This window comes from Ylistrum balloti, unplaced genomic scaffold (genome assembly GCF_031769215.1).
Source record: "Ylistrum balloti isolate Yb309-2 unplaced genomic scaffold, AGI_CSIRO_Ybal_v1 Utg371120, whole genome shotgun sequence".
NCBI classification, from domain to species: domain Eukaryota; kingdom Metazoa; phylum Mollusca; class Bivalvia; order Pectinida; family Pectinidae; genus Ylistrum; species Ylistrum balloti.
The window spans coordinates 209,354-281,442 of NW_026782615.1; the positions used below are offsets into that span (position 1 = coordinate 209,354).

The 72,089-nt window shown below is 33.3% G+C and overlaps 1 protein-coding gene across 1 annotated transcript; it reads left to right on the plus strand.

The window, feature by feature from the left end:
- The first annotated feature begins 15,712 nt into the window (after nt 1-15,712).
- LOC132560823 (spermatogenesis-associated serine-rich protein 2-like) lies at nt 15,713-38,238 on the plus strand. Its single transcript, XM_060225513.1, has 16 exons — nt 15,713-15,740; nt 23,432-23,517; nt 26,317-26,425; nt 26,727-26,773; nt 28,539-28,671; nt 29,229-29,480; nt 29,984-30,085; nt 30,794-30,923; nt 31,637-31,695; nt 33,661-33,770; nt 33,961-34,041; nt 34,423-34,444; nt 34,945-35,073; nt 36,083-36,180; nt 36,504-36,606; nt 37,782-38,238. Exons 1-16 carry the CDS (start codon nt 15,713-15,715, stop codon nt 38,132-38,134), a joined length of 1,842 nt encoding a protein of 613 aa, XP_060081496.1. The 3' UTR covers nt 38,135-38,238.
- Nucleotides 38,239-72,089: the final 33,851 nt, after the last annotated feature.

Sequence of the window (72,089 nt, forward strand, 5' to 3'; positions counted from 1 at the left end):
TGTATGTGTGATTCATTCGAATGGTATGCTAACTAGACTTCCGGGTACACTCCAGATTTGACGTGTAGAGTTGGACTAGGATTCAATGAATGGTCCGGACCCATTAGTATCTTAGGGTGTTTAGTATATTCACTGTTGTCTCCGATAACAGATAGGTTTACATTGCATTTATCTTCCAATTTAACATTTCAGTATTATCGAAACAGACATATTAACAATTTATAACCAAAATAAATTACAGGTCAGCATTTTCTGATATAACCATAAACACGATCTTAAATGTTGCGTTCATGGCTCGTGAGCTAGGATTATATTGAGGCGGGGACGCCCTTGCGGTAGATTTTGGTTACCTCGCAGAACATCATGTGGGAGACCCGGTACTTGCTATTTTGATTAAATGGGGTTTAGTGTCTTGCCGAATGACACAACCACAACGACATGGACAGTCCGTGATCCTAGCATGAAATCAGGCACTCGAGTAAGGATCTAACGAAGAACCCCGAATGGTTTACCTTTTGATAAAAAGGTAGTATTCTGTTGTAAAACATGATATATATATCTAAAAATTCTATTCATTATGATGCTGGCTAAGCTGTTCGTGTTATTGTTATTTTTTTTTTCTGTTTTCAATTTTGAAAAAAAATCAGAATAATAACAAAAACATACACGCCAAAAACATGAAATAAAATAAATAATTAATAAATATATAACCAAAAAAACTAGTGTAAAAGCATTAAGATTATGATCCATTTCATGATTACCCCCTGATAGAAAGGTTGTTAAAATCATACATTGAAATGTAATGATTTATACTCTATAATTAAATACATCAATTACCATAATGATAACGTTTATTGCTAGATCTCTGTGTAGCTGTAACACTATTCAAGAATCGCCTTTTTTTATCGAATCATGATAAAAGAATAGCAAGCTAAGCAAAATTATACGACATCAATCACAACCAAGATTATTGAAAGGATAAGAAAATTGATTTCGAGGGCGGTTCTTTAATGAAGAGATGACTGCTGTAGACCCTGAATACATTCAAAGTACACACAGCTGTGGATTACATACAAATACATTTAACAGCCGTCTACAAACTATCGATAGACACATCTCTCGTCCACTGGATATTCTGTATAGTCGTGCAACATTTTCGTATCATTTATTCTGAGAAGAAAGCCGTAAAATCGGTTAAAGCGACCTTGCTCATTCAAATTTCAATTGATTTTAATTGGATCCGGAGCAAAAAAAGTCCGAGGAACAATGACATACTAAGGTATGTATGTTTACATGTATATAATACAGTTGAGCCTCTTTATCTCGAACTTATATAACTCGAAGACCGCCATTAATTCGAAGCATTTCGTCAGTTCCGGTCAGATGTCACACTAATCATTCGAATTCATTTAGATCAAATTTTCGGATAACTCGAAGTTTTTCTAAAGTCGCACCGACTTCGAGGTAATGAGGTTCTACTGTATATCTCCAACTGATTGATTAAGAGAAAATGGAAACGTTTTCTTTTTTTTTTTGTTTATAAATGTCATTCATTATCATTACAAATAAAATTTAGTTTGTTTTTTAACATCAAATTGTGGTGGTCTTGTGTTCTGTAGCTGATACACATGCACTGTCATTCATATCTATGTACACAATGTAGATACGGTTCTAAGGTTTAAAATTAGGCCGTGTTTACAATTCTTTATTGGTTTGTGACAAACTAAATGTAATACCTGTGCACGAGTCTACAGCCTGCGTTGCGCCCTTGATATGATCTTCAAATCTACACCACCTATATACGTTTTATGAAAATCACCTGTTTGGAATTTTCAAAGAAAATGATAACGAAAGTGAAAGTATGTTTTAATCATTAGTTAAGTATTTCTAGACTACCTATAAGATTTTACGGAAAGGTAAAATGGAGGCAGGTAAGTCAATATCTGGGATTGCCTTGTCAATTTTATCGGTGTTAAAATAAGCATAGTAAGCATATACACTTATGCAGATGTTTCGATAAGTCGTGCAGAGGAGCGGAGCCAGCTGTTCCATGTATACGACATGTAGCCTTAATCCTGTAACCATTTCCATATAAGGTAAGAATGTATCTATACGCAGTCTATAAAAGTGACAAGTGTCTCCTCCCCAAACAAACGCTCATTACAGATATATATATATATATACTTTTTTCTAAACTTAAACATAGGGTAGCTTAATTGACTATCATGCGATGGTAAAAAAAGATTCTCTGTTAGGCCTGTTTCCTTTACAACATTATCGCCATTTTGACAACCATCGCGTACAGTGTACAGTATACCTCATACACTTCAAACATCACACTTCACTCTAGTCATAGATGACAGTGTAGCGAAAAGTCAAATATGACATTCTTACTGACGGGAACTTTTATTCCTTACTGAAATTCTAGAGCTGTGTATTCCGGTTAGTTTTAGGGTATTAAGTACAAGCCTAATGGTGATATATTTGAATATCGTGCCGACTGTAACATAATGAAAGATGGACACGATGTGACATTCTAGTGGACTATACATTTATGAAGGGAGACAACTCTCACAAAATTGTAGAATAAATTTGTAAAACATGACCCATGAATTTCTAAGTGTTACGATCACTTTCGATCTCAAAATCGTAAGGGATCGCAACAATTAGGATTTTTAGGATGGAATTCGTGACGGATCATAACCCTCGGAATTTCGAGGATGGAAATTGGAAGTGATTGTAACCCCTAGAATTAAGAGGATGGAGAGCGTAACAGATCATAACCCTCGGAATTTCGAGGATGGAGATCGTAAGGAATCGTGACCTTTGAAATTTCGAGGATGACCCCGTGTAAACTAATCATATTGTACAACCCATGTCAATTAAGTTTCATTCTTTGTGATGGTTTATATGTCATAATTCGAAAAATCCAAAATAGTAAAACCCCTATCAATAACGCGATATTCCTGTAAGACGCCGGCAACTAACAACAGCTTGATAACCATGACGTGGAAGTTCTTTTACGGTTGTCGTAGTGATCGTTGGCAATATTTTAATTCCTTATGCGATATGAAGCTTGACGTATTTGATGCTCGTTTGTTTGTCTGTTGGTTCTGTTGTTTGTATAACGTGTTCTCATTTGGGAACATATTATAACTTACTTGGATTGATCAAGATTTACACAGCGGATGTCGTCAATGAAGCAGAAGGTTAATCTTCCGGAACACCTGGTCTTATTTTCCTTATACTTTTTCAGGAGCCCCCGTGTGAATATTTCTTTTTTTTTCATATTTCGCCCTAATTGTCTTGAATTAGAGTTTTTATTAGGATTCTATTAGGTTTTTTTCTTCATTATATTTATATGCATCATTGTGCTGCATCTGTCTGATTAATCAATAATTGCTAATGTTAATTGTAATCGTTTATATAGTACGGTCAAATACAGTACGTCAGAGCACAACAGAATTTATATAACAGTGTCAGACTGATTTCAAATAAAATATTCGAAAATTTAACAGGAAATATGACTTTCTGAAATCAAATCGGAAGGTGCGTAGCATATGTTCTAACAAAAAAAGTTACCCTGGCCATTCCTTATCGGCGACAGATAACTTATATAGGGCCTCTCTCTATCGTTCTGTACCAGGAAGTCGATTCAAGCAGAAGTTGCTACTGGTGACATCAGTAAATCACAGCGATAAAACAGAAAAGGATGTACCACCCAGGTTTTCTAAAAAAAGAGGGACATTAAGCGTCGTCGTCTCGACTGCATTTTTACTGAGATATTTGTGTGCGTGTGAAATTTGTTATGCTTTGCACAAACGAGATCGTAGAACGACTTTATGTTAAGATAATACTCCACACGAACAACTGTACAAAATTTTTCAGGTTCCTCTAATAATACCAAACATCAACAAATTATCAGGTCCCTGGGCAGTAGGGTGTTCGAAGTAAACTACTACAATACCAAAGTAATGGTGATCAGGCAAAGATTCGGACTTCACATATTTGTTAAAAGAACAATTCTGATTCAGAAATCGCCTTCAGATAAATAATCAATTTTCTTAAGTTCTGAAATCAATGAAGGGAAGTGTTTCATTTTCCGTCTGTGATAAACATGAATTTACCTCTATATTTGTTTTCAGTGAGATTTTCTAGTATAGCAGGCTTAGATTGCCCGTATGTTACATCGGTAACTTAGTAAAGCATATATACATAAAGATATCATTGATTGTCTTTCTCATTACTGCTGACCGTAAGTAACAGATGGGAATATTGAATTCGTTATTGACAACCATTGTGTCGTGCACAGGTCACGTGACTTAACATCAGACCCTTATTGTTAAACTACGGTAAGAAACTGGTTTTACCAGAAACATGTTTTCTTGAAAAAAAACTCTCATCTGTCAAAAACATTTAATTGATTTTTGTTTTGGACGCCATTTCGTACATTTTATACCTTATCCGATAACAGTCCGACATCTTATTAATAACGTATATATTTATAATGTAAATCCTGGTTTTCCAGGAAAATGTCAGATTGCGACAGATATCTATCAAATCAGGCATATTTCAAACATGCGTGGCTAGTCATATTTGTATTTATGAAAAAGAGTTCGATAACTTTACAATATGACACGAGACTGTAGTATTCTATTTACTACACAGCTCACACAGACAAATTTCGAGTTAAACATGATAGGATCTTTTCTCTGTTTGTGTTGACGATCATACCTGTTGATAGAACGTTAAGCTATATGTACAGGATCTTAAAATGATTCATTTCATTGATATACTCTTGTCACATATCTCAGAAAACTACCATCTTGATAGATTTGGAGGAAAATTGTGGATGATGAAATCTTACGGGTACAAACATTTTGTTGTGCAATTGTCGATTCATGGCGTACCGTCATTGTCCATATTATAACTCGGTAATTGATTTCTGAATGTCGCAACCAATTTTAACCATATCCTCTGTTATGATGTCACAATATACATGTGTCGTCAAAATATTGAGAAATATTATTAAACAAAACGATCAACGATGTGATGAAAAAGTGTTAGTCAAGTAACGAGAAGCAAACAACTCATTAGTTAGGGTTTTTTGTAGATCTTTCTCGATTTAAACCAGCTAAATATGATAACGAATTACAAGTGTATCTCTTCGTGTCTTTTTTCTTTTTGTTTTTAATTTCATATGAATTTGGATGAATTTTGATGATGACTGTACAAAATTCAAAATAATGACTGTCCCATTACGTCAAATACTAAAAACAATTATTATATTTGATTGTTTTTTCTCCAATATTCTCGATAATCTCACTTTGATGCTTTAGAAAATGGTTTATCTTGCATTTTGATTCAGCCCGCTGTTTTATCAATATATATGATAAACCATGTATCTTTAAACATTCCTACCGGGGCTGGAATTTCCTTAAGTCCGAGGTCCTGGACCTATTACAATTGTGAACGAACCAACCACTTTGTATACAAAGAGATCTGTCGGCGCCAGTGTTTTACAGCCCACGTTTCATCCTCTTTTTTTCTAATCAGCCCCTCCCCCCACTTCCCGATATTTTCCATGGTTGCATATATCTATTTTAAGAACTGTTGTAAACTTGTGTATTTATTGCTGACAGTTTATTATGTCATAAGATTTAGTTTGTTAAGTTGAATGTGGAACGCATATGTCCTATCTATAGATGAACTTTATACTGCTGATATATACATAACGAGGACAGGAGCTGATTCACACATACTTTCATTTCATTCTAAATATACGGTCCAGTGTATGTCTGTCAAAGCCGAGTGACGTGACAGGGTGGTATCGGGTTCTGTGGATCACACAAACAATTCTTGGACTTCAACTTCTTTCCACACCGGTAGAAATTTCATACAGTACAACACAGTAATAGCTTTGTGACCTGTAAGAATTCGGCCCAGTTATTGACGTGTAGGTTCGAACCAATCCAGGTAATAACGATCAAATGAATTCATTTAAGTAACGCACACCGGTGTCGGAAATTTTTATATTTTGTAATGTTTGTATGCACCAAAAGAAATGCTGCACTACAATACAGGTATCATGTATGTGTGAGGTTAACCTGTACACTGACTACAGGTATCATATATGTGTGAGGTTAACCTGTACACTGACTACAGGTATCATGTCCGTGTGAGGTTAACCTGTACACTGACTACTGGTGTCATGTCTGTGTGAAGTTAACCTGTACACTGACTACAGGTATCATGTATGTGTGAGGTTAACTTGTCCACTGACTACAGGTATCATGTCTGTGTGAGGTTAACCTGTACACTGACTACTGGTATCATGTCTGTGTGAGGTTAACCTGTAAACTGACTACAGATATCATGTATGTGTGAGGTTAACCTCTACACTGACTACTGGTATCATGTCTGTGTGAGGTTAACCTGTAAACTGACTACAGATATCATGTATGTGTGAGGTTAACCTGTACACTGACTACAGGTATCATGTATGTGTGAGGTAAACCTGTACACTGACTACAGGTATCATGTCTGTGTGAGGTTAACCTGTACACTGACTACAGGTATCATATCTCTGTGAGGTTAACCTGTACACTGACTACAGGTATCATGTATGTGTCAAGTTAACCTGTACACTGACTACAGGTATCATGTATGTGTGAAGTTAACCTGTACACTGACTACAGGTATCATGTCTGTGTGAGGTTAACCTGTAAACTGACTACAGGTATCATGTATGTGTGAAGTTAACCTGTACACTGACTACAGATATCATGTATGTGTGAGGTTAACCTGTACACTGACTACAGGTATCATGTATGTGTGAGGTTAACCTGTAAACTGACTACAGGTATCATGTCTGTGTCAGGTTAACCTGTACGCTGACTACAGGTATCATGTCTGTGTGAAGTTAACCTGTACACTGACTACTGGTATCGTGTATGTGTGAGGTTAACTTGTCCACTGACTACAGGTATCATGTCTGTGTGAGGTTAACCTGTACACTGACTACATATATCATGTATGTGTGAGGTAAACCTGTACACTGACTACAGGTATCATATCTGTGTCAGGTTAACCTGTACACTGACTACATGTATCATGTATGTGTCAAGTTAACCTGTACACTGACTACTGGTATCATGTCTGTGTGAGGTTAACCTATAAACTGACTACAGGTATCATGTATGTGTGAGGTTAACCTGTACACTGACTACAGGTGTCATGTCTGTGTGAAGTTAACCTGTACACTGACTACAGGTATCATGTATGTGTGAGGTTAACTTGTCCACTGACTACAGGTATCATGTCTGTGTGAGGTTAACCTGTACACTGACTACATATATCATGTATGTGTGAGGTAAACCTGTACACTGACTACAGGCATCATGTCCGTGTGAGGTTAATCTGTACACTGACTACAGGTATCATTTATGTGTGAGGTTAACCTAACACTGACTACAGGTATCATTTTGATGTCAATGTGTTCTGTACAGACAGTTGTGTATCATTTCGGCATTTACTCCACGTCATCGCACTTAACACTGATATTAAGTCCATATAGACATATTTTACGAAGAATGAGTTTAACTGCTTAATGACTGATTTTTAACCATTCGTGTACGTATTTGATTTAAAGTTCTATTTGAATAGTGTGTTAGATGAAAGAATTTTTATAAACATTTCGTTGCTTGATTTGTACTTTAAATTCATAGTTTTTCCTCGCGAACAGGTTTTAACAACTACAGGCTGAGTCAGTAGTAATTATACTCATTTAGGAGTAGAAAATTTCAAATTTCCGATAGTTTTACCGAATATTGATAAATTATATTTTCTTTAGCCAGAGTGTTTACTTCATTATAAATAGCCTCATTGATAAATGTACTGACAGAATTACGTATATCTTATATTTAATGTTTTTTCCTATTGTACAAATAATTTCAAAGTTTATCAAATTTAAAATTCGTTCCGACCTTGTCAACGCTGAAATATGAAAACAATAGGTAATCAATTAAAACTCCCTAGATTGTAAAAAAAGTTTGTGTCATGATATATCCAGACATAATTTGGGATCCTCGCAATATTTTTTTCTGATAATTATAAAAGTATTAATCACTTGAGGTAAATGAGAAATTTAAAATATTGAAATTATTTCAAACAAAGAAACTCAATACAAAAGTAAATATACTATCAATAATATTTGTAAACAGTTGGAATGGTAACATTGACAATACCCGTATAATGTTAGGGGTCAGGGATCAAGTTATATTTTAAATTATTTTATTAATTTTGACATATTTTCATAAAAAATAAGCTTTTCACAATACTCTCAGTAAGACATAGTAATGTTTCTTCGACGTTCAGATTTGGTTTCCTTTTGTGAAATAACCATTTTGTGGAGTCTCCCACCTTTTAGGCCCATACATTTGCATCCTATTTACCGCCAGCTGTTGTGTATTTGTTGACAAAGGGAAAAAACGAGTTTCTGCAGAGGTCGAATAGCACACTATCAATCAACCTAGATATTTTGTTTCTTTTTATCGATTTGAAAGAAAAAATATCTGTCAATGACAGTCGAGCCTTCTTTTCTTTTTATCAAGAATGTCAAAGTTACACACATAAATCAATGTTGACAAATATACATGTAGGGTCTTGAATGAGTTTTCATTTCATATCAGCACTTAGAAGTCTTAGAAATGTTTATCATTGCAAGCCTTGGCAAGTAAAACTTAAAACTTCAGGATGACTTTGATACGATATGAAATGAAAACAAATTCGCGATGTTTTCTATCATATTACTCGGATAACTTGCGTTTTGACGGTGAACGAATCAAACGGAGTCAGCAATTTTGTTACTCCATTTTTTCAACTCATGACGTAACGCCATTGTTCGCATTATGTAAAAAATCGATCTCTGACTGGCGCAGCTAATCAAACCGTCCGTATATTGTACTAGTGAGATATACGCAAAAATAGGACATGGGACAAATCACTGTATAACAGGCAGATGATGTGATAAACATCGACATGAAACTTCATATGAGATCGATGGAGTTCTTAATGATTATGTTTCGGGTTTTTGTATTTTTTCCCCAGATACAAGTTTGTGGTTTTTTTTTTACCGTTGGTAATTACAATCCGCGTGTTACTTTGGTTTATATCCTAGTAGTCTCAATTATCAAATCTTTGTGCTACAAACGTGTCCATCAAACCCAAATGTGTCTTACTAAAACATCACCTAGTAGTCTCAATTATCAAATCTTTGTGCTACAAACGTGTCCATCAAACCCAAATGTGTCTTACTAAAACATCACCTAGTAGTCTCAATTATCAAGTCTTTGTGCTACAAACGTGTCCATCAAACCCAAATGTGTCTTACTAAAACATCTCCCAGTAGTCTCAATTATCAAATCTTTGTGCTACAAACGTGTCCATCAGACCTAAATGTGTGTTACTAAAACTACCAATATATTATGTATATTAAAATGTTCTTCCTTAAACGTTTCAAGGCTGACTAAATAGTCCTGTTTGGATACTGTGTGTTACATTTATATTCTAGTTATATCATTATTATTATTGGCGTGACGCTAAAACCGACAAAAAGAACCAAGTTGATTTTCGTAATAAAACTGAAATTTGTATGTGCAATATTTAAAATTATTGATTATAAAAACTGTCTTGCATCCAATTCTTCCCTTTTTTACATGTGATTTATGAAACAAGTCTTATTTCAGTTAAAATGTCAAAGAAAGGAAATTATTTTACAGTTGACATTTTACTAAAAAAAGTTTTGCTTCATATTTCGATAACAGTGTGACTTGAGCTGTAGGGTAAAATCTGCTTGATATCTCGAAAGAATTATGTCTCACGCTGTAGGGGGAAAGTGTTATTGATATCTCGATAGCATTATATCTAGAGCTGTAGGGGAAAATGAACCTGATATCTCAATAACGGAGGATGTAGCGAGCTGTACGGGAAAATTGGCTAGATGTCCACATCTAAAAAGACGATATCTCGAGCTGTACGAAAACATCTGCTTAATATTCCGATAGGGGATATTGTCTGTAATAGTAGGGAAAGTCTGCAAGATATCTGCTCTATATAATAGGAAACCTCGAACTCTAGAGGAAAACCTGCTTGATATCTCGATTACTGAGGTTGTCCCGAACTGGATGGAAAAATCTGATAACAATATGCCTTAAGCTATAGGGGTAAACCTGCTTGATAACTCGAAAAAATATGTCTCGATACAATTATCTCGATAGCATTATTGCTCGAGTTGTAGAGGAAAATATACTTGATATCTCGATAACGAAAGAGGTCTCGAGCTGTAAAGGAATATCTGCTAGATGTCCACTCCTTTAAAGGGATATCTTGTGTTGTTGGGGAAAACTGCTAAATATTCCGATAACAATGTGTCTCGATCTATATTGGAAAATCTGCTTAATATATCGGTAACAGTGTATCTCAAGGTATAGCGGAAAACCTACTTGATATTTGGATAACAGGTGATATCTCGGGCTGTAGTGGGAAACCTGCTTGATATAGGGATAACAAAGGATATCTCGGACTGTAAGGGAAAATATGCTAGATATCTCGATAACAAACGATGGATCGGACTGTAGGCGAACCTGCTTGATATCTGGATAACAGAGGAAATATCGGTTTGTAGGGGGAAATATGCAAAATATTTCGATAACAAAGGATATCTCAGGCTGTAGAGGAAAATTTGTTTGATATCTCGATAACAGAGGATATCTCGAGGTGTAGGGGAGCATTTGCTAGATATCTCGACATTATCATACAACTTCGATACATGATACTTGTGAATCTTCCACCTTTAGTTATGTTTAGTTTTGTTATTGACACTGGTAATATAGCTACTTTTCTTGCCAAAATTGATATAATTTTCGTCCTATGAGATCCATCCCCGGTACCAGGTGAACATCATATCTGTAAAATGCAGGCTGTCCATTTTCATATTTCGCCATATTCGTGTAACAAGAGTTTAGTATACAAAGTATTAATTAAACATCGTTAACACAGATTCTATTTAGTTTAACAATACATGTATGCGATGAAATACGAGATAATCCAGAAACATAGAATAAATCAAATTTTACAATACCAATAAACACGATTGATACAACAATCATACGCTTATTAGAAACAGGAAACATTCCGTTAATTCTATTGATATTTATATTGCACGCATCCTTTCATTTTCATGACTAATTATAAACTGCATTATTAATTCAGTATTTCGTGTTGATACAGCCAATTGATATTGACGACTGGGACATTTATCATGAAAACGATATCTCACGTACTCGTGTATACATGTATATATATATATATATATATATATGTGCAGATCTACGAAACGGGTCTATTGAGTAATGTAGAACAATTTCAATGAATGTGTTTTTTTTTATTTCCTTTAATTAATCGGGAAACCGTTTTTCTCAGTATATATTTAAAAATGAATTGCTAACTCCAAAGTTTACATAGTATTATTACTACAAATTCACTACTGTTTCAGGCAATCATAATTGTAAGTCCACTTTGTATTTTTTGTAAATCAGAGTCCGAAACCATAACTCATATATTTTGGGATTGTCAAAAAGTTCAAAATTTACTACAAAACTCGGAAATCTTCTTAAAAGCACCTTTGATTCCTTATACTATAAAAAGAATCACTATTTACAGCTTGTGGTCAAAAAGAAACGAGTTCATTAAAACTGATATTGAAATTAACAACATCATTGAACATGGTATTTACACTTTGAACATAAACTCTCTAATCAGTTTAATAAAAGACCATCACAATGTCAAAAAAATGCATAGCAACGGCTAAGGGTGATGCCTCTCTAGAAAGTTTCAATGGATAGAGGGGAAAATAGGGGGGGGGGGGGTGTACTTATTTAGACTTAAATTGAATAGATTTCTAACATGTCTGTCCATAACCATTCATATCTGTTACTGGTCTGTTGAGCTCTGATAGTTGGTTTAGAGTAAATGTTTTCAATAAAGTAACTGTCAATTTAATTTTATACTTTTTGATTTTTGGGGGCCTCTCTGAATCTGTCGACACGTGTCACTGTGTTAGTTGTCATTGTTTTCGTCTGTCTGTTCGTCTTACTCTATTTGTTTGCCTTTTAATGACCTGTCTATCTCTATTTCCTTTCTTTAAAAAAACACAACACATTTCTGACTAGTTTTATTGTTCTAAACTGACATTTTGGATCGATTGAAATCTTATGCATTGATAAGTAACTATCACACTATGGTATTTCCGTGTATATAATAAACTAAATGATAGTATGAGCGCTATTTATATACATGTGTAAACACTTCTGTACATGCTTACATGTATAGAGGTGAATATTTTGAACAGAACTGATGTGTATAAAATGTTACATAATTTATCTTTCGATATCGACGTATAGTGTATATGAAACCCCTAATTATGAATGAACTGTTCGATATGTTTTACATGAACACGCGGTGTATTTAATATCATGAATTATGATTGTATGATATATTTCATACGAGTAGTTGTATACATACGTCTTGTATGTATTGTATGATATGAATGCCACTATACAGATGTATGGTGTGAATTGTTTGATATGAATGTCACTATACAGATGTATGGTGTGAATTGTTTGATATGAATGTCACTATACAGAGTGTATGATGTGAATTGTTTGATATGAATGTCACTATACAGAGTGTATGGTGTGAATTGTTTGATATGAATGTCACTATACAGAGTGTATGGTGTGAATTGTTTGATATGAATGTCACTATACAGATGTATGATGTGAATTTTTTTATATGAATGTCACTATACAGATGTATGGTGTGAATTGTTTGATATGAATGTCACTATACAGAATGTATGATGTGAATTGTTTGATATGAATGTCACTATACAGAGTGTATGGTGTGAATTGTTTGATATGAATGTCACTATACAGAGTGTATGATGTGAATTGTTTGATATGAATGTCACTATACAGAATGTATGATGTGAATTGTTTGATATGAATGTCACTATACAGAGTGTATGATGTGAATTGTTTGATATGAATGTCACTATACAGAGTGTATGGTGTGAATTGTTTGATATGAATGTCACTATACAGATGTATGGTGTGAATTGTTTGATATGAATGTCACTATACAGAGTGTATGATGTGAATTGTTTGATATGAATGTCACTATACAGAGTGTATGATGTGAATTGTTTGATATGAATGGCACTATACAGATGTATGATGTGAATTGTTTGATATGAATGTCACTATACAGATGTATGATGTGAATTGTTTGATATGAATGTCACTATACAGATGTATGGTGTGAATTGTTTGATATGAATGTCACTATACAGAGTGTATGATGTGAATTGTTTGATATGAATGTCACTATACAGATGTATGGTGTGAATTGTTTGATATGAATGTCACTATACAGAGTGTATGATGTGAATTGTTTGATATGAATGTCACTATACAGAGTGTATGATGTGAATTGTTTGATATGAATGTCACTATACAGATGTATGGTGTGAATTGTTTGATATGAATGTCACTATACAGATGTATGATGTGGATTGTTTGATATGAATGTCACTATACAGATGTATGATGTGAATTGTATGATATGAATGTCACTATACAGAGTGTATGGTGTGAATTGTTTGATATGAATGTCACTATACAGATGTATGATGTGAATTGTTTGATATGAATGTCACTATACAGATGTATGGTGTGAATTGTTTGATATGAATGTCACTATACAGAGTGTATGATGTGAATTGTTTGATATGAATGTCACTATACAGAGTGTATGATGTGAATTGTTTGATATGAATGTCACCATACAGATGTATGGTGTGAATTGTTTGATATGAATGTCACTATACGGATGTATGATGTGAATTGTTTGATATGAATGTCACTATATAGAGTGTATGATGTGAATTGTTTGATATGAATGTCACTATACAGAGTGTATGGTGTGAATTGTTTGATATGAATGTCACTATACAGAGTGTATGATGTGAATTGTTTGATATGAATGTCACTATATAGAGTGTATGATGTGAATTGTTTGATATGAATGTCACTATACAGAGTGTATGATGTGAATTGTTTGATATGAATGTCACTATACAGAGTGTATGATGTGAATTGTTTGATATGAATGTCACTATACAGAGTGTATGGTGTGAATTGTTTGATATGAATGTCACTATACAGATGTATGATGTGAATTGTTTGATATGAATGTCACTATACAGAGTGTATGGTGTGAATTGTTTGATATGAATGTCTCTATACAGATGTATGATGTGAATTGTTTGATATGAATGTCACTATATAGAGTGTATGATGTGAATTGTTTGATATGAATGTCTCTATACAGATGTATGATGTGAATTGTTTGATATGAATGTCTCTATACAGATGTATGGTACACAAATGACTTGTATGAAAAGTTTTAATTTCAGTATTTTTATGTAGATCTATGGATGAATGTGCTGTGAAATATGGTATGCTATTGCCATGTGTATGTGCTTTGAACAACGGAATGAAAAATTAAATAAAAGTTTTTAAAAAATATGTCGATTAAAGTATGATAAAGAAAGGACAGAGAAAAGATTTATTAGTGATGTTGTTCAGGTGAAAGTATTTTGTTTATATGGGGCGACACAGTAGTAACTTACCGTTGTCTTATACCTTGATGTCGATTTCCCCGGGTATTCCGCCGGTTTTTAATTTCCTTACCCAGTACTAATTAAGTCCTTCCGCGACCTTCCACGCAGGCCGCCATGCAAAAGCTTAAAGTATGCTTTACAGATAAACAGAAAAAATGAAATAGATAAAATGTCATGCACTTATACCGCTTTAGCTGTGCTCAATTTTTGTTTTGTCGTGTTTTTTTTTGTTTTGTTTGTTTGCCTGTTTAACGAATTATGGACAAAATATGTTTAAAATGGTGATAGTTTGAACTCTTCTGACAAATACTACTCCATACTCATGCTGGACTGTGTATACTGCATGAGCTACGTGTACATACAACTGTATATAGCGCACGAGACATCTACTGTATGTGTACCTTAAAGTGTTATCGTCCATTTCAGTTTTGATAAGGTATAAATAAACATATAACACAATATTATCTTAATATCATATACCTTGTATCAGAGTAATATTTTGACAACATGCTTAATGAATTTGATGAGAGGGAAGATATTGATATGATTAGGTCACGTTTATTACCCTTCGTGTAGTTATGCCAGACTACATTTTAATGTTATATTATAATGCCCTACATGTATATATGCGTACAGCTTGCTATTCAATGCTAATGTTCTGTTGTAGTAGCTAACTCTGATTCGCCGTATGATTTAAGCTGTAAATTCTTGAACCATAAAATGACAACCACATGAGCTACTATTATGGACAAAGAACATAAAGCAAAATAAGGCGTTGGCTCGAAAATCACGTTTAATATTGTGAAATAGCCTACCCGCTTTACACGTACAAACAACATTCGGAAACACTCGACTGTTTCCGTGAAGTTCCGATATAAACAGCACAGGCAGCATTTCCGGTTGAGAGTGGCAGCAGTTTCAAGCACGGCAGTGTCATACAGTAGATTATAACACATCGCAAGTTAAACAATGGCACGTAAAAACAACGTCAAAACAGGTAATATGGACAGAAGAATGTTTCTTATTCATACTTTTCTCATTTGCAAGTGTAGTCTAGATGAAATATGCGTACAACACAGGCATGAACATTATGACTATTTGGCACCGAAAATTTCAAGAAACTCGACATGCTTGACCCCGTTTAAGATGGAAACCGTCTCGAGTTTCACTTTTATCTTTTCCACACATGTTCGACTGGGATTTGTGTGCATTTCTACCAAGTGTATACGTGTAGAGTGTGATATTTTCATGTCGTGTAAGGAATTAGTAATACGCAGAAATTCTCGAGTGGCAGTTGTAGAGTAGGCGGTGTCGAACTGTAAATTACGTAAAGAATAAAATTCGTTTTGTTCTCGCCGCACTTTAATATGTAAATTGTTTTAACACGAGTGTAATTTACCTTTGACAGGGGTCTTTTATATTTTCATGAGAATTTCATTTGTGTTTTCCAATTGTGTATTCCATAGGGATGCTATAAGTGTTACCACGGGTTTCTTTACTGTTACTTTTTTCAGTGCAAACAGGTTATTTGGTGAATAAATTCGATATTATGCGTTTCACTTTATTGAATACAGTGTAAGCAGAGAGAGTATTTGTTGTTGTTTAGAGATATTCATATCAGTAGATATTAATGAACTCAATATCAATTAATATTATTTCAATTTTTGTGCAGAATTTAGATGATGCCAGTTATTGTTAGATTGATAATTAATAGCTTATACAATCTTTCAACATATTATATATATATTGGACAGTTGTAAGTACAGGGACATGATCATTTGAAGGAAAGTCCTTACTGACAGATTCGGATAAATGGTTTCCCTTTACTGATAAACTAAATATTGGACAAACAACTAACATAGAGATTAAAAGATACCTCGGATTATTTCAGGATTTTCATTCAAAATGTACACAGTAAAGAACTTATTTAAATTGAAAAAGGACCAGATTAATATATAAAATGACCAATGCAAACTGTAGACTGCTACATCAGTAAAGGGTTTAGATCTTTTGAGGTACATTTAATGAAAAAATAAAGAAACATTCATCTGAAGTAGCTGATACAGAGAAAAAAATTAAGGTATTGTAAAAAATGTGTTACACTTCAGATGAATCATGAACTGTAGGTAGCCGGCAGATATTCAAGCTTAATATTGGCATTGTATTTGGATATAAATTTTTAGAAATGTACATATAATATTTAGTTTTGACGTAAAATCAGCCAAGGCCTACAGTTTGGCCAGTACGTGTGTACCTGAATTCAAATCATGTGCTACTTAATGCAGTTTCATTTGTTTCAAGTTTTCCTGTTTTTTTTATCGGTGTAATATTAGATGTCACTATTTATGGGTTTTTTTGTTTGTTTTCGAGGGACAAGTAAATGTAGATGATATAATGGGGGAAAGGAAGTACTTTTCCAGGGTGATACAGTAACACTATTTTTAGTCAATGTCAGGTATGAAAACTGTGACTCCTAGCTGTTTAGATGTATATTGAAGTGACATTTTTGATCAGATGCAAAACTTATTCGAAGTGAACTTGCAACTTCACATTCGATTTAAATTTTAATCATTTTACTTCTGTCAAATGAAATAAAAGTAAAGTATATTTCTAGTTGGATGATGTACAAAGCCAGCTTTATACACCTGTCATAGTGACACTGGCACTCAAAGACAGTAGGTGGTCTTGCTGCTATATAGAAAAGGAAGTAAGGACAACTTTGTTCCTTGTTCATGGAAAACAAAAAACACTCACGTTTATACAACTAAGTATAAACTCCATGTTCATGACAATTCTCATGGATAGACCAAGTCTTAAGACTTCAAGTAACCATCAGGAGGTCACTTTGCCCAAGCCAGATTAGGAAGTATTATTTACTGGTTTCAGGTATAGAAATATGCATTGAAACCATAAACCTACCTTACAAATAAATTGATATCCGAAACACTTTTTATCCTTAAATATCAAGTTTCAAGTTGTGTGTGTAAGATTGTTTATCTGATCAACATATTTTGCCATAAAAAAAGTCGTTCTCAAATTTCACATGTACCGGTATTTAAGGTATTTAAGTTCCCTCGTATACTTCAAGATTGAAAACCTCAATGTTAGAAAAAAATGTACCTACACATTTGTGCTTCTTCCAGGTTTATAGTCACTTGTGGAAAAGTCAAATGCAAGACAAAGTAAATTGTGTTTGTTTTTATGTCTCAGATTTAGTATAAAATTATGTGTGAACAAACCAAATCGCAATATTTTCTTCAGAGTAAAACAGCCATTGATAGTGTCTGTCCTATAATATGTTGACTAAGTTGTAATTTCACGTTGTTGTTTATTCAGTCATAATTCTTCAATTTATATACAGTGTTTCAGCAAGTTGATCAACAAAACATTTTAATCATTTAATGTTAAAATTTAATGATTTTTAGTATGATTTGTGTAATGGTGAATAAATTGTAAAATACCAGGTATGTAAAGAGCTCTGTGATAAATTCTCTATATTGCCTATGCTGACTTAATTATATGGTATCAGGAATGTATTTTTATCTCAATAGTCATTCTTAAGAAATCATCACTATCACTATCCCATGGTGTCCAAAATACTTTTGTAATATGTTGAAAAGTAAGGATTATCAATGTGCAATTTATGTATTAAAAAGTTAAAACTATAACTTATTAGTACAAAGGTAAATGGTCACTTGATCTTGACAAACAACAAAATCTGTTTTGGTGGAAGAGGATAACTGTAGAAGATAACTATTGACTCATTACTTCAGTAGTTCCAATTCTGAATTATACATAATAGTCAAGCGAAGTGAAATAGTGTGAGCTATGATGAATAGTATATAGGATATGAGTGGAATAGTGTGGGCTGTGTTGAATAGTATATAGGACATGAGTGGAATAGTGTGAGCTGTGATGAATAGTATATAGGATATGAGTGGAATAGTGTGGGCTGTGTTGAATAGTATATAGGATATGAGTGAAATAGTGTGGGCTGTGATGAATAGTATATAGGATATGAGTGGAATAGTGTGGGCTGTGTTGAATAGTATATAGGACATGAGTGAAATAGTGTGAGCTGTGATGAATAGTATATAGGATATGAGTGGAATAGTGTGGGCTGTGTTGAATAGTATATAGGACATGAGTGGAATAGTGTGAGCTGTGATGAACAGTATATAGGACATGAGTGGAATAGTGTGGGCTGTGATGAATAGTATATAGGATATGAGTGGAATAGTGTGAGCTGTAATGAATAGTATATAGGATATGAGTGGAATAGTGTGGGCTGTGTTGAATAGTATATAGGACATGAGTCTAATAGTGTGGGCTGTGATGAATAGTATATAGGACATGAGTCTAATAGTGTGGGCTGTGTTGAATTGTATATAGGACATGAGTGGAATAGTGTGGGCTGTGTTGAATAGTATATAGGACATGAGTGGAATAGTGTGGGCTGTGATGAATAGTATATAGGACATGAGTGGAATAGTGTGGGCTGTGTTGAATAGTGTGAGCTGTGTGGATTAGCATTCGTGTTTTCTGATTGGAATAGTGTGAGCTGTGCTAAGTGGATTGGCATTAATGTTATCCGAGTGAAATATTTTGAGCTGTGTTGAGTGGATTAGTATTAGTGTTACCTGAGTGAAATAGCATGAGCTGTGCTTCACTGATATAGAATTCAAAGTTTTTCATAGATATACATAATACTTTGTCAGGGTTTTAAAATATCAGCTGCATTTTGGCTTAGGACAGGAAGACAAAAGTGGCATGCCTCATTTATCCTGCAACATTGATTGAAAATCAGACAAAACTTACGCAGAAATAAAGTTCCAAACATCAATGGATATGACAACGATTTTATGAATTTTGGTAAATAAACTTATTCATTACAACAAATAAAATTGCTTATTTCATCAGTTATTTATATAATCTAATGTAATTTTGCAGTGAATTCAGAAAGAGGTTTTGTTGAATTACTGCACATGCTAAAATACAGCTGTTTTCCGTCACTGCCGAATACAGCAAAAACATTTGTGGCAAGTGTATTCTGAAAATGGCTGTGGCAGTTGCAGGATAAAAGTATACATGCCTTTCCTACTTTGATTTTCAGGAAACAAGTTACAACTATTTTTTTGTATGTTTTTATTTATCAATCGGTTGATTGGAACTGTATTCTTCATTTTCAGCAGTAGGATGTTGACTAAATACCATTAATCAATGCGCAGTTTCAAATTTTTGGTTTCTTATTTAATTTTTTAGTACTTCCCATATTGTTTTAATATAATCTGAAACAGCCCATGCTGTCCCACTTCTGTGTATGTTTGACCTTGATTGAAATGTGTTCATATTGAACGTAATCAGTTAATTTCCAACCATACATATATAACACAAAATGCTGTTATCTGTAACTTGATGTACTTCTGTGGTAAATGTGTACAATTACACTGGTGATTCTGTCAATAATTCATAGGCAAAGAATGTTATTTACAAACTGTTCTATACATTTACAAACTCACATTCCACTTATTGTTCCTTGTTGACATATACTCGTAGCCATTGGATGTTGGGACTACCAAGCTGTATACATCTAAATACACATACAGGAAAGATAACTCAATCATCTTCATATTCATCTGAATAAAATGATACACATTTTTTTAAATTCTTAAAGTTTTCCGGGCAGATATGGTATGAAAAGAAATATTTTTCATTTTTTTTTTCTCAAAAATGCAAGATTATATATAAAACCATTTCAATGATATATACTGTGTAATTATCAAGATTTCAGCCTATTTCTAAGCCCACCAAATATTTCTATATTTATCACATAATCCACTTTTATTCAGTGAGTGAACATGCTCATGTAGTATTTTTGTGGATAGTCATTAGTGAACCCAGGAATACTTTTTCATTGACTTATCATTCAGAAATGTATTGGGAGGTCATAATGTGGACCAAGAGGTTATGTCATGAAAAAGTAACACAACAAAATGTCTTTCTTCTTTTGATGACTGTGTCGGATCTACATTTTTGACTAAAAAAACATAACAAAATGTAACTTTTGAGAGTCGTTATTTAAAAAAAGTATCAGTTTTGTTTTCATTTCATACAACTTTTTTTGAATTTTTTTCACTGCTTAAAAATGAAACTTTTCAGAGTCACTATTTAAAAAATATCTGTCTTTCATATAACAATTAATGAAACTTGTTTTGAAGTTTTTGATGTTGCTTAAAAATGTAAAATCTCATCATAAATGAAACGTTATTTAAGATCCTGTATATATTTACAGTAGAGTGTAGCAGTGAAGTAGAATTACAAAAATAAACATCGTGCATCTCTACTACTCATTGGTCCTGCAACAAACTGAAGCCATGATCAATTAAAGTCAGAATTTGTTGTTTTCAGGATAAAGGTAGCCCTTGGTAGTGTTTTAATGTAAAAGAATTTTGCCTTATTATTAATGTAAACCAACACTTGAGGTATTTGTAAGTGTTATTGTTAGCACCTGCTCTATGTATATACCATTAAATAAGTATAATTGAAAGATCTACCATGGCACTGCATATAGTACATGATTGTGGTACAATCCGTTAATGAAGTATGGACAAGTATAAGGGGTCACATTCTGATTCATGGTGTTCCCAATGACATGTACGTATGCCCAGCTGAAGGTTTCCTTCCACAATAGACATCCCACTCCTAGAGGAGAGGTTACAGAACTGCTTGCTTCCGTTGGAACAATCAAGTGTGTTTATTCTAAATTGACACTATCATAACTTCTGTAACAATTATTGTAAAATATATAAGGTTTAAAAAGTTATATATAAAATTAAGTTACAGAAAGATTATATAAAATTAGGTTAAAGCGATTATCACAGATTCAGGTTGAGTAGCTATATACTATGTACTGTATAATAGTACTTAATCCTTTATAAAGCCGTCCAATCCTTGACATTTCACTGATAAATCTACTATGTATAATCCTTGATATTGCTGCGTATTTGAATCATGTTTTTTTTATCAAACTCGATGATCCAAAGAGCAAATATGAATATTTTTGAAAAAAAAAATGTTTTTGATGATGAAGTTCTTGAATGTGGTAGTGTTTGTCATCAATATACACTAACACCTGTACTTGTGATAATTTATCCCATATTTGGTGTTTTAGTTACTTTACAAAAAAAATAGAATGCATATAATTGATTTCACATGTAGGCAACAGATATATGCCTAAAAGAAGTTTGGGTGGGGGGAGGGGGAACATGTTTAGCTCACCTGGTCCTACTGTGAAAAAAAATTTAAATGAAATTAATTTAGAATAATTTTGAATTTATATGTAAATGATTTGAAATTAAAATATTTGTGTACCTTAAAGCATTGAATAGCAGATGACTGTTGCTGAGGCCCAATGGGCCTCTTGTTGATTTTGTCATGTTGATGAATGTTTTTATTTTCGTCAGTTACAATAATACTGAAATAATTAGTATTTCGGTGGTTTTAGAGCAATGCACATCTGATACCCTACTCGCATGTCACGTTACAAAGCAAAGTGGATACCCCAATCATCCGTTACCTTACATAACACATTTGCTACCCCACTCACATGTTCAGTTACATAGCAAAGTGGATCCCCCCATTTGTCTGTTATAACTGACTTACATACATACTCACTATACTCTTGCGTGTGGTGTTCTGAAGCACAGACTTTACAGTTGAATCCTGTCTCCTTATTTCTCCATAAAATTTTGCCATTTAAACTTTTATGGCTGAAGCTACATATTTCGTCTTGGTAACTGCAAATATAAAACAAAATTAACAAAGCCAATGAACCATGAAATTAAAGTATTTATATTAATTATTAATCATCTCTCTCTGCTAGAAAAGAGGTTTTATTTTTAGATATAATCTTGTTTAAAAGAGATATACCAATGTATTTTTGTAGGGCAGAGGCTAAAATTCAGGGTAAATTTTTTATTATTTGCAATTGGCATATATCCCTTGTGGAATTTTCAGAAAGCTGCATGCAAAGTGCATGGCTTTATATAGGATACATGTATTATCCAGACTTAATGTTGGTGAGTGAAACAATCCTATTATTTATTGACATAAAATTTCATTCCATTGCATCGTTAAGTGCTCCTGTTTTAGACAATACAGTTTTAACCCTGATATGCGCTTTCTTTTAAATGTAAATATGACATTGCCAATTTTGTGCTTAATGTTTGCACAGCAACCTATATATATATACCTCTGGTAGGTAAATGGGATGAAATGACTGATGATTGTGGTGACTGTATATCAAAGCGGATATGACCGGCTTTCTGTACAGGTGAAACAGGTGCAATTTATGCTTACAAATTATCAACCATTTACAGTGATCATATACCTGATGTGAAGTATGTACCCATTGCCACATCACATATCATAAGTAATAGGTGTATGTATTCAAAGTTATGTATTTACCAAGCAGTAGGGCCAACACTTTGAAGTCTACGCAACGTTAATATGTGTATTTATCTAGCAGTACACTAAAGTCTAACTTTCGGGAATTGTATAAATCTATCTCATCTCTTGTAGATCAGTAGAACCATTTCCCCACACCAGAAATAGACAAAGATTAACAACTTGTAGTTTTCTGCTGAAAGAAAAACAAACAAAAACCTATATTTCTATTTTACTTTACAGATAACTCTGGTGTAATCCATTTTGACTCCTGTACCAAAGCAGTGATGGCAGAAGTCTCACAGTCCCAGGAAAATATTAAAGAAAAGGTAAACTTTGAAAAACAGCATAGAGCTTGGTCTTCCTTATTCTCTCTTTGAAGTTATCTCCCCTTATGATACCCTCCCTGAGCCACCCCTTTCTCTCTAGGCTAAAGCTACACCATTATTTTGGTGTTGATAAGTTTATACATTTTCCATTCACCATTGACTATCTGGAGTAAACTTCCCTTTTATCCCAAATATGGAATATAACTTACATCATTTAGGCATGTCATTTGAGTGTCAAGGGTACAAAATTAAGCTTTTAAATTCTGTATTTATAAGTCTCAGTGATCTTTTGGATCCCCTTTTGTTCTGCGTCGTTTGTCTTGGTCCATTGTGCATCATAACCAATTTCCATTTTTGACTGTTTAGGTCATTTGACCCAAAGGGTCATGTTGACCTATAGTCATTATGTTTTGTCCATTGCCATGCACCATGCTTAAACTTTTGACATTTCAAACTTCTTCCTCAGTTCTACAAATGGGTTTGAGGTCGAACTTGCATGAAATCAGGTGGTCCTGACTTTGTGTTGTTATTTTTCGGGTATGTCTAAATTAAAGATGATGCCATGGCTGCCATCCTGAAAAACATATTTTAAACTTCTTCTCCAGTTCCACTGGTGCTATTGAGCTAAAAATTGGTTGGAATGTTAAGGAAAGGTTACCAACAAAGTGTTGTTATTTTTCGACCTTGTCAAAACTTCGATACAGCAGCCAGGGAGACCATTTTGTAATGTAATTGCGCAATCATGGTTTTTCCTGTGCAACACCTATTTCAAACTACCAAGCTACCAAGTGTTTATATTATTGACCTTGACCAATGGTCAAAGTAAATCTTGTTATATATGTCAAAATCTTCTCAATAACCAAAGGACTTAGGGTTGTTATATTTGGTCTGTGGCATGCTGGGATGAAAGGTTACTGATTTTGTTTGTGATTGACCTTTTCACTTTTCAAAGGACACAGGGGGTCAAATGTGTTAAAACCTTCAAATGACTCCTTCTTAATATTAAAATTTTGATATTGGTTCTTTAACATAAGTGGACAAAAGGCCTTGATGTATACTCAAGATCTCTTGGGTCAAATGAGTTGAGATCTTAAAATATCTTTTTCAACAGCCAATAGGTCCGGAGTAATGACATTTGTGTATGTTAAGAATATAAGTTTACAGAAAATGTTTTTATGAACCAACAATGTCTTCTTTGTAAGCTGTAGAGTAGTTGAGCAATATTTTAGGCCAGTTTCGCCTCTTGTATAGATAGGCATTTATAGTCAGATGACCATTAATGCCTGTGGGCCTGTTTGATTAGATGAATTTATTTATTATCTTTCAGAAATAGTTTAAACTTGGTTGAATTATTAGTATAAGATGACAGTGTGATGAGATGCACATTTGACTTTGTGTCTTCCAGTGCTTACCAATCTTGTGAATTTTAAGTCCCCCCAGGGTCACATTTCTGCTTTTGGAGGGAGTAAAATTTATTAGTCCCGTGCCAGTGTTTTGCACAGTTTACATTTGCATTACAGTATGCATGTAATGTAGTGAAAAGATCTTACTTTAACAAAATCATTTATTAATTACAAGAGGGGTTGTAATTCTGGTGACATTTACAAGGCATTAAAAACAAACTTTCAATATAAGTCCTATCTATCATGATTCAATCATTTGTTAATCGTTTTTCTTGATTTCATCCTGCGTGTCCAATTATTATTTATGATGAACCATTTACCTTGACATCAATTTGCATAATTATGCATGCATTAGTTTAACACTATTTTTAATGTTGTATCTATTGATTGTGTATCATATACTTCCATATATATAGCTAGGTAACTATGTTAATGTCCTTGCATTATTCATAAATACAATACCGAATTCTAAACAAGAACTAAAATTGCGGATGTCACCAAACACCCACAACATATCCGTAAAACAAATTTGCCCTCTTTAAAAAGTAGACCTGAAAAAAGCATAAGGTGCATAACCAGATATCATGCTCATTATGTATGCAAAGTTTCACGAGAATCCCTTTGGTAGATTCTTAGAGTATCTGAGGCCAAAAACGGTGAAGGAATAATAAAAATGATATTTAGAAACAGAACAATAACAACAAATTCCTTAGACTTTGTTGGGATGACTTCATTGAATTTTTATGTTTAATTCAGTGATATTGTTTTTATAGTGAAATGTAATTTTTGATCAGTTGAACACTATCATGTATAGTATCATCAAACTTCTGGTTTCATCACTGTGTTAAGTAAAATATCATGACATCATGAAATTATAAAATATATAAACATGTATATTCAGTGTATATGCATATATTATAGCATTTTGAAACTGTTTAAAGTCATTGATGATGTTACTGCTGCAGTGTAATTTGTTAGGATGTTAGAAGATAGATTTTTATCACGATTGTTGATAAAAAGTTTGAAATTTTACCATTACAAATTTTTGATATATATATTGTTACATATTTTTGATATATATTCAAAAAATACTATTGGTTCAAGGACTGTCAATGGTGGCACTGATATATTCATATCAATATCATTGAAACAAAAATGGCTGCTATTGATTATGTCAATTCTTCTGCAGCAAGTGTCCGTATTGTCTTTATTATGTCTACTATCATAGACAGTGACATAAATTTTGAAAAAGCAGTCAGTATTGGTACGTATTTCATATATGGATATTTTTTTCATTTTAGAAATCACTGTTCTATACTTATTTTTTAAGTCTGTTTCTTTCTCGGTCTAAGACACATATGAAAATAATTTGAAAATGTTTTGATTTTTTTAACAGGTAAATGCTGTTCGTGAAGTGGTCCTGGGAAAAAGTAACAACGAAATCATACTTGTATTGCAGTATTATGATTACAATGTGGAAAAGGCCATACAAGCTTATCTTGAAGGTAAATATTTTATATCTACTTTAAGTGCACAGAAAGGCCATACAAGCTTATCTCTAAGTGCAGGAAAAATGTCATACAAGTTTATCTTGAACGTAAATATTTTACTAAGTGCAGGAAAAATGTCATACAAGTTTATCTTGAAGGTAAATATTTTATATCGTCTCAGAGAAATTAACATGTTACAAAATACAATAAATTTTGTTATGTTGTGTAGAGATGATTATGTCGGAGAATTTTTGTTACCAGCCTAAAATTATATTTTTTATTGAGGTTGGCATTAATCCTGTGCTGAATTTTGCAGATGGTGCTAAGTCAGCTTTGACGGAATGGCATTTCTCTGGCCCAAAGGTTAGTACATTTACACCAGAAGTATAATCCAAAGATAATTGGGTGTATAGAGAGATATTTATACATTTTAAAGAACAAATAATCAATTCTGTTATATATCTCATAGCAAAGTAGTGTCTATGTGTTCAACAACACTTCTTAGATAAAAGTAATATGAAGAAGTCAATATAGGATTGTGAGACACTGTCAAATATATGATCTAATTATATACATATTTTAATTGTAAAAGAAAAAAAAATTGTATGTTTGGAAAATCAGGTCCTTTTGTGTTACATGCTCTGAACGTGGAAATTTACAGGGGGGTGAAATTTACACTAGTTGTGTGAAGGTATTGAAATCATGAGAGTTTTACCCATGCATATTATTTCATGACATGCTTAAATTATATAGATGAAATGAAATGAAAATTGATTGCGTAAATAACCCCAATGCTTATAGTTCACCCATACAAGTCACGAAATTAGCCCTCTGCGAGAGTTTCCATGGTTACAATACAGCATTAAAGAATTAGGGATGAACATTCACACCTGTACAGTGTGTACATGTATATATAGACTTGAGGCCAATCAAGCAGAACAACATAAAATTCAATAATAGCCAACCACCATGTGTAATAATTGCAATTTGATTACCAGGTGTAGACTTAGAGACCCTTGAAACATTCATTGATTTTTTTTAGATGTAAAGATAAACACATCTTGTTACCTTGAGATTCAAGGCCAGAATCCTTCTCCATTTAAAGTGATATATACCGATACTTTTCGTTGGAATAATATTATCTGAGTAATTATATGATTAAAGCAATACAGAAATAATCAGAGAAAAATATATGATATAATACTAACTTCAGTTTACTTCATGTTATATCAAATAATGTTCTCTTTCGATTCATGTTAAGAAAAGGATTTCAGAAAGCCATGTTAAAAATTTGACAATAAAGCAGATAGATTGATTTTATAGACATTTGAATTTTTGTGCATGTGATAATATCGAAAATAAGGTCAACTTCTTAATATATCTGGACATGAAAATCATATGTTTACTTACTATGCATAAATTTTTTTTTACTGTTTCTTGATAATATTATACCCCTACCTCACCACAAACACCTAGTTAAAGGTGGTTATATATTATTCTTAAACCGTCCACTTTGGATCTGAAGGATACTTGTAAATTTCTTTTTATAATGACAAGTCTTTGTATACAAAATATTTGAGCTGCTTTACTGCATCACATGTACTGTTGGCGTCTTTGTTTTAACTTCACATCATGTACATCGCTGAAGTTTTTATTATGTACCACAATATTTTTAATTTGCTCATGTACAGTATTAAAGTTTTTTTTATTAATTTTAGATACGATATTGCAGTTTTATAGTGTCTAATAAGTCAATGTCGGCTGGATATCAGTATCTGTGTGTCTTTAAGTTATGAAAATTGTTTACTACTTGTAATATCAATATGTGACGCTTAAATGAATTGTATTGTACGATAATCTTTTTGTGACTGTGTTTATGATAACATAGTGTACAATGTATAGCATGAACTCATGGACAGATCTGGTTCCATATCCCCTATATGTTTTAACCAATGAGGTTGCACAAATTTATCACTTTTCACTTATTTGTTAAAAATGGGAAAGGTGCCAAGGTTTGATTGTGACTAAATAAGTAGGTTTGTAGTACATGTACATTATGTATTGTCTCCTATTCTGTTCATTGGATAAGTCTATTGTGACAGTAACCTGATTTTTTTTAATTTCGAAGGTTGCCAGTAAAAAGAAGAAAAACAAGAAAAAGTCCGGGAAAACAACAAATGGGGATGACATGTCACCAACTCAAAATGGTGATGTCTCTGATCACATAGGAGAGTCTTTGGCCAATGGGGTTCTGGAAAATGGTATAATATCTTAAGAAAATTCTGGCTATATTTTTTCTCTTCTTCCTGATAAAAGTTGATATGAAATGTCACTGTTATTTGAGGATAAGATTGACTTCTTGTCATTGGTTCAAAGATTTTTAATGTATAAAGGTGTTTTGAGATAGTCACTTTCCAGCGTTTGTATGAGTGACATGTCTTATTTTCATAATGATATTGTGGATAGAAGATGAATTTAACAGTGTTACTGCAATATATACAGCAAATTAGCATTTTTTTATATGTTGCATTGTTCTTATGCAGATTTCATGTAACTCTTAAATTTTGAAATTTGTTAGAAATTTGGAAATTCCCTTAGGAAATTGTGTGAAATTCTTTATTTTTTTTACAAAAACTTGCATTAACAAAATTTCTGTTTCATCAGTGTCGCATGAATAAACCATATTCTGTTTAACACATGTTTATATCTAAATAAAATGAAAAAATATTGAAAGAAAAAATTCAGAACTTATTTCAAATCTTCAATATTTTGTACTACATGAACTCTAAAAAGTTGTTGCCATCTGTAATATTTTTAGGAACATGTGCAATTAAATTAGGAATAGAAGAAGAGACAACTGGAGGAGGAGGGGACAATATCACTCCTGATCTTCCTGCCTCATCTAGTATTGTTAATGGAGTAATAACTTCCACAGTTACATCACATGACCTGGGGGCCAAGGCTTCAGAAGACCAATCACATGATCAGGAAGTAGAGTCACCACAAGTTGCTCCATCCCTACCTCAGCGACAACCTCATCAGAATCACCACAGGCAGCGCTTACATTCAGGTTTGTTGCCATAACCATGGATGTCAGATTGGTATATATTAATACAAGATGCATTGCAGAGCAAAAATATTTGTTTGATGCAACACTACCAAACATAAATCCTATGAAAATGCTATTAACTTACCATGAAAATACCATTAAAGCATGAGAAAGCATGAAAATGACCATGAAATTTTGTAGCATGAAAAACTCATGGGTTGATACAAAGGTAGAAAAAACTTTGAATTGATAAGCAAAACCATGAAATATTGATGAATAATTTAATTTACAAGATCAACGTTGTTCATGGCGATGACATTTTGCATTTAAATATAATTAATGGGTAATTCTTGGCAATGGAAAATTTCAAAAGAATACAGGATGGCAGTGATTTGTCACTTCAATGTATATATAGCTTCAGTAGAAAAAATAAATGCAAGCTGGTACTTATGTGGACATGAATTTTACACAATGTTTCTGTAACAATACTTCCTATCTTATGGTGGTATATTATATGTTTATAGGATCTCATTCAAGTTCCAACAGGCAGAGATCAGCAAGTGAACGAAGCACTTCATCTAATGTGTCATCAGATAGTAGACCAGTGAAGCGGAAAGTTCACGGAGGTAAGAGGTCACAGACCTGTCAAGTGTTAGGTTCATGGAGGTAAGAGGTCACAGACCTGTCAAGTGTAAAGTTCATGAGGGTAAGAGGTCACAGACCTGCCAAGCATAAAATTCCTGGACGCAAGAGGTCACAGACCTGTCAAGTGTTAGGTTCATGGAGGTAAGAGGTCACAGACCTGTCAAGCATAGAATTTCTGCAGGTAAGAGGTCACAGACCTGTCAAGCATAAAATTTCTGCAGGTAAGAGGTCACTGACCTGTCAAGTGTTAAGTTCATGGAGGTAAGAGGTCACAGACCTGTCAAGTGTAAAGTTCATGAGGGTATGAGGTCACAGACCTGCCAAGCATAAAATTCCTGCAGGTAAGAGGTCACAGACCTGTCAAGTGTTAGGTTCATGGAGGTAAGAGGTCACAGACCTGTTAAGCATAAAATTCCTGGAGGTAAGAGGTCACTGACATGTCAAGTGTAAAGTTCATGGAGGTAAGAGGTCACAGACCTGTCAAGCATAAAATTAATGAGTAAGAGCATACAAAATAGTAAAGTGCAAAGTGCACAGAGGTAGGACACACAAAGTGTATGCCTTTCTGTATGTGACATTGAGCCCATACATGTAAAAGCATTACTTGATTTGTAAACCATTTTTATTGCACATTTGTACCATTAGTTTGAAGGTGAAAAAAGATATATAACATCTTGTTAATGTTTCAGGTATGGAAAAATCCATGAAAGACCTTCACAGACAGACAGTGTCACTTGAGAGGCTGAGGATGGTGATGAATGAAGAGGTGGACAAAAACTTTAAGAGGATCAAGGCTGTGTTTGAGGAAGTTAGGACATGGTAGGTTATCAAGACAAACCTCAGCTGAAGTCTAATCATATGAGTGTTAAATGTTTCATTGATACATATACACACAACAAAACCAAATGTCCATAATGTTATAGAGTATATATAGTTCTATAATATAGACATGCACAATATACCGGTACATCAAATTAAATTTTTTCAGATCCATGCCTAGTTGACTTTCTTTACTATTACTTCAAGGAAAATTGGCTGCTAATGTTACTACGTGATACTGTTTAATAAAATTTGGAGTCCCCAAATGGAATATTATGTTTTCTGGAATATCCCTGAGATTTGTATCCAAAAGGAATGTTTCCTAGACTTATCAAATAACATTTCACTTATGATAGTTCTGTCACTTTTTTGTAAGGCTTTAGTGCCCTTAGACACAACCAGGGCTCTCGATCTTCCAGATGTGGGGCCGATATTTGGCCGAATTCCCAATGCAAAATAGTATTTTTTTTTTCCCAATTTAGATCCCAAGTTTTCTCGATTCTAAGGAAAACACCATTATTTTTTCCCAATTCTAAGGGCCCCTGGCCCCAGTCCCAAAATGGGGTTTTAGAGCCCTGACAACTGATATAGAAACTGTTGATAGAACATCAGAATAATTGGAACTAATCAATAATGATACAAAAGCATCTTGACTAATTTCATTAATTTATATAAGACATTCTTTATCTTAATTTTTACTTCTTTTACTTTAGTCTCAACAAGAGGGAAGCCGACCTACTGGTAGAGATGGAGAGAGTGAAGGCAGTAGCTAGTAAGTTGTGAAGTGTTGAGAATTAACCAGTCAGAAGAATTTTCAGCATCATCTTGACTGGATTAGATGGCATTTGATTGGCTGGTAGCACTAATTACGAATTTCTCAGAAAGGTCCATTAAGAAAAATTGAAAATGTTGTATTTTAACTAAAAATTAGATTATAGATGTGTTTAGGCCACGATGTGTCTGGATGGCATATTATAAAAGTGTTTTGTCCGTCATCACCAGTTTGGGAAAGGAGGGTGCTGGATAATTGGCTGACAATTGTGATCAGATTAAATTGACTCTTTTTGTGGATTATATAATTTTGTCTGAAATGATTTTGTAAGGTTGGTTGGTATCAGGATCTATACTTGAAATGTATATGGACGAAACGGAGGCTGGAATTGGTCTCAAAAGAGGTCAGAGTAAACAACATTTGAATTAGTTTTAAAATTAAATCTTGAATGTGACGGAACATCTTTGAAATGATCCTTACAAAATTGGTATAAAAATATGTGTTTCTTTTAGATACTGTATTTTAAAATAATGAAACTGAGGGGAAAAGTTGAATGTAAAATGCAATGATTGATATCATATACAGTGAAACATAGATTCAGTCCAGTAAATCTGTCATTTATAAGAACTTTCCACAGCTGTTTCATACTTTATTAAGAATTTGTTTACTTGTTTTTCTATGTATTATTTTGTGGTATGGGTCTTCAAACAATATTGCCAGAAATAATGGGGTTTTATCTGTTAAGAATTTTACGTGGATATTAAGTGAAATGTTATCCTTTTTATTGGTATCTTGTTCAATATAAAATTAGTTCCTGTTTTTGTGGAGGCTTTTGCTATAGTAATCCTACTACAACAGTAGTCTGACCTTCTGTTACGTAAACTTGGCTTCGTCCATGAGCAGTTGATGTGTTTAGATATTGCATTTGAATTGAAAAATGCTTAGATTAGATTGTTTATCAAATGACAACACTGTTATGGTTTTTAAAGTTAGAAACCTCAGGCTGCATAGTTTTCTGTGTAAAAATTTTAGTACTGGTATTGGTAAATACGTAAAACAACAGATACAAGTATTGCTGCAGCTATTATGATATGAAACGGTTGCTTGGTTACGGCATATTGTACAGTTAATTAAAGTAATGCTGAATCATAATATATTTCAAATAAAACACTTAGAAATTATCTAAGTCCCTGTCAGTTGTCTAGCTTATTGGTATGCTATGTGATAGGGTCAAAGGTTCTCGATACGCTATGTGGTAGAGACCAAACAAGGGGAAGTAACTACGGGAGATTAGAATTGGTGCCAGCTACATATCTTTTAGATGTTGTGATGAAAGAAAAGTTTAATTAATGGGGCACTAATTGAGTTTGTACAGCTGTGTGTTACAATAAGTTATGAATGATTATAATACCATAATATAATATAATAATAATTTAAACATTGTTTTCATCTGTACCTTTAACCAATCAAGCACTTCAGTAAGATGTGTGTTACTATGATAACATAGATTTCAAAATATCAAAGTTTATTTGAGGTAATATACAAAGTGTGAGTAAGTTAGGATTAAGCAAACAAATCTCTACTGTCAATGCATTTTCATACACCTCTGAATTCATTATAACATAATTGTTTTTTGGTTTTAAAAACAATTGTTTAGAAATTTTCCTGTTTGTTTTAGTTGCATAATTGATTTTGTGATCAACTCTGATTAAAAAAGAAAAAAAGAAAGGAAATTCAAGTTCTATTTACTTTTTATAAAGAAACTCTCAAAATTGATGTTTGTCAGAAAAAAATGATTTCCACAATACATTAAGAGTTATATCCCTTGAATTGTAAGATAGGCAGCTCCAGGTTTATCTAATGATTTAGGGTAGTTTCATCAGATAAGAGTTAAGAGATGTTTTATTTGTAAAATCATTGTTCAAGTATTTGTTTTCTGAGCATGTCTTTCTTTGCTTCCTACAGATAATACATTTGCTTCTCGTCAAAAAACGGCAGCTGACTTGAAAGTGATGGTAGATCGATCAGAAGCAATGACTGAAGAGGAACTAGCCAAACTTCGCACAGATATTAAAGTATGAAATTTCTTTGATAGTCACTCACCTGTTGAAATTTTGTTTTTAATATGTGTTTTATGGTTCTCATAATTGTCTCTTTCACAAAAATTTTATTAGTATATTTTTGTTTTGCGATATCATTGTTTAAATATTCGGCTAAGATATTGGTAAAAATTTCTATATACCATGTATTATTTTATTACTGCAGCACTTCATTGGAGATAGGAAAATTGATGAAGAACTCAGTCGGACGACTCGTTTTTTGTATGATTCTGACTTTCTGAAGCTGGTAAGCGTTTTGTAATTATTTTTTCTGCTTGGACTTAACAATGATTTAAATTTCACTGTTTTAGTTTTAACGCAAGAAACATATTATGATTGAATTTCGTTATCATTATTTGCAGCATATTGCATTTATTTAAAATAGATTTACCAATACTGTAAAAACCCACCTAGTGTGCACAATTTTTCTAAAGAAATTAAGGATCACAAGCTGGGGCTAACTTTATGTAATCACTTAAACTTGTTGAATATTTTTGCAAGGCCTATGATTCTTAAATAGTTTACAAGGGTTAAATTTCACAACAATTTGAAAAACATCTTTTTTAATGACATGTACAGAAAACTGAAATATATTTAGATTACATGTTTTCCATATTCTCTCTTGCAGGAAGTGGGACGTTTTGGTGAAGGTAAGTTTTGAAATGTAACAAAGATTTAATAGTGATCCTGCTCATAATATACACACTGTACTATCTGACTACGTATACAAAAGTGAACCACTTCAGGAATTACTACCGTTGTGTACAGAATACATGTATCTCATCTATTCTCAGTTTAGCTCATACTTGCACTATTACCACACTATATACCAGAAAATCTTTCTATGCAATATTTCAGCACAACTTACCATGTTATTAATGCAAATAGAACACCAACAAAAATTTAAGCACATATTTCAATACAAAATACACAACTTACAATACAAAATAAAAACACGACTTACAATACAAATTAGAAACAAAATTGACAATCCAAAATAGAAACACGACTTATACAAAATAGAAACACAGCTTGCAATACAAAACATAAGCACAACTTAAAAAAAATTAAGCAAAATATACGACATAAGATTTAAGCACAAGAGATAAATACTTACACAGTATGAAGTTTTGTTTGTTTTATATGACAGTTGTTCCAGTAAAGACGGCATATTCCTCACACCCCTCATATGTTGTGGATAAAACACCCTCACCAGACCCCCCACGTGTGGAGACCCCTAGGGTGGACCCTGTGGAATCGCAACCAACTGTGAATCATGGTAAGTCACATTTCATTTGTTGTAAGGGAAATAAATGTGTAGGCTTCAAGAGGGGTAAGGTAAGGTATGTATATATGAATTTGGTTTTCAACTTGTCTTCTGTACAGACTTAAAATCAATTCTTGATGCAGGATCTAGTTTTAGTATTGAGTATTGACATAGTTGGCAGTAATTAGCAATGTGCTTTGTATGAAACAATTTAGATAAGCATTATTATTTCATAATGATATCTTTATGGCACTATATGTGGATTTTATATTGATTTTGAAGACAACATTCTTGTCTTCTCAAAGGCTAGGAGTATGTTATAGCAGATGTAAAACTTTCTTGTATAAAGCATAAGACAATATTTACTTTATGCCACTTATAATTACTTTCGCCCCATTTTAAATTGATAAAGTTGACAGATATGTGGAGCAAGAAGTAAAGACAGAAATAGTCAGTTTTATCATTTAAGTGTTTTATCAAACTTTAAATCCATACATCGTTTCATTGGTTGTGTCAGAATTATAAAGAAAGCTTAAGTGTAGATATAATGGACTGGGATATTACGATGTTATCTCTAGAAAATAAATTACAGTATTATCATCAGAAATATATTATACTCATCAGTCTACTACTGGTTACAGATAAATATATGAGCATGTCTTCTCAAGTTACCTTAATTAGAGTGACCTATTGTCAGCAGTTGATTTCGATCTATAGGTATGGTGACTTTGTCAAATTTTGAATTTAACATTTTTGGCAAAAATTGAGTTGGACCTGCAGTTATTTTATTCATGCTTTGAAGGAATTTGTTAAGGCTTGTCAGAGAGCAAACTGATATTTATAGTTTTATTTTACTTTAATAAAACAAATAACTTTAGTCCAACAGGCCACATAGATGAATGAAAGCCCTCTTCCCCTAAATGACTACCATTGTGGAAGAAGGTAGATAACTCCACGATTTTCCTTATGCACATGTCATTGATTCAGGATGTAATATAGATATGTGCAATTTTTTTTGTAGCATCAAAGCACCCTAATCACGAAGAAATGTTAACTTCTGAAGAAGCACATGACATGGCAGAGTTACAAAAAAGACTGAAAGGATCATTAAAATTACAGGTAACTAGAACAAAAATTATAAGCACTGACTTCAGTGATAAGTGGATTCATAGTTTTCTCTGTGTTCTCACTATCATATCTCAATAACTAGTATTTTTTGCCTAGGTCCAACTTATGTCAACGTTCAAGTATTTCACTCCAAATGTTACTGAAAATGACATACATATAAAACAATTATTATTGGAATATTCAGAGCAAAAATGCAATATATGACAAAAATGTTTGTACTGAAAAGTAATTTGCACAGATTCTCCACTATCTGGTCATTGTTATGTTATGTTTCTTGTGTTGTTTCCCACATTTGAGTTGTCTCTCCTCTTCAGGGCCTAGACAATACCAAGAAAGATGACAGTTCAAGGCCAGCCACAGCTCCAGCTGCAGATAACTTGTCTCAGTCAGACCAATCCTCCTCAACTCGTGGAGCATGTAAGTATTGTCAACAGTTTAACATTGTTTGACAAGTCTCAGTTGTAGTGCCTTGACGTCACCTATTAACTTATAAAGGGAACAGCAGGACTAACAAAAATGTATTTTTATCTAAAGTGAAATTTGAAATACAATCAAACATAATTTTTTCAAAGTTTAAGGGACTAACAAAAAAAATTGATAAATTGAGACTTCAAATCATTCGTGGTTGGTTATATCAACTTTTTCACATGACCATTGTCAATGATACAACATTTCTACTTCAATAGTTAAAGAGAACACTTAAACAAAGTTTAAATAAAAGAGACATTTTCATTTATGAAACATTTTATCCCTTCTATTCTATGATTTTAACAGAAATTATTCAGAAATAGCCAATACAGATTTAAGTTTATATATTTCTCCATTAGGTACATCTAGTTTATATTTTATAGATTGATTTTAAATGCTGGACTTGCGAGGTCAATACATATAAAAGTTAAGGATCAGCTCTGTTTCCACAAATCTGTAATTAGACCTTTCTATATGTTATTATTGCAATGGTTCGGTGAATATTACAGATGATTTTATAGTTGTTGGTTAAATGTCATGGCCTGTAATTTAACTTTAATCTCTATCCAGCCTCTCGTAAACATTGAAACAAAATGTAAACAAGGGCATGTTATTGAAATCCTTTGTCAGATAGCGCTTTTGTGGAAATGTGTGAAATTATGCCACAGATTCAAATTACCTGTACAATAAATTTTTGTTTGTGAATTGTCTATGACTGTGTTATCATAGCTAATTATCTGTAATAAAACTTCAATACACCTTAAGGTTTTTGATATTAAACTTGGATTTATAAATGGTAAGTTACTAGTTTAATATAGTTATAAAATTTAGGACCAGGCAAAAAATTTGATACATTGAGAAATTTGAATCATGGAAGTTTGATTCATAGAAATTTGACTGTTATGCCCTTATTAGATTAATTTTAAACTTTTTGTCAATCAGTGATTGGTGATTGAATGGTTGGTTGATATGAAAAAAAAATGAAAATTGATTTAAGACATATTGACACGTATTATTGTATCATTTTTCCACGTTTATATCTCAGAAAATTGAAAGTAAAGGAAGAAAATACCCACAGTGTGAGTAGGTGTGAGTATAAAGTGGATGTTTTATATATATTGCAGATGATCCACGTAGAAACAGACGATCTCGCCCACGTCGTGACGGACCTAGGGGTGGGTATAGTGGAGATGGTGGTTCTCGAGGAGGTTATTATAATGAGGGAGGTTCTAGATATAATGGAGAAGGAGGTCGTCGCCCAACTGAATATCACAATAGTAATAGAGGTCAAAAAGCAGGAGACAACACTGTGCATATAGGTCGTCAGTCGCAGTCTTCAGGGAGGGGCGGTAGAGGCAGTCCCAGAGGGCGCGGGTCAGGGAGACCAAGGAGTCCAAGGAAAGAAGGCCCTGGGGGCCCCAGAAACTCCCCCGGGAGTCAAGGCAATACCACACAACAGATGCCGCAGCCAACCTGATCCTATTACCAAGTCACCTACGCAAAACTGAATGTGGAGTCTGCTGCAGTGTAATGGTACAGCAAATATGCAAAGTGTTAACAGTATTTAGAGACACAGGTTTAGGGGCCAGTGTATTCAATGAATGTTAAGTGAATTACATGATGGGATATTCCTTGTTACAATGAATTTTTTATAACTATGTTTCAACTCGCAAAAGCAAATGTCACCTTTTTGTTTGCATCTTTCATCTTTCAAAATAAGAGAAACATTTCCTTAAACTATTAGTGGATTATTGTTTTCTTTTGTACAAGAGTAAAACTACATGTAACCCATTACATGGATGTAAGTGGTTTGAGTTTTAAATCAACATTATTTTTGTAAACATTTTCCTCATGTAACCAATTGAATGTTTCGGAAACATTCCACAGATTTTTGGCAAAAATGTTCCCTATAGCATTACATTGATACACAGTTTAACTGGATAATTTATGCATCTGTATTTTCATTTACTTTTTCTTTTGGTTTTGTCATTTGGCCTCGCCCTCATCATTTTCCAATTAAGGGTATGTTTGTTTTGTGTAGGGAGTCAGTAGAAATACTTCAAAGTGTTGCCAGTCAAATATGTGATTGTTATATATTATATATTTTATTTGTCCATAAAATAATAAAAAAAATATATATATTTTTGCTGAAAGTCATTAAGTGTTTTTTGGGGGATTTAAGGAGTTGGTATTATCTGTTAATTATTTGAATGACAATTTTTTGTCTTTTTCATCATCCATATTTTCATAACATGTTCATGAATAGGTTTTGTTTGTTGTTCTTTGCAATTTGAATTGTTGATTACATAAGACTTTGTACACAATGGTTGGAATATGGAGGAGAGTCACAATATTTGTTGAATTTTGTGTATAGGTTCTTTTTTATTATTTCATTTTTTTTCCAGTATTCATTCTTAGGAATACATGTATGCTTTACACTAAGCTTTTCTTGTGAATTTTATAACATGAGGATAACTAGACATATGTAATTAATTTTAGGAGAATCTGACAAAGGCTGAAGTACTTAAAGTTATATCTTGAGAACTGCTCAACCAATTTCATTTATGTTTATCCCATCATTCATTAGTCAAGGTTAAAATGTCAAAAGGTGACATTTGACAACTTCTGCAAATGCATTAAGCAATGATTCTTATAAGCATGAGAGTTGAGGTATTCATGTCTGACTGACATTTTCTACTTTCATGAAGGTCTTTCATTGTTTAAAAAATCTAGAATTTTTTCATAAAAATCTTTTGTTGTAATCACAAAATCGTTTGTTTTGCATTACAAGCAAATGCTCATATTCCTTTCCATGTGGTCTCTCATTATTATCCTATGATTATATAACAAAATATTAATTTTTTGCAACCATGGTTACTGTATAAAATCTTCACCTATTCTGTGGTAGTTTAGATATGATATATACAATGTGATCTTACAGAATTATGATTTTACGGGTGTAACCTTCGACAAAACATGTTTATAAATGGTAATTAACTTAGCACCTTGAAAATCAACAAATCTGCTTGTTTCTTTTTGTCATAAGATTAATATTATTAAGAAATGTTTCATAGGAAATTTCAAGGAAATATCAGGCTATTTATATGTTGTAGTTATTTCGTGCAATATCTCGGAGAGTACTTTGAGGTAACCTACATATGAATGAAAACTCTGTGGTGGAGATTGATCATTATGATTTTGCAGACAGGTGATTTTAGAAAGAATTTATATTGACTTTGACTAGAATAAGGCGTCAAAATGGAGTACAATAGTTAGGAAATTAGGAAATGCATTTGAAGTCTAAAGTTATCTTCAGATACAAAAGTTGTCTCCCTTCAACTATTAGTATTTTGAAGTAACATGATCTATTAACATTCACATACAAGTAAAAATGCAACTGATTTGATCAGACATCGCAGTTTTGGGGTTTTAATGAAAGAATACATAACCTACCTCCTAGATTTTGTTTTTCAAAAAAAATTCAATAGTGTTGGTGCAATCTGCGGTTAAAAAATGTAAAGCTAAAGTCTGTGAAGTAAACTTTAGTTGCACATATTTACACAACAGTTGTCCAACATCTTGGAAGTGACTCACTATTTTACTTCATAAAAGATTCTCACACTGGAAAGCATGTAAAATAATGTACACGAATGAATGACTTTGTTAACAGACTGTATGGTATGGTTAGTAATCAAGTATCACCAAAAAGAAAATTAATACAAGAAAAAATGTCTCAATACAAGACCTGATAGAAGGCTAATGTTGCTTATATGATATCAAAGGTAAAAGGGTAAATTAATTTATATTAATCATTGAGAAACACTTGGTTGATACTAATCAGAATGTCCATGTTATCAGACAGGAATTGAACCCTGGCCATCTGGGTTAATGTGCTTACCACAGCATCATCCGACCTAACCACCCAAATAAAAAGGTACAGATGTCAACAGATGTACTTATATGTGAAGACTTTGTGTTTCCCATTTGTGTTTGATATTATTCTTAATAACAATCTAATTTGTCCATAATCTGAGAAAAGCTCTGTATCATTGCAAGAATTATATGTTTAATGTTGGCAATAAAATTTGATATTATGAGTTCATATTAAAATGAAATTGAATGAATAAAGACTATCAATTTGATATTGTTGGAAACATGCAAGCTTGAATAGGGGTTTATAAGAAGAGATATGATATTAAAGATTTCATAAAAGATAATGAAAAAAGTTGTTTCCATACTACGTCTAGAAAATTACAAAATAGCAAAAAACAAAAACCAAAAGTGTTGATTTTTTTTTTACCTTTGTGTTTTTTTATAACTCAAAAATGGTCTTATTCTCATTTCACATTTATTCAAATTAAGATTTGAAGGTGATTATACAAGGGTTTTTTAATAGATGATATTAATGGAAATGTTACATTATGGGATGTGATATTAAGTGGAGTTGATTTATATTTAATTCACATGTCTTTTTTATATATTGAAGATGGTATATTTAAATATATTTATATGAAAGTGACACATTTGCGACACAATAACATCAAAAATTAAAATATCTGTTCCAGGACCTGTTCATGAAAATTATGATAAACAGGGGAGGAAAATATTAATTCAAATTTTGAGCAGTGTTTGGGAAATATGTAGATGCTATATTAATTTATTTGTGATCAGAATTGATAAAGATTTTCTGTTTCACTGAAGCTTATAGAGTTTAATAGGAAATTATTCACCAACATTTTGGCATTGATTAAACAAATGTCAATTTGATGATTGGCAAGTATGAGAATTTCTCTGGAAAAGAGTTCAGTTTATGAAAATGCTTGAATTGAATAAGGTTTAAGTGTTACAGGTAGATGGAGTAGTGTTGCTGATATTGTGTACAGGGAGTAGACGAATGGATTAAAATGTGCAATCTCTTTGTGAATTTTATTAATTTGTTCATATTATAGTATTTTTGGGTTACATGTTCCTTAACTTCTGTAATTACCACTTATTTGAAGACACAAGTATAAATGGGGAGGCTAGCTTACTTTATAGTCTCTTTGTTTGATGTTTTCTCTTTTAGAAGTTCTATATGAAAACATGTATATTGAATATTTTTACTTAATAAATGTGTGATTGAATGTGAGCTTGCATTCACTAACAAGAACTTTATAATGATACTTAATTATTTACATTCACATTTTTAATGAATGCATGAATTGTATCCAGAACTGGTGTAGCTATTTATTATATCAGAGATTGCTATCAATCTGTACCTGCTCTGTTTATGTATCTCAGATGTGTTTGACAACCAGGATTGTTGGTTTCATAGAACTTAGATGTAGATATAAGTTTACTTGTTTAGTAATCAGATTTCATTTGTTTCATATTTTGTTATTTTACTTCTTGTAGAATCTAGTCAGAGATTATTTTGTTGGGACCTCGTTTGTTCCTAAACCTAAATTCAGGTAATGCTGTCCTAGAGAAGAAGAGAGAGCATGTTATTTATTTGATAGTGCTAACATCATCAAAACATATAATTATTTATATAATTATGGTGAGTAGTGCTGAGTGAAAACAAACAACAAATTGTTAAACTTTGCAAGATGAAAATCATTAAATTGATATCAGATAGTCTCCTGTAAAACTATGTTGGATGAAGGGCACAAAAAATTCAGTGTCGATAAACAAGCCAAAAAATTGAAAATCTTTACAGGATATTGATAAATAGGATTTATTACTAGGAGGTATGGCCCTCCTTTGTTTATGTTGTTTTTTGTTAATATATGTTTCTTAAGATTTTGGGATTTGATTTGTGTTAGAAGTTTAATTTGAATCACAAGGTACTTAATTATTACATGTCATTTCTTCCTTAATTGTTTATATTATGAATTTTTTGACAATCAGTGAAGCAAGGAGAAATTGTCATATTTTATAGATCTTAACAGTGATTTTATGTTAGAAAGGATAATCTTTCCAACAGCAATGTTAGAATTTTAAAGCATTGGCATATCACGTTAATGTACTACACCCTTTTGCAGTCTTGTTTATTTCTTCATTTTTGGTGATAAATTTATGTTGAGAAATACTCTTAAGTCTTTAAATATTATTTAATATTAAAGATAATGTAGTTTGTATCATTGATAGGTTTATAGTTGTTTTCCGTGATATATGAAAAAAAGTATCACATACAATGCATAAGATGACATCTTGGAAAGTAATGGGCAGGTAATGATACGTTGTCTCTTTAACATATGACTTGTGTCTCACTTTTAGTTCAAATCCTTATAAACAGAAAGTGTTTGTCCAGTTCTATGCAAAGGTTTAAACTAAGAAACAGCACAAATAAAACTTCTTCTGGAAGAATACTGTCTGTAGAAGTATATATTCTCTTTTGGAAGTGTGATAATTATTATGTGTTGCCAAATTGAGTGATGAGGACATATTTCAATTACAATGTTCTACATTTTGTTTTGGATATAGATGTACTTTGCTTCACATTAAATCAAATACAGGTCTATATATTGTTGTCATATAGCATGCAGTTTCTTTGATGGCAAAGATTATAGCTTTGCTTCACCGAAATTCTAGTCTACTACATTTTAAAGGAGTTATTTCACGAATAAATTGACTTGTTATTGATCATATGATGGCTATGTTATGGCATGTGAATATTTCTATATAAACATTGCAGATAGTTCCCCAACCCCCTGCCTACCTTATCCAATGATGGTACTCCTAGTCCTTAAATATTAGCCATGAAGTGTATTTATTATATTGCTTAAACTTTCGCAGTGTAGAAGTGCTTTGATAATTGTTTTACTAACACCTAGATTAGAATATGTGTTGAACCAAGTTTATGATTACAAGTTTTTGACAAATGTTTCAACTTAATAGGTAATTACTTTCCTACAGTACATGTTTTTACCTTTTATACTGGTATTTGGTAAAAATCAATTACGTCCTGGTAAATGTGTTCCAGAAACGTGTTTACATAGTGTCCAATCAACCTTGAAATTTTAATGTAAACTGTATACCTACTTAGATATCCAGATGTGTTTTTTTCTTCTTTTTTAACATAAGTTTTAGCAAATAATCCTTAGTTTCAGGAATCTGCAATGAACAAGCTGTTCATTACATTACTGAAAAGTGTACAAAATATCTCTTCTCTTCAGTGTCCATCTCTTCCATTTTAGGTATATCATATCAGAATTTCCCTAATTGATTCCAAAGCAGTACAGTAATGAATTGAATTAGATTATTTTGAATAAGGGAACATGTTATTCCCTTTTTCCTAACAATTCTCTATGCAGTACAATTTGTGGTTGTATCAGAGCTATGAAATTCGAGGTACTGTTGATAATTGATTAAAACTGTTAGATATTAGAACTGATATTTTGAATGAAATTGTATGTGCTTACATTATTATATTGTGTTGCAGATGTTGTTATTGCATGTATTTTATGTTTAAATTTACCTTTCTACTTTCATTGAACTTAATCTGTTTCATGAAGTCCAAAATTAATGAATTGTACTGACAACACTATATGACTTCATTAGACTTTCATATGTCATTATCATTGGTGTCACTATATTTTTTTGTTTGATTTGTTACATGTAATTCATTTGGTTCTTGGTTTTCTGTTACACATCTGTTGATATGTTTGAGCAAGAGAAGAAGCTTTAGAATTATTGTAACTAATGGAAATTATTAATGAGAAATCTACAAACGATTTGTTTCTCAAATAATGTACTGCTTTTTTGCTTGATAGAGACATACTCATCCTAAAGTCACAGACAATATTGAACACAATACAACTTGTATGTGATTTTATTACGATTTGAAGTCATTGTAGATTTCCCATCATTTCCTACATAGAAAGTGAAATTGATGAGCAGATAAAAAGCACAAATAAAAAAAGTTGGTTAAGGATCAGCTTGCCACTTTCTTTTGTTATAGGCATACATAGCTTACCGTTGATGTTTATATAATTTATATTCATAAACCTTTTTTCTTACATATAACATATTTAGATTGTAATATACGGACGAGAGCCCCTATGCATTAAAAGAGCTGTGATTTTCATTACTGTATCAACATTAAACTGAGTTTTGTATATATCGGTTCAAGGCGTTTATTTGCTTTGCATCAAAGCCAGGTCATTTTGGAAATAATAGAAATTAAAGGGCAAGCGCATCGATAGGCAAGAATTAAAAATTTAAGTACGTTTGATCATATCATGTAGGTTGTTTTTCATCAATTATTTGCTGTTAACATTTTGTTTATAGATGTCACTTGAAATGTACATAGATTTCAGAATGAATGTGGTTGGGGTAATAGGACAGTTTTCTCTTGATGTTTTGATATCACTAACACGTAGCTGAATGTGAAATTAAAAAAAAAAAAAACATTTTTTCACCCCACCACTCCTAACTGGAAATCACTCTCCTAAACCTAACACAGATTCACTCACCACAACGGACCACAGTGTAGTTTTAAGCTCACTGGTTACTCATCTGAACTAAACACAGTCACCAAACATAAGTAATCCGACTTCACTGACAAGCCACTCGCCTAAACTAAACACACATTAAGTTAACACAACTTACCCAAATACACTAAAAAGCGTCTCACCTTAACACAAACCCAGTTGACCACAGATTGCAGTCGACCAACACAAGGCTGTAGTTGATGTTCCATGCATTTGATGGTCGCTCTCGGTTCATGACCCAGACTTCCGAAAATCTGTGTTATGTACCTGGCTTCTATGCAAAGATTAAGGAATCGCACATTTGAAACCACGTCTAATTATAGCCCATGCTTTCACAATGATATGACTGTTACTGCTCGGCTTCATCTTGATAACAAGGATGAATTTCGTAATGGTTATATAGAATTTAAGTCTGGACTTTTACGAATCTAGTGCCAAGTATATATCAGATAAATATGAATATTTAGGTTAATGTTTAATGTGTATTTGGTGTTGCATAATTATTTGTAGTTTGTGTTATAATCATCAAAATTGCTATGCTCAATAGTTAATTTGTCATCAAAAACTTTTTGAAATGAAAATAACTTGAAACTTTATGAAATGTGTGAGATTGTCGATATTTCAAATTTAGTAAATGATATGTAATACCGAACGTATCTCCTGATCATAGAACATATATTATAAAGAATATTGCTTATGCCATCCTAAAAGTTGTTCACTTTTTCTTTCTATATATGTGGTCTGGCAGGACTTTCGGATATATCAAATAACGATGACCGCAGGAATGGTACTTCTCTCTGTGTCAGTGCTTAAAAGAATGGTATTGCTTTTTAATGAGTGTCTTTAAAAACAACTTTCAGGGAAAATACTTATCACTATTGTCTCATACTTATTTTTTAAATAGAAGTTAACACTGTTTCCTCTTTCTCGATCAGAGAAATGCAATTATCAATTTTATAAGTGCTAATGATTTTTTTTTTTGTTTGGATAAAATTCTCAAAACTATGATCTTTAATACCTATTATGTTACAACATTTGGCTCCCTTGCTCCCCCTCTTTGTGTGTAGATATAGTATACTGTACGCTGACCAGAGAGAGTGATTCGATAATCTTTTAGTTGCGTTGTATTATTGATATACGAACATTTTAGTACTAGAAGCAAATGTGGCGCTTATCCGTCTAGTTGAAAAATTAAGTATGTGATATTGAACTATATGTAAATTTTCATTCTCTGATCGTTTTGAAATGTTAAAAAAGACGCTGATTATGAAAATGGCGATAATCCACTTGTTAATAAATAGATGGTGATTATAACTGGGATCAGATGTGTATTTATGATGAGTAACTATAGTGTTCAGTTTTGACTTATTATTCTTCATGTGAAGGAAGGAAAAATGTTCTGCAGGTTATGTAATATAACTGCAACTACTATCAGCGGCTGAGAATATCAATTAAAATCCATCATTTCAATAGTTATTAAAACTAAACCTGCATATTGTTTTCATTTTTGTTTTGTTTTCATTGACTTTGGTAATACAGTGTTGGAAAAAATGATAATCAAATGTCAAAATTAGTATGAAACTACAGAGAAAAAGAAGACAAACCTCACGTGAAGGATAGATATCGATTGCTCAAATTGAAAATATACTATAGATTTCAATATGACAGATATTTATATTACCAGACTTATTGCAACAAAATGTGTTTGCTGTATTTCATTAAAGAAACTTCTAAATAAAAAGGACAATACGGACAGAATCATAATCCAAACTCTTTAAGAAAACTTAAATTTTAACTGTAGTTTAAATAAAAGTGTACAGAAGACATACAAGCGAATAGCACCTTTTATCACAAATTTAGAGATAGCTATGTTAGAGACAAACAATAAATTAAACTGCATCATACAGCTGTTTCGTCCTTCTAGTACTCGTCAGTGATGTTAAGGGTCATAATTTTGACTAAGGAAAATGCGAAGTGATCGAAAGAAAAGCCAAAATCTGGACGGGGAGATGCAGGAGCACAAAGCATCCCCATAGGAAGCTGCTTCAAGTTTGTGAAGAAAAAGGGAGTGGCCCCAAGAGGGGCCACAGGAGGGGGAAAAAGGGGGTAAAATTAGGTAAATCTTTAAAAATCTTCTTCTCATGAGCGAACAGTCAGATTAAATTCATATTTGATAATTAGGACCCTTATGGCAAGGTCTACAAAGTTTGCAAATGAAAAAAAATTGGGTCAAAAACGGCCCCAGTAGGGGACGCTCAAAAGGGTCAAAAATTCAACTTTGACCGATTTCAACCAAATTTGGTAGACAGCATCCCTTAGTGAAGACATATGAAGTTATGTTGAAAAAAGTGATAATGTCCCCTTTTGGGGCCCATAAGGGGTGTAAAAGTTGCCATATGTAAAAATCTTCTTTAAATGACTTCTTCTCAAGAACCAGTGGATGGATTTTGACCAAACTTGGCACAAAGCATCCCCATGGGAAGCCGCTTCAAGTTTGCGAAGAAAATGGGTGTGGCCACAATAGGGGCCCCAGGAGGGGGAAAAAGGGGGGTTTAAATTAGGTAAATCTTTAAAAATCTTCTTTTCATGAACGAACAGTCAGATTAAATTCATATTTGATATTTAGGGTCCTTATGGCAAGGTCTACAAAGGATGCGAATGGAAAAAAAATCTGGTCAAAAACGGTCCAACTTTGGGGCGCTCAAAAGGGTCAAAAATTCAACTTTGACCGATTTCAACCAAATTTGGTAGACAGCATCCCTTAGTGAAGAACATATGAAATTATGTTGAAAAAAGTGATAATGTCCCCTTTGGGGCCCATAATGGGTGTAAAAGGTGCCATATGTAAAAACCTTCATTAAATGACTACTTCTCAAGAACCAGTGGATGGATTTTGACCAAACTTGGCACAAAGCATCCCCATGGGAAGCCGCTTCAAGTTTGCGAAGAAAAAGGGCGTGGCCACAATAGGGGCCCCAGGAGGGGGCAAAAGGGGAAAATTGATAGGAATGTTCTACACAAGGTCCTGGCAAGTGTTTTAACTTTTTGGGGCGATTCAAAATCCAAGATGGCCACCCTGGCGTCTGTTTGGCTAAGACATTATTGACTTCCTCTCAAGAACCATTGGGTGGGTCATGTTCAAACTTGGTACAGATGTTTTACACATGGTCCTGCACAAGTGTTGTTACATTTTTGCAACATTTTAAAATCCCCAGATTATTGACATATATTCCTCAGGTGACCGTTAAGGCCTCTTGTTGATGTACATTGTATGTTCGTAGGTTGATAAATATTTAAAAGTATTGTTATACATGGTAAAAATGTAAAATAGACGTTTGCGAGGAGATTCCGAAAGTTTGTTTTCTGTCATTAATCAACGTTTTCTTTCTACTTTTGTAGGCTCCAGAGGCAACCTGTATACTTAAATATAGTTAAACATATGGTATCGTCGCGTGTTGGGAAAATGTAGTTAGTAAAACAGATTACATGTGCGTTATTGTGCGATAGTGTTGACTATGATCGTGAATGGTTTCCTTGTTATTTACCTGATTTTCATTTTAAAACGTGGCTTTACATAGATTGTAATAGATCTCGAGTGTTGTCGGTTAAGCTTTCCAAAACACATGTTCGTATTTTCTATATACTTCTCAGGGTCTCCCAGTAAAGTTTGTTTCTTATGACTCAGCATTTTACTTGTTTGGAAATATGATTGATTTCACATGTCAGTAATCAACTAAAGAGTCGTTTTAGTGGGAAAAATCAATATGATCAAATTCTACAAATGGTTATATTTATAAAGTGGATATTCGAGGTATAACTGGTTCTCTCTAACCATGGCAGCAACCCATGGAATCAAACAACGTATCGGGGTTGGAGATTAGTGTGGCTTAAAGAGGTCGCAAGAAAAGGGAGATTTTGATGGAACCAATTATTTTGTTCAAAGTGAAGGACGGATAAGGGAAAAGTAAATTTATAGTGATTTCGTAATATTTTTAGCTCACCTGGCCAGAAGGAAAGCCATAGGAAACAAAATGTTTATATTATTTTATGATCGTTGTTTTACAATAATTATCTATATCTAAAGCACAATTTTGTTTTCGCAAAAATGAAACTTGTACTGTAGCCATGAAAATGATCACTCTTTTACAAACGACCAATGGTGCCCTACCTTTTCTTACAGACGATGTCTTTCCACTTCAAGTTGTGACAGCGGTCGAGGATGCTTTTTATTCTCACCTTCAGTGTCGACATAGCGGTCATTTTACTGAGACATGTATGAAATGTTTGTGATTTTCAGACGATTTGAATATGCAGTAGTTTATAATATGAATTCAGATTCGTTTGATGTTAATTCCGCTCTGTATGTGGTAATATAATCATAATATCATAAACGGGATATGCCTAGCTGTACATTTATAGTTAAAAGACAAATACCTTTGAGACTTAATTTCAAAGTCGCATGTTAATAGTGGTATTTACATGATGTATTCATTTGGCATATATATTGATAGACGTGTAGCAGAGGTTAAACAGACTGAAGATATCGTCCAATGACTCTTTGCAAATGCAGTGATTTGCTGTATGTAAGTTACTAGTAAGACATAGTGAAACAAATACAATTTTAGACAAAGCGCCATCACCATTATTAATCAAACCATAATGTAAAATTGATGTTCATTTATGAAGTGAAATGAAAACTGAAAAAAAAACCTTGGTTTTGATTTTCCGTGCCTGCTGTTGATTTCTGAACCATCAAAGGTCCCTATCATTATTGACAAGTCCTTAAAAGACGAAAATAGTTCTTGAAGCAGTTAAATGCATTAACCGGTGTATAAATGATATCTTTAACTCAAATTATATTAAATGTTGCTTTTAAATTCTTAAATTTCTGTTGTACAATATGTGAATTGAAATATTTTTCATATAATACTTTATTTTACATCGACAAATATATGTTGAAACTTTCGGAAATTTTCGTTCAGTCTCTGAGCAATATCTAACAACTTATTCCACAAACGATGAAACAAAAATAATTTTGCAGGATCTGAATAGTGTATTTACAATGATAAATCCAGAAGACATGCATATATATAAGTCATATATTCTTGTTGTAATTGGAGTACAGCAACTTTAAGTTTATCTCAGAAATATGCAATAGAAATGTAAACAATGTTCAATAAGATACGGATATCAAAACGAAACCAAAAGGAATAAATAAAAAAGTACTTCCGGATACATTTTAAATAAATAAAAAGAAAAATCCCCGTTTGTTGAGAACAGGATTTGGAATGACTAATTGTTGATTATCTTAGCAACACTATTCCTCAAAGTAACAGGCCCGTATCCGGTATCTAGTTACCAAGAAAGAGATAAATATAGTCTTCTTCTTCGTTAATGTTTTTGATCTTCAATTATCAATCTAAGTCTACTGCGGTGTTTGTCGACCAAAATAATATTTCTAGTTCTTTTTATTCTATAATAAACTTATTATGATAAAGATGAAAAACACAGTATATTTAAGTTAAATAGATACATTTATTTGTATTCATAATTAATAATCAAATTTAACTGAACACAAATTGTATGAACAGCGAAGAATCTAGATCCTCATATAACAAATATACCGAATAATTTAATTTTGAATAGATAAGCAAATGGATGCTATGATATGATAACATTTTCTCATGTGAAAGAAAAGGGAAAAAACCAATCATAATCCAAAATCAAATTCAATAAAACTAAAGAAAATGAACTAAAGAAAGATTTACACGGAGACTCCTGAGAAATACAGGAATAAGACCAGCTTCTTCTGCTCCATCTACGGCACCCGAATAAGTAATGAAACGTAATCAAATGAGAACAAGGAAAACAATAACGGAACCATCAGGCAACTAACGAGCAAAAAGAAATAGACTATTTGTCAACAAGACCACGAATTGACAATCGTAAAGGTAAGCTTTCATATCATAAATGAACAAAAACCAACATGTTTTTTTGTCAACGGAAAGAATGTACCAATCTCTTTGAAGTCTTGCTTTTGTGGCATAAAAGTTAAATTTTATTAATGTGGTTTTCGGTAAGAGTACTAAAGACCTTGTCGATTAAGATAATCAAATAAATTAGAATCAGAATAAATTCTTCAATATCACCGAATGCCTAGATGAAATAAACAGATGTATGACGGAATGGTTCTTATTGTAAGACAAATATTGTAGATATTATAACTTAATTGCAGATAGTACTCAACGGTTTTTCTTTTGTACAATCCTTTTAAATGGAGGTACAGTGTCCGAGGCTAAACTAGAATGATATAATTGCATTAACAAGAACAATTAATTGCCAAACGTTCACCTGTTGTGAAAGCGTCCATTATTATCCAACAAGGGAACGTTTTCCTCTAAACATACTTTGTAAACATTGAGGATTAGCATATTGGTACCACATTTAACCTTGTATATATAAATCTAGTATAAAAATGCTGATTAGTATATAAATACTAGCAAATGATTTCGCGATATATTTTAGAAACCTATTTTAATATTTCCTCTTTATATTCTTAAAATGTATATTTATATCGTGATGATAATGTATTTCCCTTTAAAGAATTTAAGACTTTAAATAATCATTAATTTGAATTTTTTTAAACATTAAGTATAATTAAGATTGCTAATTACATTTATATCAATCTAATGTCATGTCTCGTTGGAACTGTTCAGTACGCAGGTGTTAGTTTCATAAACCTTTATAGTCATGTTTTTAAATGTCAAAACACCCATGTTATAATTGTATACGGCAGGAAATTTTAATACGGACCGTGGATAACCATTATTAAACATGATTTGTTGTATCAAGGAAGTAAAAACTCCTGAATATGTCATTTCGTCCTTCCTGATAAATGACATAATGTTAAATAAAGCACACTGTTTTTAGTTTTTAAACAAATTAATTCCAACCCGTTAAAGCCGATGCCGGAGTGTAGACTTTGCTGTTAAGTCACCTTACAACCTATTGTCAGCTTTCACGGCATGTATTGAATTTTTCAATCCAGTAGAGTGTGGAATGTAGGCCTCGGAATCGGTCATCTTACAGTCTGTTGAAAACTTTCACAGTGTCATTCATTCATTCATTAATTCAAATTTCATCTGCTTGAAGTTACCATCTGATTTATTCTCTTGTTATCATATTGGTCCAATTATCAAATTATCTCGTTACTTTGTAGAATAATTAACCTGTGAAACACTTCAACTGAATTACGTCAACCAAACACAAATATCTAGTTTATACAAAAGTTACAATTCTATCTGAAACAATATTTTCAAGTAATCTGGACATATTTGTTTTTATAAGAACTTCTATAAACATTGGAATCGCGTGAGGGATCTTACTGTAGGGAGGATTTGTGTATATGAGGGCTTCTAACATTGTCAAGGAAGGCGTTCTCAAACTCATTCATGTCTTATAGAAAAATCGAACACCGGACGTCTCATTAAAGGCGAGAGTGCTACCACTGCTCCGCCTGACCAACCAAAATGAGCAAATTCCATTGCTGAATTCTCCGAATCAGTTTCATATTCAACCGCATCATACAACTGTTCCGCTCTTCTAGGACTCATCAGTGGTGTTAAGGGTCCAAAGTTCGAAGCCTAGAAAGCGCCTGATAAAACCCAAAGTAATCGAAAGAAAAATAAAAAATAGCTCCGCAATCGCGGGCAATACCCCACAGCCTTATTATAAAGTTGGATGCAGGGCTGAGATTGTGAAGAACCTCAATAGGCTGTGTAGGTCCATAGGCCCAACATGCCCAGCGAAAATGGTGATCGCTGGTGATGGATTTTTTGAGATAATAAACGATATGCAATTGTGGACGCCTAGACGGACGCCTAGACAGACAGACAGACAGACGGCCGGCGGGACGGCTCGACGGACGGACGGACGCCGTGCGTGATCGCAATAACCCACACCCTTTCGGGCTGTGGGGTAAAAATGAGAATGAAAAACGAAATAATTCAACGAATTTCGTGTTTTTTTTATATATGATAATTTAATATTCAATTACATGTGTATATGTTTTTCGATTTTAACTTATTTCGTGGCCAACTGAGGAAATCTATTAGTAACATGGATACGATTGTTGCTATTGCTTTTTTTCATTTGTTTAAAAAGCAAACCGTGCTATTCTTTTTACATATTTGTTCCTCCATTTACAGCTCTATAGGTCAAAATCTATTTGATATCCAAGATTTTTTATTTCCGTTTTAGATGGCAACTGATGACAGACAGACCATTAATAAAGATTACAAGACAATTTTATTTGATGCTTGTGTTATTAGAAAATATCCTGTTTCCTTTAGCAATGTACAATTAAAATTCCAATTTCAAGAAATAGCAATTGTGTCATCGATGCCCACTTTTCAGTAAAATCTGACTTTCTCTTTCGTACTGAGGATCTCCATTGAGACAGTATTTTTTTTTTATTTTGTAGCATCATTCCTTACCACGATTAACTGTTTTGTTTTCTTAACATTTCCATTTTCGATTTTTGCTTTATGCAATCTTTACTTGGAGAAAAAAACCTGTCATATCAGAATTCCGCTAGAAATACAAAAATATGAAATTTCAATGTACTAATTCTGTCGCAGTCGAAGCACGAATTTCGTAATTGTCGTAATTTTTGTATGAGATACAGGTGTAAAGTTTCACTTTTATTTTAATTTCCAGTTTTCAAACGTGACAAGAATTTCGTTTTGCTATGCAGGATAATCGGACATTTATAAGCCATAAATCAAGGCTAACTATCATCTATGTAAATTGCTATATACACCCATTGAGTTGCAGTTTATTAATATATTACGAGTTACTACATAAAACCTCATTATATCATTGATCACGAATCAAAAACATTTCAAAACTTTCTTCTGGTCCTTCTATGTGATTGTGAAAATGGTTCGACCTTCATACGTCCCCGAAATGTCTACGTGTTGCTTCAAGGTCATGGCCTGCTTTTTCAAGTAGATTTCTCGTGCTTATAAATTATTCTCCCTATTCTGTAGTATATGCAGTTATTAACATAAAAAGAGTACATAGCTGGAGATCGTTTCGTTTTTGTCTGTCAGTTTGTAATATATACCCATTGCCTTGACATTGGCATTTTAAATACATCACATCTTGACATAACGTTACGTTTATCAAAATTCATACTCATTTGTGAAGGCACGGTAAGTGCAGTGTTATAGTGGGGGTTGACATCGTTCAAATAACTAGGCTTTTTTTTCAAATTATACACACTCCTCATTTCATGTATGGAACAAACATTAAGCTCATTGCAACATCAAACCAAAAATAGGAGTACGTGAACTGCATTTGTACCACAATGAATAGACAAGTTGTGATAAGTTTTATGAAAATGACTTACTGTTGTCAGATGAAAATGGTGCATTACTACAGCACAAACAGACCAAAAACTAATAACAAAAGACTATTTAAGAACTGAAATGTTTTATTACAGTTTTGCTCATCCCAATTTAATTAAATTTGATGAATGGTGAATATTCGCAGTGCAGCTTTCAGACTTGAAAAATGTATCACAGTTTGATAAAGATCGATCCTCCAGCTACTCATTTAAGGAAAACCATAAAATTTGGGTCCAACGAAAATGATTAAACAGGTTTGTTCCTAGACGTCAGTAAGTAAACGTCTAAATGTTGTTCAGGGAACTTGTAGCCACATAAAAGTTCAAAAGTTTCTAATGGTTTTACTTAATCCTTTTTAAACTGCTTAATGTTATTTCTTATTAGACGACCGGGATTCCTAGGAAATCAATTTGTAACTTTTGTCATTATTTAAATGATTTCAACCTTCAGTAGAAGATTGTATAAAAGTACAAATATAGAATCAGATTCAGTAGAGAAAATAATCAATCATAAAGCAACATCCAGCTGTTTCATCCTTCTAGGACTCGTCAGTGATGTTACACCATAAAGGTCTTTTGTTCTTCTAGGACTCATCAGTGTCAGTGATGCTACATCATACAGCTGTTTCGTCCTTCTAGGACTCGTCAGTGATGCTACACCATACAGCTGTTTCATCCTTCTAGGACTCGTCAGTGATGCTACACCATAAAGGTCTTTTGTTCTTCTAGGACTCATCAGTGTCAGTGATGCTACATCATACAGCTGTTTCGTCCTTCTAGGACTCGTCAGTGATGCTACACCATACAGCTGTTTCGTCCTTTTAGGACTCGTCAGTGATGCTACATCATACAGCTGTTTCGTCCTTCTAGGACTCGTCAGTGATGCTACACCATACAGTTGTTGATGCATCATACAGCTGTTTCGTCCTTCAGGACTCGTCATTGATGCTACATCATACAGCTGTTTCGTCCTTCTAGGACTCGTCAGTGATGCTACACCATACAGCTGTTTCGACCTTCTAGGACTCGTCAATGATGATACATTATACAGCTGTTTCGTCCTTCTAGGAGTCGTCAATGATGCTGCATCATACAGCTTTTTCGTTCTTCTATGACTCGTCCATGATGCATCATGTAGTTGTTTCGACCTTCTAGGACTTGTCACCGTTGTTGTTAAGGGCCCAACATTCTTAAGCCCAGGAGATGACTGAGGAAAATCAAAACTGAAGGAAAAATATTAGGATCTAAATGGGGAGTTCCACGAGTTCAATAATTCAATAAATTTCGTAAACTTGGTAATTTCGAAAGAATGTCAAGTACATATGTATTTCCTTAACCGTGCCACTATTTGGAACAAATGTGGCAAGCAACTTGGGCCAAACCGCGGGGACTTTGAGTTCACCAGCAGTATCTACCACCTGCAACATCCGAGATGGTACAAAAGACATAAAAGTGAATGACACATTTCAACACCAATTGAGAATTAAAATTTTGAAATGACTGTGTTTTACATATCAAAGGCTAACAACGAACATTTTCTTTAAAAAAGAACTTCAAATGAATACTAATTTATTTACTTTATTGTTTTTACTCCTAATTTGCACGACCTGTCAAAACGCAAACTCTGGTACGTATGTTAATCATGCTTAAAATATGAAAGCCAATATTGCTTCTGTTACCACAATAGTGACACATTCAGTTTGAATGGCTAAATTACTGCCACTAGTGTGGATGTCAAATAGGTGACAGTAATAGCTTGGTTTTTCATTACATGAAATAACACAAATGTCGCACTCTTTTGAGAGCATTCGTGGTTAGTCAGTTACACACCCACGCCCATCCATGACAGTTGTTATAACTTTATAGACATCATTACTGTAAACTGTGTCAATATGAACTGTTAACTGGAGCATTTGTCCTTCTGGTTATTCAATAAACAATATACTGTAATGTGTACAAATTATGTATAAGAAATAATGATGTAAATACTATTATGGCAACATAATCATAATTATATTTACACGGCGACTCCGGAAAAGTGCATTGATAATAAGACCAGGTGTTCTGGAAGAGTAAGTAAGCGTCTTTTGCTTCATCGACAATATCCACCATGTAAATCTTGCTCATTCCGAGTGAGCAATGTCACATAGGAACGAGGTATACAACAACGGAACCAACAAGCAAACTAGCGAGCATCAAAGAAGTATAGCTTCATGTCACACAAAGAAGTAAAATTCTTCTCAATGAGATAATTATATCGACCATAAAACTTCCGCAACTTTTTTTCAAACCCCTATGTTACTAGTTTGTCAGTCAGAGGACGACTTCTAGTACAAAATTCGAAATAATGGGAACAGACCCATGAATATCGAATCAGTTATGGCGTTTAAATACTATAGGTTTGGGAAGGAGGGCTGTTGCTATCCAGAAATAGAAAATTCACAATAGGGAAATTTAAATCATCACGGTTATCATACAGCTTGATAGAAAGTTGTTCATAATGGTTTTGTTGTAGGAAAAGATAGATATTATGCAGAAGAGTCTGTCGTATATACGACGGACGTAATCAGCGAATTTCTTGTTATTTAAATACAAGACGTCATCAATATATCTGAAGTTGAAATCAAACGAATCATTTAAATTAATAGGCTCTTCGACATCAGCCGCTTATCTCCATCTTTTTCTGCAACAAAATCGTGGATATCTTTCCATCAACCTGTATTATAAACGTGGTGATTAGAATATCCCTGTTGTGAACTTTCCATTTCTAGACACCGACATTCCCATCTTAGAGTTTTCATGTCTACGATGATTCGATATTCAAGGGCCTGACAGTCAAACTCTTAAATAAGGGTCGGGATATGCATGTTGATGAAAATTATAGGGAGGTTTTCCGGTTTTCATATTGACACATTGTGAAAAATATTTTTCTTTGAGCAATTTGAAAATGAACGTGCTTGACTGTCTGTTGTTTTATACCTTGTTTTCATTTGGGAAGGTAAGATTGCTTACATGGATAGGTTAACATTTATATGGCAGGTGTTGTCGATGAAGCAGCAGACCCTTACTCTTCAGGAACACCTGGTCTTTTTCTGAATGCAATTTTCCGGAGTCTCCGTGTATAAATAATTAATAATTTTTTTAAAAAATCTTTGCACTAGTTTTCTTGACTTTGAATTGGGATTTTGATTCTGGTCACATGTTGGTATTTCCCGTTGTTTTCTGAAGGAAATAACCAGATCAAATATTATTCGTACTACCAAAAATGAATACAAATACATTTATTTTTTTATAAATTCGACTACTGTTCTCAAAGATGTGGGCAAAAACACATGAGAGGCGTTTATATGTTTTGTATAAAAATACAAAATATTTGGCGATCGATAAATCCAAATGAAAAAAAAAGAAAGAAAATGAATCACATTAACTCGCATAGTATACTGGTTAAAAACCTTTCGAAACTTGTACATGATACATATGGGACAATCTAGTTTGAATTTAGACCAATTAAGATGATCAATAATACACATAATCGTCTTAAAATGTCACGAATTCATTTTGTATGGCAATTATGAAAAATACCTTATTAAAGCTGATAATACTAGAAAGTTACGATATGAACCCTGCTGTCCTTCTCTGACATGTCGTGTCTCGATGTCAATGGTGTAACCTAGAGACTGGTCCCCGTACTAGACTCACTAGTGTATGATGTGTAAGGACATTTCAGAATTAATGAAAGCATACTAAAAATATCACTTTTGCTGTGTAATTAGAATAATCTTCATTAACCTTAAGCACAAGTTGTCGTGGTTTTTGGTATAAGAGAGGCGTTACCGTTTCTAATATTAATTGTCCCTGTCCTTGTTTATAAATGTGAAGTATTTGTTTTAGTTATAAATTATTTATCTGGACAAGAAAGATATTAATCATATATTTCGTGATGAGGCATAGCAGGCGACACCTAGTGCGAATGTATTAAACTGTTTAAGCCTTCAAATCATACAGAAACACACAGGTAACTTACTGTCTTGACAAAATACAACCATATTGTTCCTTAACCTTGATAAATAACTCATATTGACGCACTAAAACCCTTAGACATTGAAAATGAGGCTGTTACAGAAATTAGGCCGCCTCATATATGAACTATCATATAATTCTAATAATGGGAAGGTGCATTGAAAATATCAAGTTTTACATAAAAAGAGCTAGTTTTTCTTTAATAATTTTGAGTATATTTAAACTGTTACAAAGTTATCTAGTGGTGTCGGTTAGGAAGACTTCTCTGTGACAAGGGGATCGATACTACCTATTAGTGTAATCAAGGTTTGGCCTAATATCTATGACTAGGTACAGCTAAATAGTAAGGGTTCATCAAATGACTCCGTTGATTCCTGGTACTCCGACATTATGACTACTACTATAATAAGTTATCTTGCTCAGGTTTTCATGGCCGTACTGCTTGTTTGGTTTTCGCTAGTTCGCTGGAAGGTTGAAAAAAGTGGGATATACTTATCACATCTTCCAATATTAGCAAGTTGGCTATACTTTGTGCTTGCAAAGAGATTTAGTGAAATATTCCATGTTGATGGAACCAAATTCAGTCAATGTACTGATCTGAATATCAACTATGACAGCACGATGATGAAGTATTTCAGCTACATTGTCAGTTTCTAATAAGTAGCAATTATTTTTGGTCTTCTGCATTAAGGTAATGGCACAGTTAAGAAAATACACATATTGTTGTCTTTCTTTAGCATTCATCCGATATGAAATTAATAAATAAAAAATAACCGCGGAACTATATTGATTTTCATTAAATGACTCCTCTTCAATAATTTACTCGGGGTTTTAAATCTACAATCAGAGAACTCAGAATTGACTTATTGACTGCTATTCATGAATGTAAGTCATACATCTTATCGAAAAATAAAATGTACGAGTTCAATGAATTCAATATTTGTTCCGTTCTATGTATTTGTATTGGATAGAACCATTGCCAAAGTAGAGAAAAATGTCTTTTTTCAAATGCTGTGGGTAACCAATTTCTAATCAATGTCCTTTACAATAGTGTAATGGGTTAATTTAAGTTATAGTTAACGCTAGATGTTTTAGATCCCTTCCGATCCGAATCCTTGATTAAGAGTTCTCCGTTGTTAATATTCAAACTTTAATTACTACAGTCATAAATAGTTGTTCTGTCTAAATGTATTTTTAAATTCTAGATCTTCTCGCAGTTTTATTTGTTTTAACCAAAGTCAGGGGTATCAGATGATTTCTTCGTATATTGACTGTAGTAATGTGTGAAAGCATATAGGACATAGAGTTGGACCATGAGAAATTAGCCCATGAAATAGATGGCTATAGTTCACACCTGTCCAGGTAAACAACAAAAGACTCTCAGGTTCGATTTTACTAGCACGTCCTTCGAAATAACTGACCATATGCACTGATATAATCAAATGTGATTTTTTTATGCAGCACTCTATATTTTATAATAATCATTGAAAGTGGTTTTTTTTTTGTTTGTTTGTGGTTTAGAAAATGGATCAATAGCACGGACTACTAGGTGTGTAACTTCTATGTAGGCTATAACAGATACCTATATATCCATGATTGCACGGGTCTCTTCTATTTTGTTTCGAAAGGAAACAGTTAAATATGAAACAATTAAATCGATGGTTGTTTGAGTGAAAAGAAGTTTCCATATAAATCTTATAATTATTACATCGTCCTCAATCAAATAAAACGTCTCGGGCGTATGTATAATACGAAATTGTGAATATAGGAAAGTTGTGAGTTAAGGGATTGTCTTTAGATTTACTCTGTGATATATGATTACAGTATATTAATATTTAAAAATTATTTATGTTTAAGTTTGCTCTCTGATCAATTGTAACTGTTTGTTTGTAATAATGCGGGAGAGGGCTTTACATCATTTCGATTACTTGTGCCCAATCCTTTTTTCAATTAAATATGCTGAAAGGGCACTGATTGGCTTCTTTTGCTTCATACTATTTAAAATCAATTAAATTTCAATAATTTTGCGTACTCTGGGTTTTAAATCTACAATCAGTGACAGTATTTCTTACAAGCGAAGTCTTATAGCACTTGTCTTCATGAAAATGTTTATCTTTTCCCCACATGTTTCAGTACCGGTGAGCGGCTTCACACCGGTGTAAAATCAATTTCTAATCAATGCCTTTTTCTTTAGTGTAATGGGTTACTTTAAGTTAAAGTTAACGGTAGATGTTTTAGATCCCTTCCGATCCGAATCCTTGATTTAGAGGTTTCAGTTGTTAATATTCAAATTTTAATTACTACAGTAAAACTTAGTTGTTCTGTCTAAATGTATTTTTAAATTCTAGATCTTCTCGCAGTTTTATTTGTTTTAACCAAAGTCATCGGTATCAGATGATTTCTTCGTATATTGACTGTAGTAATGTGTGAAAGCATATAGGACATAGAGTTGGACCATGAGAAATTAGCCCATGAAAGAGATGGATATCGTTCACACCTGTCCAGGTTAACAACAAATGGCTCTCAGGTTCGATTTTACCAACACGTCCTTCGAAATAACTGACCATATGCACTGATATAATCAAATGTGATTTTTTTTATGCAGCACTCTATATTTTATAATAATCATTGAAAGTGGTTTTTTTTGTTTGTTTGTGGTTTAGAAAATGGATCAATAGCACGGACTACTAGGTGTGTAACCTCTATGTAGGCTACAACAGATACCTATATATCCATGATTGCACGGGTCTCCGAGTCTGATAAAATCATTCATCCATGACTGATCCCATTCTACCTGTGCGCTCACATGACCACGACTCGACTAGCGATAAGGGGACATAACCCATGATGTTCCGCAGAAATTAATGTAGTTGTAAATGAACCAAATAGCTTCAATATCTCACCATATTTCAGTTTTTTTCGTGAAAATATTGCTACGTAATTTGTTATTATAAAAATGAATACCTCTCAACAAGTTGGTTTTATTAGTTGCATTGGATTTCAAGCGAAACTGTGTACTATATATGCAAATGAGTGTTTACTCACACAGCCGACTTTATGGGCCGGATATAAGAAATTCACAAAAGGGTGGATGGTGGGCGTTTCTACACTACCAAAAGACTTGCAACAGTTTCGCCCTTTAGGGGTTAAAACTGTGAAGTCCAAGAGGCGACTAAGGAACCTCTAAAGTGATCGGAAGACACTGGACGAGTGTTCCTTGTGTTAAAATTCCAATGTAAATTCTATTAGCAGAAATAAGAAGATCAATAGGCAAACAGGGTTCAATTTCCTGTTTTGAAAAAAAACATAACATTTCACACTCTACAATTAATAGGCCTACAATCAATAACGTAACGGTAGCACCGTGGTGAGATCCCTGCTCTCAGCTGCAAAGGTTTTGGATCGCATGACCCTGTCACATGAGATCACATGGTATTTTTCTATTTTGTTTCGAAAGGAAACAGTTAAATATGAAACAATTAAATCGATGGTTGTTTGAGATGTGAAAAGAAGTTTCCATATAAATCTTATAATTATTACATCGTCCTCAATCAAATAAAACGTCTCGGGCGTATGTATAATACGAAATTGTGAATATAGGAAAGTTGTGAGTTAAGGGATTGTCTTTAGATTTACTCTGTGATATATGATTACAGTATATTAATATTTAAAAATTATTTATGTTTAAGTTTGCTCTCTGATCAATTGTAACTGTTTGTTTGTAATAATGCGAGAGAGGGCTTTACATCATTTCGATTACTTGTGCCCAATCCTTTTTTCAATTAAATATGCTGAAAGGGCACTGATTGGCTTCTTTTGCTTCATATTATTTAAAATAATTCAAATTTCAATAATTTTGCGTACTCGGGGTTTTAAATCTACAACCAGTGACAGTATTTCTTACAAACGAAGTCTTATAGCACTTGTCTTCATGAAAATGTTTATTTTTTCCCCACATGTTTCAGTACCGGTGAGCGGCTTCACATCGGTGTAAAATCAATTTCTAATCAATGCCTTTTTCTTTAGTGTAATGGGTTACTTTAAGTTAAAGTTAACGGTAGATGTTTTAGATCCCTTCCGATCCGAATCCTTGATTTAGAGGTTTCAGTTGTTAATATTCAAATTTTAATTACTACAGTAAAACTTAGTTGTTCTGTCTAAATGTATTTTTAAATTCTAGATCTTCTCGCAGTTTTATTTGTTTTAACCAAAGTCATCGGTATCAGATGATTTCTTCGTATATTGACTGTAGTAATGTGTGAAAGCATATAGGACATAGAGTTGGACCATGAGAAATTAGCCATGAAAGAGATGGCTATAGTTCACACCTGTCCAGGTAAACAACAAAAGACTCTCAGGTTCGATTTTACCAACACGTCCTTCGAAATAACTGACCATATGCACTGATATAATCAAATGTGATTTTTTTATGCAGCACTCTATATTTTATAATAATCATTGAAAGTGGGTTTTTTTTGTTTGTTTGTGGTTTAGAAAATGGATCAATAGCACGGACTACTAGGTGTGTAACCTCTATGTAGGCTACAACAGATACCTATATATCCATGATTGCACGGGTCTGCGAGTCTGATAAAATCATTCATCCATGACTGATCCCATTCTACCTGTGCGCTCACATGACCACGACTCGACTAGCGATAAGGGGACATAACCCATGATGTTCCGCAGAAATTAATGTAGTTGTAAATGAACCAAATAGCTTCAATATCTCACCATATTTCAGTTTTTTTCGTGAAAATATTGCTACGTAATTTGTTATTATAAAAATGAATACCTCTCAACAAGTTGGTTTTATTAGTTGCATTGGATTTCAAGCGAAACTGTGTACTATATATGCAAATGAGTGTTTACTCACACAGCCGACTTTATGGGCCGGATATAAGAAATTCACAAAAGGGTGGATGGTGGGCGTTTCTACACTACCAAAAGACTTGCAACAGTTTCGCCCTTTAGGGGTTAAAACTGTGAAGTCCAAGAGGCGACTAAGGAACCTCTAAAGTGATCGGAAGACACTGGACGAGTGTTCCTTGTGTTAAAATTCCAATGTAAATTCTATTAGCAGAAATAAGAAGATCAATAGGCAAACAGGGTTCAATTTCCTGTTTTGAAAAAAAAACATAACATTTCACACTCTACAATTAATAGGCCTACAATAAATAACGTAACGGTAGCACCGTGGTGAGATCCCTGCTCTCAGCTGCAAAGGTTTTGGATCGCATGACCCTGTCACATGAGATCACATGGTATTTTTCTATTTTGTTTCGAAAGGAAACAGTTAAATATGAAACAATTAAATCGATGGTTGTTTGAGATGTGAAAAGAAGTTTCCATATAAATCTTATAATTATTACATCGTCCTCAATCAAATAAAACGTCTCGGGCGTATGTATAATACGAAATTGTGAATATAGGAAAGTTGTGAGTTAAGGGATTGTCTTTAGATTTACTCTGTGATATATGATTACAGTATATTAATATTTAAAAATTATTTATGTTTAAGTTTGCTCTCTGATCAATTGTAACTGTTTGTTTGTAATAATGCGAGAGAGGGCTTTACATCATTTCGATTACTTGTGCCCAATCCTTTTTTCAATTAAATATGCTGAAAGGGCACTGATTGGCTTCTTTTGCTTCATATTATTTAAAATAAATCAAATTTCAATAATTTTGCGTACTCGGGGTTTTAAATCTACAACCAGTGACAGTATTTCTTACAAACGAAGTCTTATAGCACTTGTCTTCATGAAAATGTTTATTTTTTCCCCACATGTTTCAGTACCGGTGAGCGGCTTCACATCGGTGTAAAATCAATTTCTAATCAATGCCTTTTTCTTTAGTGTAATGGGTTACTTTAAGTTAAAGTTAACGGTAGATGTTTTAGATCCCTTCCGATCCGAATCCTTGATTTAGAGGTTTCAGTTGTTAATATTCAAATTTTAATTACTACAGTAAAACTTAGTTGTTCTGTCTAAATGTATTTTTAAATTCTAGATCTTCTCGCAGTTTTATTTGTTTTAACCAAAGTCATCGGTATCAGATGATTTCTTCGTATATTGACTGTAGTAATGTGTGAAAGCATATAGGACATAGAGTTGGACCATGAGAAATTAGCCCATGAAAGAGATGGCTATAGTTCACACCTGTCCAGGTAAACAACAAAAGACTCTCAGGTTCGATTTTACCAACACGTCCTTCGAAATAACTGACCATATGCACTGATATAATCAAATGTGATTTTTTTATGCAGCACTCTATATTTTATAATAATCATTGAAAGTGGGTTTTTTTTGTTTGTTTGTGGTTTAGAAAATGGATCAATAGCACGGACTACTAGGTGTGTAACCTCTATGTAGGCTACAACAGATACCTATATATCCATGATTGCACGGGTCTCCGAGTCTGATAAAATCATTCATCCATGACTGATCCCATTCTACCTGTGCGCTCACATGACCACGACTCGACTAGCGATAAGGGGACATAACCCATGATGTTCCGCAGAAATTAATGTAGTTGTAAATGAACCAAATAGCTTCAATATCTCACCATATTTCAGTTTTTTTCGTGAAAATATTGCTACGTAATTTGTTATTATAAAAATGAATACCTCTCAACAAGTTGGTTTTATTAGTTGCATTGGATTTCAAGCGAAACTGTGTACTATATATGCAAATGAGTGTTTACTCACACAGCCGACTTTATGGGCCGGATATAAGAAATTCACAAAAGGGTGGATGGTGGGCGTTTCTACACTACCAAAAGACTTGCAACAGTTTCGCCCTTTAGGGGTTAAAACTGTGAAGTCCAAGAGGCGACTAAGGAACCTCTAAAGTGATCGGAAGACACTGGACGAGTGTTCCTTGTGTTAAAATTCCAATGTAAATTCTATTAGCAGAAATAAGATCAATAGGCAAACAGGGTTCAATTTCCTGTTTTGAAAAAAAACATAACATTTCACACTCTACAATTAATAGGCCTACAATCAATAACGTAACGGTAGCACCGTGGTGAGATCCCTGCTCTCAGCTGCAAAGGTTTTGGATCGCATGACCCTGTCACATGAGATCACATGGTATTTTTCTATTTTGTTTCGAAAGGAAACAGTTAAATATGAAACAATTAAATCGATGGTTGTTTGAGATGTGAAAAGAAGTTTCCATATAAATCTTATAATTATTACATCGTCCTCAATCAAATAAAACGTCTCGGGCGTATGTATAATACGAAATTGTGAATATAGGAAAGTTGTGAGTTAAGGGATTGTCTTTAGATTTACTCTGTGATATATGATTACAGTATATTAATATTTAAAAATTATTTATGTTTAAGTTTGCTCTCTGATCAATTGTAACTGTTTGTTTGTAATAATGCGAGAGAGGGCTTTACATCATTTCGATTACTTGTGCCCAATCCTTTTTTCAATTAAATATGCTGAAAGGGCACTGATTGGCTTCTTTTGCTTCATATTATTTAAAATAAATCAAATTTCAATAATTTTGCGTACTCGGGGTTTTAAATCTACAACCAGTGACAGTATTTCTTACAAACGAAGTCTTATAGCACTTGTCTTCATGAAAATGTTTATTTTTTCCCCACATGTTTCAGTACCGGTGAGCGGCTTCACATCGGTGTAAAATCAATTTCTAATCAATGCCTTTTTCTTTAGTGTAATGGGTTACTTTAAGTTAAAGTTAACGGTAGATGTTTTAGATCCCTTCCGATCCGAATCCTTGATTTAGAGGTTTCAGTTGTTAATATTCAAATTTTAATTACTACAGTAAAACTTAGTTGTTCTGTCTAAATGTATTTTTAAATTCTAGATCTTCTCGCAGTTTTATTTGTTTTAACCAAAGTCATCGGTATCAGATGATTTCTTCGTATATTGACTGTAGTAATGTGTGAAAGCATATAGGACATAGAGTTGGACCATGAGAAATTAGCCCATGAAAGAGATGGCTATAGTTCACACCTGTCCAGGTAAACAACAAAAGACTCTCAGGTTCGATTTTACCAACACGTCCTTCGAAATAACTGACCATATGCACTGATATAATCAAATGTGATTTTTTTATGCAGCACTCTATATTTTATAATAATCATTGAAAGTGGGTTTTTTTTTTGTTTGTTTGTGGTTTAGAAAATGGATCAATAGCACGGACTACTAGGTGTGTAACCTCTATGTAGGCTACAACAGATACCTATATATCCATGATTGCACGGGTCTGCGAGTCTGATAAAATCATTCATCCATGACTGATCCCATTCTACCTGTGCGCTCACATGACCACGACTCGACTAGCGATAAGGGGACATAACCCATGATGTTCCGCAGAAATTAATGTAGTTGTAAATGAACCAAATAGCTTCAATATCTCACCATATTTCAGTTTTTTTCGTGAAAATATTGCTACGTAATTTGTTATTATAAAAATGAATACCTCTCAACAAGTTGGTTTTATTAGTTGCATTGGATTTCAAGCGAAACTGTGTACTATATATGCAAATGAGTGTTTACTCACACAGCCGACTTTATGGGCCGGATATAAGAAATTCACAAAAGGGTGGATGGTGGGCGTTTCTACACTACCAAAAGACTTGCAACAGTTTCGCCCTTTAGGGGTTAAAACTGTGAAATCCAAGAGGCGACTAAGGAACCTCTAAAGTGATCGGAAGACACTGGACGAGTGTTCCTTGTGTTAAAATTAAAATGTAAATTCTATTAGCAGAAATAAGAAGATCAATAGGCAAACAGGGTTCAATTTCCTGTTTTGAAAAAAAACATAACATTTCACACTCTACAATTAATAGGCCTACAATCAATAACGTAACGGTAGCACCGTGGTGAGATCCCTGCTCTCAGCTGCAAAGGTTTTGGATCGCATGACCCTGTCACATGAGATCACATGGTATTTTTCTATTTTGTTTCGAAAGGAAACAGTTAAATATGAAACAATTAAATCGATGGTTGTTTGAGATGTGAAAAGAAGTTTCCATATAAATCTTATAATTATTACATCGTCCTCAATCAAATAAAACGTCTCGGGCGTATGTATAATACGAAATTGTGAATATAGGAAAGTTGTGAGTTAAGGGATTGTCTTTAGATTTACTCTGTGATATATGATTACAGTATATTAATATTTAAAAATTATTTATGTTTAAGTTTGCTCTCTGATCAATTGTAACTGTTTGTTTGTAATAATGCGAGAGAGGGCTTTACATCATTTCGATTACTTGTGCCCAATCCTTTTTTCAATTAAATATGCTGAAAGGGCACTGATTGGCTTCTTTTGCTTCATATTATTTAAAATAAATCAAATTTCAATAATTTTGCGTACTCGGGGTTTTAAATCTACAACCAGTGACAGTATTTCTTACAAACGAAGTCTTATAGCACTTGTCTTCATGAAAATGTTTATTTTTTCCCCACATGTTTCAGTACCGGTGAGCGGCTTCACATCGGTGTAAAATCAATTTCTAATCAATGCCTTTTTCTTTAGTGTAATGGGTTACTTTAAGTTAAAGTTAACGGTAGATGTTTTAGATCCCTTCCGATCCGAATCCTTGATTTAGAGGTTTCAGTTGTTAATATTCAAATTTTAATTACTACAGTAAAACTTAGTTGTTCTGTCTAAATGTATTTTTAAATTCTAGATCTTCTCGCAGTTTTATTTGTTTTAACCAAAGTCATCGGTATCAGATGATTTCTTCGTATATTGACTGTAGTAATGTGTGAAAGCATATAGGACATAGAGTTGGACCATGAGAAATTAGCCCATGAAAGAGATGGCTATAGTTCACACCTGTCCAGGTAAACAACAAAAGACTCTCAGGTTCGATTTTACCAACACGTCCTTCGAAATAACTGACCATATGCACTGATATAATCAAATGTGATTTTTTTATGCAGCACTCTATATTTTATAATAATCATTGAAAGTGGGTTTTTTTTGTTTGTTTGTGGTTTAGAAAATGGATCAATAGCACGGACTACTAGGTGTGTAACCTCTATGTAGGCTACAACAGATACCTATATATCCATGATTGCACGGGTCTCCGAGTCTGATAAAATCATTCATCCATGACTGATCCCATTCTACCTGTGCGCTCACATGACCACGACTCGACTAGCGATAAGGGGACATAACCCATGATGTTCCGCAGAAATTAATGTAGTTGTAAATGAACCAAATAGCTTCAATATCTCACCATATTTCAGTTTTTTTCGTGAAAATATTGCTACGTAATTTGTTATTATAAAAATGAATACCTCTCAACAAGTTGGTTTTATTAGTTGCATTGGATTTCAAGCGAAACTGTGTACTATATATGCAAATGAGTGTTTACTCACACAGCCGACTTTATGGGCCGGATATAAGAAATTCACAAAAGGGTGGATGGTGGGCGTTTCTACACTACCAAAAGACTTGCAACAGTTTCGCCCTTTAGGGGTTAAAACTGTGAAGTCCAAGAGGCGACTAAGGAACCTCTAAAGTGATCGGAAGACACTGGACGAGTGTTCCTTGTGTTAAAATTCCAATGTAAATTCTATTAGCAGAAATAAGAAGATCAATAGGCAAACAGGGTTCAATTTCCTGTTTTGAAAAAAAACATAACATTTCACACTCTACAATTAATAGGCCTACAATCAATAACGTAACGGTAGCACCGTGGTGAGATCCCTGCTCTCAGCTGCAAAGGTTTTGGATCGCATGACCCTGTCACATGAGATCACATGGTATTTTTCTATTTTGTTTCGAAAGGAAACAGTTAAATATGAAACAATTAAATCGATGGTTGTTTGAGATGTGAAAAGAAGTTTCCATATAAATCTTATAATTATTACATCGTCCTCAATCAAATAAAACGTCTCGGGCGTATGTATAATACGAAATTGTGAATATAGGAAAGTTGTGAGTTAAGGGATTGTCTTTAGATTTACTCTGTGATATATGATTACAGTATATTAATATTTAAAAATTATTTATGTTTAAGTTTGCTCTCTGATCAATTGTAACTGTTTGTTTGTAATAATGCGAGAGAGGGCTTTACATCATTTCGATTACTTGTGCCCAATCCTTTTTTCAATTAAATATGCTGAAAGGGCACTGATTGGCTTCTTTTGCTTCATATTATTTAAAATAAATCAAATCAATAATTTTGCGTACTCGGGGTTTTAAATCTACAACCAGTGACAGTATTTCTTACAAACGAAGTCTTATAGCACTTGTCTTCATGAAAATGTTTATTTTTTCCCCACATGTTTCAGTACCGGTGAGCGGCTTCACATCGGTGTAAAATCAATTTCTAATCAATGCCTTTTTCTTTAGTGTAATGGGTTACTTTAAGTTAAAGTTAACGGTAGATGTTTTAGATCCCTTCCGATCCGAATCCTTGATTTAGAGGTTTCAGTTGTTAATATTCAAATTTTAATTACTACAGTAAAACTTAGTTGTTCTGTCTAAATGTATTTTTAAATTCTAGATCTTCTCGCAGTTTTATTTGTTTTAACCAAAGTCATCGGTATCAGATGATTTCTTCGTATATTGACTGTAGTAATGTGTGAAAGCATATAGGACATAGAGTTGGACCATGAGAAATTAGCCCATGAAAGAGATGGCTATAGTTCACACCTGTCCAGGTAAACAACAAAAGACTCTCAGGTTCGATTTTACCAACACGTCCTTCGAAATAACTGACCATATGCACTGATATAATCAAATGTGATTTTTTTATGCAGCACTCTATATTTTATAATAATCATTGAAAGTGGGTTTTTTTTGTTTGTTTGTGGTTTAGAAAATGGATCAATAGCACGGACTACTAGGTGTGTAACCTCTATGTAGGCTACAACAGATACCTATATATCCATGATTGCACGGGTCTCCGAGTCTGATAAAATCATTCATCCATGACTGATCCCATTCTACCTGTGCGCTCACATGACCACGACTCGACTAGCGATAAGGGGACATAACCCATGATGTTCCGCAGAAATTAATGTAGTTGTAAATGAACCAAATAGCTTCAATATCTCACCATATTTCAGTTTTTTTCGTGAAAATATTGCTACGTAATTTGTTATTATAAAAATGAATACCTCTCAACAAGTTGGTTTTATTAGTTGCATTGGATTTCAAGCGAAACTGTGTACTATATATGCAAATGAGTGTTTACTCACACAGCCGACTTTATGGGCCGGATATAAGAAATTCACAAAAGGGTGGATGGTGGGCGTTTCTACACTACCAAAAGACTTGCAACAGTTTCGCCCTTTAGGGGTTAAAACTGTGAAGTCCAAGAGGCGACTAAGGAACCTCTAAAGTGATCGGAAGACACTGGACGAGTGTTCCTTGTGTTAAAATTCCAATGTAAATTCTATTAGCAGAAATAAGAAGATCAATAGGCAAACAGGGTTCAATTTCCTGTTTTGAAAAAAAAACATAACATTTCACACTCTACAATTAATAGGCCTACAATCAATAACGTAACGGTAGCACCGTGGTGAGATCCCTGCTCTCAGCTGCAAAGGTTTTGGATCGCATGACCCTGTCACATGAGATCACATGGTATTTTTCTATTTTGTTTCGAAAGGAAACAGTTAAATATGAAACAATTAAATCGATGGTTGTTTGAGATGTGAAAAGAAGTTTCCATATAAATCTTATAATTATTACATCGTCCTCAATCAAATAAAACGTCTCGGGCGTATGTATAATACGAAATTGTGAATATAGGAAAGTTGTGAGTTAAGGGATTGTCTTTAGATTTACTCTGTGATATATGATTACAGTATATTAATATTTAAAAATTATTTATGTTTAAGTTTGCTCTCTGATCAATTGTAACTGTTTGTTTGTAATAATGCGAGAGAGGGCTTTACATCATTTCGATTACTTGTGCCCAATCCTTTTTTCAATTAAATATGCTGAAAGGGCACTGATTGGCTTCTTTTGCTTCATATTATTTAAAATAAATCAAATTTCAATAATTTTGCGTACTCGGGGTTTTAAATCTACAACCAGTGACAGTATTTCTTACAAACGAAGTCTTATAGCACTTGTCTTCATGAAAATGTTTATTTTTTCCCCACATGTTTCAGTACCGGTGAGCGGCTTCACATCGGTGTAAAATCAATTTCTAATCAATGCCTTTTTCTTTAGTGTAATGGGTTACTTTAAGTTAAAGTTAACGGTAGATGTTTTAGATCCCTTCCGATCCGAATCCTTGATTTAGAGGTTTCAGTTGTTAATATTCAAATTTTAATTACTACAGTAAAACTTAGTTGTTCTGTCTAAATGTATTTTTAAATTCTAGATCTTCTCGCAGTTTTATTTGTTTTAACCAAAGTCATCGGTATCAGATGATTTCTTCGTATATTGACTGTAGTAATGTGTGAAAGCATATAGGACATAGAGTTGGACCATGAGAAATTAGCCCATGAAAGAGATGGCTATAGTTCACACCTGTCCAGGTAAACAACAAAAGACTCTCAGGTTCGATTTTAC

Excerpts from the sequence above, each read along its gene's own strand:
- LOC132560823 (XM_060225513.1), top strand. The coding sequence starts at position 15,713 with ATGGCACGTAAAAACAACGTCAAAACAG. Across the intron at positions 31,696-33,660 it reads GAGAGTGAAGGCAGTAGCTA|ATAATACATTTGCTTCTCGT; the intron begins GTAAGTTGTGAA and ends TGCTTCCTACAG. Across the intron at positions 33,771-33,960 it reads AACTTCGCACAGATATTAAA|CACTTCATTGGAGATAGGAA; the intron begins GTATGAAATTTC and ends TTATTACTGCAG.